Genomic DNA, 61,375 nt, shown 5'->3' with positions numbered 1-61,375 from the left:
AATCTCTTTGCTCCATATTCATAACTAAATTTGATAATTCTAGTAAATTAATTATAATATTAATATTATTAATATATTCCAAGTTTGATCTACCTAACTTCTACATAAATATTAGAACTCATCTTGCAATCAATCGAAGTCTATCATAACCCATTAAATTTAAAGTAAAACCACTTTTTATAGTGTATTTCGCCTACTCATACAAGTGTATTCGACATTCCTACTCCTACACACACCACATACACATAGTATGCACATTTGTTTTTTATTTTGTTCGGATAAAAGTGCTAATACAAACAGCTGAGCCGGAACAAAGTTCTTGGAACCGCTTCGTTGTGGTGCGAGGCGTTGAGTAATCTGGAAGCATGCAGAAGTTGCGTGAAGCGTTCGCCTTTGTGGCTGGCTCGCTGGCTGGCTTATCAGGGCCGCTAGAAGGATAAAGTTTAACGGAACAGCGAAACAATGGCTCGGTGTAAGAGTGAGCGCGGCTTTGGAAACGCATATTCAGGCTTTGGTTGCGCGTTGCCCTGGTTAACAAAATGGCGTCGGGGCACATAATTAATAGCACTAAGGAGATTAGTTGCCCTGCATAGCACGAACCACAGCCCAACCCCACGGTGCCCTGTCAATAGTTGCACACGCAACGGCCCACTGTATGTATGTGTCTGTGTGTGTGACTCGCTGTCAGTCAGAACACCGTTTGCACCTGTCCGGCAATTCGCCCACAGTCTGCACGCAATCTAATTTAGCTAGGAAAGCGAAACGTGCCCGTGGCGTGGAAATAGCCAAAGCTAAAGTCGCACCTCCTGCCACGCCCGCCCATCAACAAGGACCTCACTCGCCAATGCCGTTAAGGAGCTCAGGATGCGGCCCAAGCTCTGCTCTGATATCTTTATATTGAGCACTGGCTCAATACTTCTCATTAGACAGCGTAAAGTCAACACAGAAATTGCAGCACTCAATACCTGAGAACAGGCACCACAGTTGCAGTTGAGCATACACGACTGCTGCACACCCTGTTAGCAGCTGAAATGGTATTCAAATGAGTTGAAAACATGTTTTCTTGACCTATGAACAATATTGATTTGTGCTCTTTATGGGTCACATATAACTTTAGTTCGTTGACGAGGGAAGCTAATGAGACAATAATTGGTGGGGCATATCATTTATTTTAATTGTCTGTCATCTTGTAGGCGTGGCTAGTGCATACTTTAAATAATTTGTGGAGAAGTTTGTGAGTTGTAAAACAAATCGTCGTTAGTTAAACGGCGATTGTTGGAACTGATTTTGCGAGTGTATAAAGTAAGTTAGGAAGTCTTAAGGGCAAATAAGGCAAACATAATTTTTTATGTATTTTTTCAAAATATTTTCAAAATTTTTTTCAAAATATTTTTAGAAATTTTCTTAAAATGTTTTTAAATTTTTTTTATTATTTTTATTATTTTTAATATTTATTCTTATGTTTCAAGAAAAATATAAACTTCAGTTTTATTTTTAATATATGTTTAATAACTAAGACATACAAACTATGCCCATGAATTAAAAAAATTATGTTATTGTTACTTAAATAAATAAAGTGCAAAATGATTTCAAGCAAATTGCTTTTGATATGTTTTCTTTAAATTAAAAGTGAAATATATGAAATTCCGCGTGAGTTCATGAGGAAAGAAAACAAACAGCTCAGGCGGAGCATCCCTTGATGATTGATCACAGCAGGTGCACGGACCAAAGGTGGTGTAAGACGTGGTTAGGTGGTTGGGGCTTTGGCGGGGCGAATTCATGCGAGTCAAGGACCCGCCGAGGCCTCGAACAGCATTGAGGGAACTTGGTTTTGGGCGCAAGCTCCAAGATTTGAGCAATTATTTTGGTGGGACGGTTGGAGGTCGGGGGTTGAGCGGCGAACGGGCTCAAGGATAATGCACTTAAGCCCCGGTTACCTGCTACGTATTGTGCAAGTTACCGTTACTCAGCTGGTCTTGACTGCTTTTATATGCACATGCATACGAGATGCGTCTGAATTTGAATTATTCATCATTGCTGCAGTTGCAGTCGTGATGCTGCTGCTGCTGCTGCTGCTTGAAGACGAGGGTTGTTTGTCGTCCTTGAGGGTTGGCGGCAACAGGCGGCGCGATGCGGCAACACTTTGTGCATTTTCCAGTTTCCAGCTCACAAAGTCCGCACAGCATCTAGCATTGTAGCTGCTGTTGCTGCTGTTGTGTTGGCGGCAATTCGAAAGCAATTTTAGCAGCATTAATCATTCCCCTTATCCACACATGACACGTAACCCCAACCAACCCCCAACCCCCAACCCCTCACACAGAGTCAACTGGCCTTTTGTCTAATGTTGACAAAACGCATTTTAAGCTCTTCAGAATTGCCTTCTTTTGTTTAGTTAGTTGACTGCCCTGTGCATACATATGTGGATTTGGATGGCTGCGCGCCTGTGAGCTTGAATTTGGATTTGAATTTGGCTCTGCGAACTGGTTTCTGGGACAGCTGGGCTGCTGGCTGACCCTTAATATGAATTGACTTTGGTCACTTTTGTTTGCGTAAGCCCTTAACTACCTTATTGTATTGGCTGTTGACTAAATCACTTCAGTGCATCAGTTGCGCATTTTTTAACTGACTACACTGAGCGAAAGTGGCAAGCCTTTAGAAATTTAGAAAATTTAAGAAATATTCGATTTTATACTAATTTTCATTTAATTAACTAATTTTAATTTTATAATATAGTCGAACTCGAAATATTTGCCACCCTGTGATAAAAAAGTTCCTTTAAAAAACTTCGATTTTTGTCCTTTTTTATATAATAAAAAGTTTTTAATACAACAAATATTTTTTAACTTCATAGAGTTTTTATGTGTGTTATAATAGTTAGTTTATAGAGCAGCAATAAATCCAATTTATCATACAAAAAAATGCCAATATATGATCTGCCATCAACTATATTCGCACTCACCTAAAAAACTCTTTTCCTCTTTTGCGAGTTGAAGTTTTCGCAGTTATTTTTCACAGTTGCTGCAAATGCACGACAAACATAACACAGCCAGAACAAAATGTGAAATAGTCCCGTTGCAACGGCTGCCTGCTGTGCGGCTGCCGCTGTCTCTGTGTCCCTGGCCGTGTCCGTGTCCGTGGACGCCACGCCCGCGGCTTTGCTGTGGCACTAAGCAAATGGCTGTTGCGAATAAAAACTAAAACTCTGCTCTTGTTTTTCTGTGTGATTTTCACACAGCACACGATTGGGATGGAAAGTTTATTCAAGGAGGGTGGAACGATTCCGTTCACCCTTGGGTGAAGGCGCAACACGGCGTGTACAATTTACAGTTACAGTTAGCCCGGCACGGCAGAGCAAATCCCACTTTAATGCTTTGTCCTTTAAGTTGCAGTTAACAATAAATATATATATTTATATATATATTTTTTTTTCGACTCTTTTTAAATATATATTGTATTTATTATTTTTGTTATCAATAATGTATATTCGAAATATGCTTTTTAATTGCGCCTTTTGCTGATGCAATGTTAGATTTCAACCCCCGCGCCTCTCTCTCACTTCAGCCAGCGACATTTGTTTTTGTTTACCAATTGTGTTGGATTTACCGTTACCGCACACGCGAACGTCTTTCGTAAAACTGGCCAAAAAGTCGCACACGCTCGTCGGGCAGAATTTCTCAATTGAACTTTGGAAAGTAGAATGGCAGTTGAAAGCTTCGCAAAGAGCACACGCTCAATTGCAATCGCTGTCTCTCTCCCTCTCTCTCTCTCTCTCTCTCACACACACACACATTCACTTTGCCTCGCTTGGTCAGTCGCAAGCGGCAATGGCTTTGCACAATAAATGCGACGCAACAGCGCGTCGAGCTTTGAACGACAACCACCCCAAAAATGGCCAAACGACTCGGCGAATCGTTTAAAGCTCCAAACACCCCGTTAGCTAAGCGCATGCGTCAACATAGTTCAAAAGTCGCGCTCAAAGCTCTCGCAAACACTCTCTCTCTCTCTCTTACTCTTTCGTTCTCGCTGTGTTATGTGTGGGTGGTGGTTGCCCAGCGTGGGGTTGCGGGTCTATTTGAGTTGTGTCCAAGTGTGGGTGGATGATTTTTCTCTACCGCACGTTATTATTGTTATTGTTGTGTAGTTGTAATAATGCAGCAGCAGTGGCAGCAGCAGCAACAGCAGCAGGCGGCGTTTTTTAGCGGCAGGAATGTGCACTTTGTTCATGTTGTTTGTGCTTTGTTGCTGTTTCTGTTGTTGTTGCCGTTGTTGTTGCTTGCTACTGCAAATTGCCTCGTAGCATTTAAGTCGAATTATGAAACTCGGCGCAGGCAGCCGCCGCAACGAATCCGCGCGCCCGCAACAGAAGCGAAGCACCCATGCAAAAGCCAGGAATGGGAATGTGAATGCGCCCTAAGGGAGAATACCTGTATTTTAATTAATATTGATTGAACATATGAGCAGTGCAGGTGAGCCTTAATTTAATTGTGTTTATTTATTAACAAACAAACAACTTTCATAGCTTATCAAATTTTAAATGTGTACGCATAACGAATTAAGACCCAAAAAATTGAGTTTTTATAATATATTTTTTTTTTGCAATTATGGACATATGTGATTTTCTATAAAGAAATATTTTACTTAAAAAGCTTAATTAAGGTTGAAATTGAGTTTTATTAAACATTAATTATTAATTAGGTAGCCTAGTTATATAATCAGAGTATACGGGTATATATGTATATGCATGCAACATTTAACATATTTATTGTTTTCACCTGTTGAAAATGAGAAAATATTAAGAAAGGGAACCCTTCATAGTACACACATCAAATTTAAATTAGATGCAAAAATATCTCAACCACAAATTTGAAATCACCAAAGTAGTATTTTATTAACGGCTTTGAAAAAATACTAACAAATACTATAAGAGAAATACTTTTGTGAAAACTACTAAATTACCATAAAAATACAGGCCTACCAACAAAAAAATAATACTATTACTGTAAAAACATATTAATAAACAATATACTTTAAAGCAACAAACAAGATATTTTGTTTAAGAATAATTATATTTTAATATATAATAAATATTTTAAAAGTATTTTCATTATTATTCAACTAATACTACTTTAATTTACTATTGCTTACGTCATTCTTGGTATCTTTCATATTTCACGACAATTCTCGATTGGCCACTTATCGTCCAGCCACCACAGCGATAAACAGCTGTTCAGAAAGACAGCGTAAAACAATAATCGTCCGGTCACAACAAATTCATTTAACAAGAAAGAAAACATTAGCTTAATCGTAAAGCAATTACGTTAGAGCATCGTAACGCATCGATTTTGGAAATTAATTAGAATAGCGTTGCCATAAAATATGCCTGTATTCGCATTGTGACGACAGTAAGAGCAGCAAGGCGCAATACAATCTTTTACGACAAGCCAAATCTCATTTGGATCGCAAGATGTCCACTGAGGAGTGCCTGTGGCGCGAGCACGTTGTTCAAGATTGCGTGAACGGGACCGCAAGGAGTGTGAGAACTTCAAGGAGATAATAGTGCAAAGTGAGTAACTTAGGTATACATATATATTTATATATGTATGATTTAGCTGCAGACAAAGTTTGACTGCGACACAGTTCGATTGACTGCGAACTAACTAAAAACTTGTTCTCTTCCAACGAGCACCATCACAGACAATCGCCTCATAGATCATGTTGCGCAACTAAAGTCGGACAATCTGAAACTGTCTGTGGAGAATGAGCAACTGCGCAATGCTGTGTCAACAGGTGGCACCGGTCCCAATGTTGCTATGGCTACTCTGGAAAAGAAGCTGCTGGCGCAACAAGAGGAACTCACGGACCTGCACAAAAGAAAGGGTGAACACTCGCAAATGATTGTCGATCTAAATCTCAAAGTTGAGCAGCAAAAGGAGCTCATTTCCGAAAAGGAGCACAGGTATTTGCCAAGGACTACTCTAACTAGGCCTGGTAAACTTTATATTGCGCTCCTTTCAGTCTTTACGAACAACAAACTGCCAACAATCGCTTAAGGGCTGAGGTGCAGTTGTTGCACTCCAGCTTGGAGGAGCTCAAAAAGCTGAACACGACCTTGCTGGATGAGCACACAGCACTGCAGCTGGCATTCAGTTCCCTGGAAGAGAAGATGCGCAATGTACAGGTTAGTTGCTGTTTGATCAGATGTGCCTCATGGATATTGTCATCGTTGTAGCATTGCCTTACAAATTCTAAACACTTCACCCCCTCAATATTATTCCCTTAAAGTAAAAGTATTGCCAATTTGTTTTTTGTATTAGTTTGTCCAAATTGTCTTGTTTATGTTATAAATGTATTTGGATAGTGTATAGCATAGTCGCTATTGAAGAAATTTGGTAAGTAGCTAATGAACGTGCGTAGAGTAAACTAAGGTAAAGCATCTACTTAAGGGTAGTCTATTTTATAAAGAGTGTATTGCATGGATCCATAAACTCCATTCATATTTCAGAGTCTATTCAGAATGGTTTTCTATTCTTATATATTGCATATTCATTTGTCACCTTAACAAATGAGTTTCTTTTAAAATTAGTTAGAATGCATGCGGTCAGACGCTGATCTCGAAAATGAATATTTAATCAGCTCAGCTACGAAACAAACGAGCAGACACGAATGAGGCTTATTTTATCTGTCTGTTACTTCCAATGACGGCAAACTTGTTTCTTTGTCGCGACGTACAAGTTTTTATGAGCCAAAGCAAATGAATTTGAATAAAAATAAATGCATTTATAATGCCTTATTAATTATAATTATTGTAATTAAAATAAATTTAAATATTTGTTAACATTTTTTATCGTCCCTTTCGCCTTGCAGGACGAGAATCGCTACTTGCTGGAACGTTTAATGCGCTACAGGGCAAAAGATGCCGATAAACTGAATGAAGAAAACGAAAGTTTGATAAGGTAACAAAAAGTGAAAAGAAAAAGGAAGAATGACTTTTTATTAAACGTGCACTGCATTCATTTATAAGTTTATCGGTTCATATAAAGATATTGTATATTCATATACATATAATATTTATAGAAATGTTGATAAGTATTGGCTAAAACTAGCAATGGGTATGACTAAAATATATATTCAAAAACAAAAATCGTTGTCACAGTAGAATTGAAGGAATTGCATGATTCATCTATTATTTATTATTTATTATTATTTTGCATAAGAGTTCAGCTTTCAAATGATACAAAGACCAATTTGAAGTTTTAGGAAACTCTTCAATTAGAAATGTTTCCCAAGAACTCGCGCAAGACTTTTTATGTTTTCAGCTAAATAATTTGGAAAAGTTGTATTCCATTTAATTTTATTTTTAATTTGCAATTTACATAACTCGCAACTCATTGTGTCATTAAATTAATTAAATACATTGTTATTCAACTAAATTGCTTTTGCTAAAGGTAAATAATCTTGATTCGTTTATTTATAGTCGGGCTTTTTCGAATTTAATATTTTTCGTTTTCTTGTTTTGCTTTTATATGGTTCAACATTAATATGTAACCGATTTCGAAAATATCTAGAAAAAGACTGCCGTCACTTTTCAGAAAACGTTCGGCTAAACTGAAACGTGACTTGGAAGACGCCGTGCGCGAGCCCAATTCGCCGGGTAACCCGGTTGTTCCTGCACCCGGCAGCACCCCACTGCATCGCAACTCGAGTCCAGCTCAATTTGGTGGCACCGCTGGAAGCGACGACGAAATTGATGACGCGTCGGTAAACGGCGCTATGGAAGCTTTGAGTCTCAACGACGAGGAATATATCAATGCAAGATTTATGGCCGGCGAAAACTCCCACGACATACAACGCGCTAACGCAAATAACTCAATTGAGGGTCTCAAAGCCGCTGGCTATCTTGGCCAGCCGAATCCGACAAAGATCCTAATGAAATTCGAGGCCCATGAGAACGAGTCGCATGCAGTACGTTGGAGTCCGGTGGAGCGCATGGTAGCTACGGGCGGGGCCGATAGAAAGGTCAAACTGTGGGACGTTGGCAAAGGTAATTATCAGTTATGCAGCTGCCAAAGAGATTTTTTTTATTAACTGCATTCAATGCTCATTAGCCTCGACGGAACCCCGTGCTGTGCTTAGTGGGAGCAGTGCCGGCATCAACTCTGTCGATTTCGACTCAACCGGAGCGTATATACTAGGTACTTCAAATGATTATGGCGCCCGAGTGTGGACAGTAATGGACAATCGGCTGAGGGTGAGTTGTGTTAAGTTGAACAGAATTCTAGGTTGTATAAAATGCGTATTTAGACAGCTTTACTTGTTATCTTCATAAGTATCAAAACAAAGACGAAATGAGATATGAATGAAAGAATGTTTAACTATGTAGATATAGTTAAAATTATAAGAATATATATTTATATCTTGCGAAATCAAACAAAGACTATAACATATACAGTAGGGAGCAAAAGTGTTTCCATAGTTGACACTTTCAACTTTGTGAGTCGATAATTTCTAAACGAATGAAGCAAATCAAAAAAACTTTTTTTTCCAATAATATGTATTTAATTCTTAACAAATTGCCGTATATAACAAAAACAAAAAATAATTAGTAAAATATTCAAACAAAGAAAACTGAAACAAAACGCATGTGTACAATTTTGCACCTTCAGTGAAAAAAATTTAATATGATTATAAATCAATATTTTGTCCACAAGCCCTTATTAGCTATTACATTTTTTATTCAGTTTGGCATACTCTCGACCAACTTTTCTATGGTTTCCTTTGGAACTCGGTTCCACTTCAGTTCTACACGCTTCCAAAGATCGTCTAGGTTGGATGGCATTGATTGATATTGCCCGAGCCGTCGCTTCACGATTGACCACAGGTTCTCAATCGGATTGAGTTCGGGACTTTTAGCTGGCCACTCCATCAACATAAAATCTTGGTTTTGTAACCATTCGCGGACAGTTTTGGCAGTGTGCGTCGGATCCCCATCTTGATGAAAAATGATTTCCTTTACGGGGTATGCACACTTGTCCAAAAAATTGGGTAGACAGGTTTTCAAAATATTGAGATGGTCTTCTTTTAACATTATACCATCAATTTTATGCAATGGTAACCAAGTAAAGCATCCCCAAACTTTGACATTGCCTCCTCCATGCTAAACGGTTTGCTTCACATGGTGTTTTGAAGCTTTTCCCCGGACCTGTGCCAATAGTATTGCGTGCCATTTGATTGAAAACGGTTGAACTTGGATTCATCCGACCAGATAAAACGTTTCCAATCATGTACAGTCCAGTTCTTGTGTTCCCGGGCGAATTTCAATCGACCCTTGACATTCTTCTCGGATAGAGCTGGTTTATTTTGTTTCATACTTGCCACATATCCAACCTTAGCTAGTGCTCTTCTAGCCACCCGCCGACTCACGTCTTTCCCTATGTCCATAGATGCTTTCTTCGGTGTTAGGAACTTATCAGTTCCCATTAGTCTGGCGTCAGAGTCCTTTAAGAGTCGTTTGCGGCCTTTAATAGTGTTTTTGGATGTACCATTGCGTCTTTTCTGGACTTCGGACACCGCTGAATGAAAAATATTAAGCTGATCTGAAGTACTACGAGTCGAACAGCCACTTTCAGTTAGGCTAATAATACTATTTTCAACATCTGACGAACGCTTCTTCATTTTTTCGCGGTACTTTGTAGACTAATTGCTAAAATTAACAAATCTACTTCAAATAATAAGAAACACGTGGATTTCTGGATCATAAAAGTGTAGAATGCATAAATAAAACATATAAAGGTAAAACTGCATGTCTATTGCCGATAAGAGAATTAAGAAATCAAACCAAAGTAAGAATATCGGAAGGTGCAAAATTGTACACATGCGTTTTGTTTCAGTTTTCCTCGTTTGAATATTTTACTGATTAACTTTGTTTTTGTTATATACGGCAATTTGTTAAGAATTAAATACATATTATTGGAAAAAAAAGTTTTTTTGATTTGCTTCATTCGTTTAGAAATTATCGACTCACAAAGTTGAAAGTGTCAACTATGGAAACACTTTTGCTCCCTACTGTATATATTTATTCATGCTAGACATATACGCTACAAAATACTTCCGTAATCAGAATCAAATAATAAGCTAGACTCGCCCGACTAAGACATACCCTTTCCAATGAAACACAGAAACCAAAAAATGTATATAAAAGATATTAATCAATTATTATCTTTGTATGCATCTGTTCTATGACAACATTTGTTTATTTATTTTATTTAATATTCTTATCATATTTATTTTGTTTATTTTGATATTTCCTTGCTCTAAATGAGTATTTAAAATATTATTTTTTTAATTTTCAACTTTCATGTTTTTAATTTTATTTAAACACTCATTAAAAAATCAGAAAAAAAGACAAGTGAGAGAGAACAGTCGTCTTTTTTTCCAAATTGAAAGATTATTATAATTATTATTGCTATTATTATTAATGTTATATTTATCTAATGCAAAATTTTACACTTAAGAATTTCGAAATATCACTTTTTTAAATATTTTTTAATCTGAATTCTCTTAAAGTAAACTAAGCTTTTCCTAAAATTTGTCATATATCAAATATTGCATTATTTTGCACCGATTCCAATCGAAACAAAAAAAACCCCAGTATATAATCGAATGTATATACTACCTACATAATTGTCGCTCACACCTTGGGCCCTGCTTATCAGATTATTTAGCGAACGCGATATTGTTGCTGCCGTTGCCCCTGTAGTCCGTAGCGCCATTGAGAAATTGATTAACATATGGCTGTTGGATCTGTCGTCGCCTATACAAATACGACCAAATGGCGATAACAATGAATTGTGCCACGAAAAACACGGTCGCAGCAACAATGAAACCTGCAACAGAAGCTTGTTTAGACTCGAATCGGAATGTAAATCAACGGCCTAACAGAAATTGATTAAGCGATTAGCAGATTAGATGCCTCCGCCTCCGTTACTCACCAATGCCATCGAAACACAAACCAGGCACGCCCTCATTCACAAAGAGCACATTGTCATATGAATCGTAGTCCTTTATCTTGTTTGTCTGTTGTTTCTGTTGCTGTTGCTGTTGCTGCTGCTGCTTTTTAACGAAGCCAAATTTATCAGTTATTTGTATCGACTGTACGAGCAGCAAATCCTCTTGACTTGTTTTGTTCTGCACCAGGCCAGCTCTTGCCTCACGGCTTGTGCGCCATAACTTATGCTGATGATGGCCTACAACATTTGCTAGAAGGTTGAGAATCGGAACACTTTACTATTATTATATGCCTAATGCAAGATATCAAGTTATACGCACATTGAGCATACGTCTCGCGCCTTCGCCTGCGTCCGTAGGACAGCTGTGTTCTGAACTCCGCCGTAATATCGTCCTGTTGGCAGTTGACTGGCTCACAGCTGGGCATGCAGGGCGTGACCAGAGCACGGAACTGCACAACGTCGCTTGAGGGGAATTTGAAGGCATCGAAATTGGAAAATAATATTTTGCCAGACTGTCCGCTTTTGAGAATAGGTCCCATAATCAGATGATCTGTGGGACAGCCCTGTGCGTCTATCAGCGTTATCTCCGCATTATCAGCGCCGTCCATTGCAACCAATTCGCGTACGAATATTTCATACGGACTCTGCTGATCGACTATTTCGAAATGAAGGGCCAGGGGATCGCCCACTTCGGCAGAGCGCATCATATCAGAGCCATCTCTGGAGGAGATCCTCATCAGCACATTGGGCGAGTCGACAATAACCTCCTCAGAGAGCGCTGTCTCCACGTCGCCCTTGACGCCCAGATCAACATCGTTGGTCACCGACTTGTTGGTCAGATCGTACTGGCAGGTCACGGCCAGACCCAAGTCTGACGAGGTGACAATTGTGTCGTGGTGCTGAATCACAACGTCATTCATGTAGCGACCCGCGCCGCTCTGGCGAACATTGCACTCCAGATTCTGGTAGCCCATGCGAATCTCAAAGTCCAGCGCACTGCTGACGTCCACAGAACAAGACTTGGGCGAGCCCTTGGCATAGACCTTGCCATCGAACAGCTTAGAGGTGCGTATGCGAGCGACCATGTCCCCTGCTCCGCATTCGATGGTCACATTATAGCACGAGGACAGCTCATAGGTAGCCGCTTCTGGTACCTCCAAATAGGGATCCTGCACATCCGACAGCGTTGCCCGACTGTGATGCGAGAGTCGGCAGACCATGTCGCCCGTGTCCCCATAGTCATATGAATGGCATCTGAGGGGAAGAGAGAGATGGAGTTCAATAACTTTGTTTATCTGAATTTCTTTGATTCCCTACCTATAAGGTGAGTTGAGACACAGTTCTCGGCACTCGTCCACGCTGCCAATGTCTTGATACACCGAGTCCACAGTTTTTAGTATGCGACCCGGCAAACGCTTGAATTCACACAACTTATTCGGCTCCTCGGCACAGTTATTTTCCAAATACTCTGTGCCGGCATGTGCCTGAAAGGCATTCGAACCCGCCAACGTAAAACGATCCATTTCGGCCAGTTCACATGTGTTTGAGTCGCGATAGTAGTTGGCAGATCTGCAAGAAGAGGGTTGGAAATATAATGGAACGAAAAGTTTTATTTGATATTTAATTCGAACTTTAACTTTATACCGATTAAAGCCATCTGCCACTTTTGATTTCAAAATATCTTTTACGACTTTCAGCTACTGCCACTTGGCTTAGTTTGAAGTCCATAAATTACATCAAATGCAATTGGAAGTAATTTCACATTAATTTTTGTTGAAGCTCAAATGTTCGTAAAATTCTGAATTTCTTCGGAATCAACGGAAAACATTCTCTCAATCATATCAGAAAACACATCAATAGCTCACCTGCATATGAATTCCGTTTCCCCAAGGCACAGCTCGAGGCAATCACGACGCGATGTCACTGATACGACCCGTTTTGCATGTCCATCCAGTCTGTAGTTTTGGACTCGATCGATGCACCAGGCTCTGGCACAGGGACGTACGCCCAAGCAGGTTTTCTGCGCATAAATCGTGAAAACAGGAAACTGCGATTTAGTGAGGGCACCTGAAATTAAATTTAGAAGCATTTGAAAATCAACTCGAGTTGTTAACACTAGAAATGTGGCTGCTCATAATAGGAGAATCACTTACCTGGCAAAATATCTGCGTTAGATGAAAATAGAACGCATAATCCAGTTTCGTAGTTAACGGACTGACAAGTTTCGTTAGTCTGACAAGATTCAAGGCAATCCGTGAGCATCAGTGTGCCCGGCAATGAGTCCAGTAGTCTGCCAGGTGCGGAGAAAACGTAGCTGTAAATTATATAATAGAAGTTCCAAGAATTTTAATGATTATTTCGAACATTATAATTTGATTATGTATCAAATGTATGAGCTGAAAGCAGTTATAATATATATATATATATATATATATATATATATATATTTATATATATAGTATGTATATAGTATACAATATATTCTGATCCTTAGTAATTCATTTCCTGTTTATTTATCTTTATCTTCTCCCTTCAGTTCTCTCGTTCCGTTGTTTATTCAAATCTTACCCTGTAATAATTTCGAAGCCCAGCAAATCTGGGTCACATTCCTCGACCGAATTGTGATTATGATAATTTGGCTGGCCAGCCAGAGGCAAAGGAATGCCCACTTCCTCCTGTCCCAGCCCCTGCCCCAACCCCAGCCCCAGCCCCTGCTCCTGCCCCTGCCCCTGCTCGGGGTAACTCAATAAGGGCATTGATGCGTCAGAGTCTGCGTGGCTGGCATCTATAAGTGAAATGAAAATGATGGCACTCATGGTTAATCGCAGCATTAACAGGTAGCGGGTTCACGTTGCCAGCTACTGTTTGCCAGGTATTTACCGTCAGCCAATTTGGTCTTTGTTGTTGCCCCTCGCAGCCCATTGGCATTGGCATTGGCCACGTACAATGATTGATCATTCTTCTGGCTGGGATCGGCAGGGCCGCTGCCAATGCTGTCGGTGCTCTTTGTTTTGTCACTTTCAGGCATTGATGCTGGTGCCAGCTGAATGACGACGGGTACCAGGTCCGCCAAATTGTCCCTTGCAGCTGCCTCCAGCTCGATGCGCGACCGACGTGCATCTCCCGACGAGCAGAGCATCAGCATCAGCAGCAGCAGCAACAGCAGTAGCTGCAAGTGCGTTGGCCTCATGCTGCGTAATGGTCGTATGCTGCTTTTCATTGGAAATATTTTCCTTGATATGCGTAGACTGTCGACTGTGGATCGTCGACGGTGGACTGTGGACCGTGCACGTTGCCTCGATTTGTACGATCTGTGAGCTCTCGCACTCGGCACGCTAAACAACAACGTTAAGAAAAACAATAGCAGAGGTATTAATTTAATTATCTTTTCATGCCTGCGGTCTGAGGTGTCGTTTAGTCCGTTCAATTGCTCTGGCGCCCAGCCAGGGGACCACCATTACCCATAATTGTATGTTAGTAGTTGTTGTGTTAATAAGCCTTAATAGGCTTATTACAGTATAATGACCTTTCCGCATCTATTCACAATGCTGCTGCTTCTTCGACACTCTTGAATCTATAGAACAACTATTTTTATTTATTTTCAATTAGAGATTGCTCAGCCCCAGCTCCAGCTCCAGCCTCACTCTATAATTCTGCAGACGTTTCTTGATTGGGAATTACAAAGAAAATGGAATAGTTTGTACTCTGCTATAGATCAATAAAACTGATTATGAATAAGTCTTTGACTAACTGTGGAGACATATGAGTGGCGCATATCAGCTACATTTTGTTACTTTTTCATTTAAAAGTTCAATTTCTAAGATATTTTTCTAGATCATAAAGATGATAGATCATAATTTGTATGAGAAAAATATCAAGAAATTTAAAAACTTTGTCAGAATTTAATTTTTTTCTTGAGAGAGCTTATGTAGGCTGTATATATCGTCTAGAAATATATTTATATTTATATCATATATATTTTAAAACAATTCGAAATTTAATATGAATGAATAATTCCTTTCCCCATAAGGTATCTAAATTGTCTCAACTATGTCATTTAAGCTTAACTTCTTAATCAATAACTTTGCCTTTATTTCTTGTAATTTTCTTCTCATATATTTCTTCATTTTCTATAAAATCTTTTTTTAAATAACTTCAATCTTTATCCATTGTTTGCTTGACTACACTAAAAAAACAACTAAAAATACGAAATCAACTAACGAACTGAACTCTGGCTGACATCTATGGAATGACACGAGCAACTCGAAACTCGAAAGCAACATTGACGAGTGACATCTGCTGATTGACAGTTATCGACGTAGACCAAGTTGAGGGTTATGGGATAAGTTTTTAATATGTGACTAAAATCACAGACGGAACTCTCAGTCAAATCGCAGAAAAGAGAGCAATAAATATATATAAACTTGATCTTGATTAGCATTAAGAGCTGAGCTGAATTGTAGAAGAATATTGAAGCTTTTACCTATATAAGAATTATCGATAAATATCGATTCTCTTATTAAGAAACTCCCTCAGTAAAGTAGTTGCAGCACACATTATAGCTCACACTTCATCCAATTAACTTCATCTATTTAGTACAACTAACTAGATACATTTTTATAAGCAGTGCTTTAATTGTATTCTAAACCTGTTTGAGCTTAAAAATTATATAAACATGAGATGAAAGCAGACTAACTTAATATGTTAGTGGGCTTTTGTTGCTGCTGTTGTAGTTGTTGTTGTGCCTACTTTGAATGTACTTCTTCTCATAGCAGATATTAGCATTTTGATTCATTTGCTCGCTCCTACACACGACCCTATGTAAATGAGTTACAGATTGTAAACAAAGGTAACAGACAGACGCCTTTTGCATTATAACCCATTTTCAGTCGTTGCACTAACCAGAGAAACCACAAAGCATGCTTCGATGCCTAAGTATTCATTGGCTTTGATCTCTTAAGCTGGGAAGATGATATAGCCTGTCTGTATCAAGAATTCGAGCGAGATAAGCCAACTTTACTGTTGGTAGTTGGCATGGGCATGGCCAATGCTTGGCTAGTAGCTAGCCATGGCTTAAATGTGCCCTTGTCATGGAAGAAGCAACAGAAGAAAGAGAAGAAAGTTGTGCACAGTTTTTGACGTGAAAGTGCAATTTGGACTAGCCCAACTTTAAGCTAGTTGCTATTCATACTATAAACCAATCATACTTTGTCGTGCCTTTGCCCTGTCGTTGAAATTGCTTTGCTAATTGCAGCTGCGCAGAATTAATGCACCTGGTGCATGGTTCTTTGAATGCCAACGTCCTTCTATTGCAATGCATGTGCGCATTGCGAGAAATCAAATAAATTGTTAAATATGACAACAGGCTGAGAACCCGCATTGACTTGGCCTAAATAGCATGAAGGCAGCGGCAGCAGCAGCAGCAGCGGCAGCAACAGCATTTGGTGCTACACATTGCGGCATGTGACTAAACATATAAGTGCGATTTCTTCCTCGTCTTTCTATGCATCTACGTAGTTGCAGCCGCCGCTGCTGTTGCCGCTGCTGCTGCTGCTGCTGCACCACCTTTTCTAACTGGTATTTCTGGATTGACATTTAAACGGTTCTTTTTGCGCACATCTCGAGATATAGAGTCCCGCTGTCCGCGGCCATTGAAATGAGCACATTGACTTAAGCTGCCTCCTTATCACGCCGCGTTGCCCCCACGACAACTCGCCTGCACTTCTTACCTGAATTATTTGCCATTGAATTAATGACAGCCACGGACGAGATCACTCGAAACGGTTTCCAATACACACAATGCGCACAATTTCCAGCTGCCTACCTAATTGCCCAAAAATATGCCCGATTGCGCTTCGACCCCATTTCTATAGTAAGACTCTTGCGGCTCCTAATTGTCAGCTGGCGTTTAAGTGGGCCAATTTTGGGAACGACCTTGTTCGCATATTCGGCTGAGCTTGCACTTGTTTGAGTAGGAAAAATATTACGACATCGAGTACTCGAACGAGGCCAGTCAAATATTGTTCAAAATTAATTGGAATATTGAGAAAATTCAGGCAACTTTAAGCTCTAGGCTGCAACATATGGAATATGAATATTTAACTAAAGATTGAATACTATATATATGTATATATGCTATTCTTAATATATAATTATATTTACATATGCTGTGGACAGTTATCTCAAAAAGCTACCAGCTTAAGCTAAAGCTGCAGGCTGATCAAAGAAGAGCTTGGGGCAACGCAATTGCAATAAATAATTTTATATTTTGCATTGCTTCCGGTTTGATTTTGAAGCTGCTTATAAAGATTAAAAAATTAAACTATATTTTAGACTCGATTAATTCAATTTGAACTAATTTTGTGAACTAAACTCGCGCTTAAACATTCTTATGTTATACTATATTCTTAATAGAAAATGGGCATATATAATATTTATATATGTTTATAATATAAGATGATTATATATATTTTAAAATAATCTAGCACAGATCTGTTGTGATATGATTGCATCATGCAGTCTCTACAACATCAAATAGTCTATGCATATGTCTGAGGCTACTCAGTATTAATTTGAATTGATATAATTACTTAATTACATATATATAATTCAATCATATATGTGTATCATATCACATCATATATCTGATAATATACTATATATGTCATATGAAACTGTTTCACTGTTTTTTTAGCAGCTTGAAATATAAAACATATATTTAGAAACATTTTAAATATATATCAATTTATATATATAGATATATCAAAACTGATGAAGTTCCACAAATTTATAGTTATCAGTTTAGCTTATAGTTATAATTGCCTTCAATCAAATAATAAACTTATTAACACAACTTTGATTGTGGCTAGTGTTGTTGTGCCCAAAGTTCTGTGGCCACATAAATCGAGTCTTAACCACATCAAAAGCCTGCCCGTTATATTATTATTATAGTTACATTTAAGAAAAACGAATTGCTTTATTTTAGATTTAACTGCCTTTTGCGAACACTCAACGAACACTTGTACACTTGAGCAGAGATTAGTTTTAGCATGAGGCTTGGTATTCACCTTGCAGACGTACTTGATTACTTGAGTAAGGTTGCCGCAGAACTGAAGTCATTTGACCAATGTTATGTTCTTATATTTATAAGTTAAGACGCCTCTTCCGACTGCACTTAGACCTCGCAACTACTGTTCCATGCTCTATTCAGCATTCCATTCAAGATTGAAGCAGCCAGCTCTGCAGCATACGCACTAGGCTTGCTTTGAATCCGAGGAACGTAAGAGAGTCATGCTCAAATTCTGACAATACGTCAACCGGTGGCACTGTCGAAAGTGCTATTATTCTAAGCAAAAGCTACAGTCTACACAGCCAACTCAGAGAGACAGCCACAGAGAGAGAGAGAGAGAGTGAGTGGAGAAACCTGTTGCTTAGAGTTCTGGCCAACTTCAGGCATGCTCCAAGTCTCCAGAACGTGCATTGACCGTTCAGCTTCAGTTGCCGGGTTGATAACATTCCCCTGTGCTCTTTCGGAACTTGGCTAAGAGTAGGAGCTGCGCTTCACTTGCTATGGCTTAGAAAAACTTGGTCAGGGACATGAACAGGCTATTCTGGTTGCCAATACACACACAGCCTAAGAAAAAACTCCTGATACTCCTATTGTATTCACGTTGGCTTGTTTATGATATCAAATATATTTTATGTTATGATATGTGACATGGTATAAGCAGTCGGTTCTTAGTTTCGTAAAGTTATAAATATACATTTTTATATTACTTACCAGGAAATTGAAGCAGGAGTTTTCGCTTTGGCAGAGACCTGGCTAAAAGTATGTAAAGTTTATTTAGTAGAGATCTCAAAAGTGGCAGTAATTTTTTATATGAAACTTAAGCTATAAACCTATATATATAGACATTAAATAGTTTGAAATTTCCAGCAGATATGTCAATCAATTATGATAGTGAGCTTAGCTCTAACTATTGCATAACATAAACTGAACAGAAAATTCAGTTAAGATTTGCAAGTCTCTAAAAAGTTGAGCAGATTCCCTATCCACTACGATCTATAACTTTTAGTAAAGTCAGTAACTCGGCTGAGGTAAATGACTTTTGGGCAATGATAAGGGCATTCTGACTCATCCTCAACTGATCCTAACCGTAACTTCTAACCTTCTGGTCCAGCTAGTTGTTGTTTGTCTAGCTGAAAGCAGCCAAAACACTATTCAATAATTTGTTTCACGCAGTTGAAGCTGTGTTTACGACAACTTTAATTACGTTCTGTTCTCGAGAAAACTTGCCTGGGTGAGTAATTGCTAAGTGACTGCTGTTTGGGATGCCTAACTGTTGGTAATAGACGGCGCGACGTCCGAATTCATGGCTCATATATATATGTATTTATATTGTCAACGGGCATAGTGTGGCGTTTAGGTTTTTTTTATGGCGCCAAATTTGTTGTTTAACGGATTTACACCCGGCTTCTTCTTTGTTTTAAGCACACACTAACGGGTCACAGTGGCAAGGTGATGGCCGCCAAATATGTCCAAGAGCCAATTAAAGTGGTAACCGGAAGTCACGACCGCACTCTGAAGATCTGGGACCTACGCAGCATCGCGTGCATAGAGACAAAGTTTGCCGGCTCCAGCTGTAACGATCTGTGCACAACGGACAGCCTCGGCTCGACGATTATCAGTGGCCATTATGATAAGAAGATTCGCTTCTGGGATATACGAACAGAGAAGCAAGCGGATGATGTTTTGATGCCTGCCAAAATTACCTCGCTGGACCTATCGAAGGGTGAGTGAACGGAACCAAGGCAAGATTTAAATTGAACCAATATTTAATTATCGCCAATAGATTGCAATTACCTGATATGTTCGGTGAGGGACGATACAATAAAACTATTAGACTTACGCAAGAATCAAGTTATATCCACTTTTTCGTAAGTTCGAACTAACCACGCGTAAGATCTCTATATTATTATACTTTGTTTCATCTATAGAAATGAGCACTTCAGGATCAGCTGTGATTTTGCTCGTGCTTCCTTCAACTCTGGCGCCTCGAAGATCGCCTGCGGATCGGCAGACGGCACAATATATATATGGAATGTGAACGGATTTCTGGAGACAACGCTCAAAGGGCACAGGTGTGTAGCAATCGATTCCTATAGCTGCACTGGCACACACACACACACACACACACACACACACACTAGAACACACCTATTTGCACTGTTCTTCTTCTCTTTTTCTTGTTTTATTGGCAACCCGTAAAAGTTCTGGTTCCGTATTCTTTCACAGCACGGCCGTCAACGCAGTCAGCTGGAGTCCGAACAGCAATTCGCTAGCCTCCGTGGGGAAGAGCAAACGATGCATCATCTACTCCGACTCGTAGCCCAAAATTGGGCTACTCTAATAACGCATAAGCATGTGCTTGACCCAGCGATAGCAGCTAATAATGATAGCTTTCTCGGATATACTTATGTTTACTAGGCACACAGTTCCAGATGTCTCTTTGCCCAATTAAGTCAGCAAGTCAACCGTGTGTCCTCGTTTACCAACTCCTTATAAAAAATATATAATATGTATTTGGATGTTATACAATATAAAGTATATATAGATATATATAAACATATGAATCAGTTCATTGAACCGACTCGCGTTTCTATGTAACCAACTTTTTTACGACATATTTTGTATGAAATTCATTTAAAATTAACTCTAGATGGTTACCTAATATTATTATTACTATTACTATTATTATTATTTTTTTATTATTGTGTACGTAAATCTGTCAATTAAATATTTAATTTTGACTTCTTTCACGTATTTAGGTTTCAACGAATTTAGCTATTTAACTATTGTATTTCAAAACAAAATATTTATTAACTTTTTAATTTCTACTAAAATAACAAATGTAAAAAATCAAGTTTTTGTAACATGTAAATATGAAAATATAAATTATATATACAATTTTAGTTCACCACGAATTATTCATTCAGATTGAGAATTTTTTGGATGGCGAGAAATTTAGAGAAGTGGAAGATAAATGGATATAAATTGAATCTTGAATGTTTAAGACATAAAATCGTAGAATCTTTTTAGCAATATCTGAAAACTGAATTTTTAAAAAACCAAGCAATAAGTTTTAACAATAATTTATTATATTTAAAAATCAAACTTTTTAACTTCTGTGTGTTTTTATACGCTGAAATATGTTTTCCCTATGAATTGCATCTTACTAAGTGAATAGCTTTTATTTTAAAAGTATTTATTATATATAGCTTACGTCTTCATACATTTAGCTTAATTTAAAACTAGACCCAGTCTTAGTCCCAATATGCGTCATCTTTTTTCGGTCTACCTTGACTTTGAAAACGTAATAAGAACCAATTTAGTTGGTCTGCCTTTGGCATGCAGCAGCACTCGAGCTGATGTAAGAATGCTGAGTCATTAAAAGATTTTTAAAATAGTTTTGCTTTCATCTGCATTAAATAAGCTCAGCTGTGAGCTAATATAGAATCAGACAGAGGCTGTAGAGTATGTGGTATGAGGCTAAGCCGAAGACGAATGAAACGTAGCACAAAATCTGAGAGGAGAGTTCAATTAAATAAACAGTTTTGTTGTAATTGTTTAATTTCTTGAATATATCTGCATCATACCATAATTAAGCTAATATATCTGATAGCTGACTCCTAAGCGCTACTTTGCTCTTCACGCATTTTATTTAATAGTTCAAAAGCTTAACTGAATCTAACTGCTATTACAAATATTCTATTATAAGAGACCTTAAAATACTTTCAACTATCAGTGAATACCCAAGGCCTACTATATACTACTATATAATTGTAAGTGTATGCCTACTTCCATAGACTACTATATCTTTGTAAGAGCATGACCTCGTCCACAAACTTTTCACATCACTTTTCGTCAATCATTATGCATGTCACCGCATTTAATGGCTTTGTCACATTTAGCACAAAGCATGTTAATTATTGGGAATCTGTTTGAGGATTATTCAAATGAGATCTAAGTAATTGAACTACTTGTCTTTTGCGATGTCATTCAACCAGCAGCAGATGGACATGCGGTGTCAATGCTCTCTGTGGCGCTGGTGACATTGAAGGTCCCAGTGTTATCGCAGAGATTAACTACCGGAGGCGAACTAGCCAACAACATGTTTTAAGCAGTTTATACAAACATTAGGCATTAAATGGAAGCAGCCACTAAGTCGGTTTATGCGCAGCCCGTGTATCGTATGCAGCTAGTTGCCTAAGATCGTTTACCTTGGTACACTTGGAAAAGTAATTTTTTAATGGCACGAATGCTTTTCGTGTGGATAATGAGGTGCAGAAATCTAATTGCTTTGTTGGTACAGCCAGTCGAGAGTCGAGAGTCGAGCATTGAGAGTCGAGAGGAACACATTCGTGCAGCCCTTTTATTGAAAAATGTATTCAACTTGGCACGACAGTTGGCCACATTGCGCTCCAATCTCATGAGATCATTTTTAGCAGCCCTCCATGGACTATATCAAACACTCGTTCATCAATGCCCTTGTGCCTACACTGAGCAAATGCCACTCCTACAGCTAACTAGTACATGCTGCTGCATAAGCTAAATGTTTGCCCCTCTCTCTCTCAGTGTAATGATGTCTTCAGTCAAAGATTCGAATACTCTCTAAATGAGTAAATAGCTGTTTGGTGAGGGTATTTTAATTGTTTGCTGCAATAAAACAAAGAAATTACACTGAGAGAAATATTTTGGCAGACCTTTACATGCCCAGTGATCTGTTTATATTTATAGAATGACAGGTTTAAGCTTAAGGGAATACAAAATATTTATCTTAAGTTTTTCTTCCATAAAAAATATATTTTTCCCTTAAGATCTCTTAACTATCTCAGCAATACACCTAAAAAACTTTGATCTAAAAGTAGTATTCCAGTAAAAGTTATTTCTTATATAAAAAAGTGTTCTATACTTTCAAAATATCTTTAAATATTTAATTTTTACGCCCGCTTAGCTATATAAAATCGAACTGCCTTACAGAAGTTCAGAAAAAGGTATCAAAGTGGGGCCGTTTTTGCTTTGATGCCTGTTTCGTTGGCGCGCTATAGAAAGTGGTAAGTGTTATTCTTATATAGTTATTCCTAGTCCATGCGCAATTAAGAACTATTTACTTTTCTAAAATAACGAAGCACGCAGCAACAGCAGCAACAACTGTAAATGAAAACTGAAGAGGTTCTTGGAACGCGAACGCCCACTTGAATTTAGCCAAAATAATGTGCACTCTGTGGCAACATTATCATTATTGGCGACACCATGTGGCAAAGTAAGGCCGGGTAGCCAGGCAGCCAGGCAGCCAGGCTGCCCCAGCCGCGATTCACTTTAAGATGTGGGTTGGACGTTCCACTCATTGCCATGGCGATGCTGTGCGCCATTATCCAGCGGCCAGCATTCTGATGCGCACCTGCTTCAAGCACGATATACATATAAATATATATATATATATATATATACATATATATATATTTGTGTGTATATAAGTGGAGTTGCAGCCGATGGTGTGCATCATGCAAATTAATGCACCCTCGGAGCCAACAGGAAACAGGCTTCGTGCAGATTTGTATCTTTATCTGCTGGTAGAGCAAACACATTCAAGCAGGTAACTGCTGTCTGGCTGGTCCTCGCTCCCTCGCACACAGTTAGGTGCATTCATCTCAATTAATTCACTTACACAGCAAAAACAACAGCAACAGCAACAACAGCTATATAGTTATATAGCTATATAGTTGAGGCCTCTCAAGAATTCCGCGCCAACTAAGCACTTTGCTGAAAGGTCGTCATCGTCTTCATTGTCGTCGTCGTCGTTCAGTGTCTTTCAAATTACAAAATTAGGAAAGTTTTTAATTAGGACCAGCATGCAAGCCACATCGAAAGAATGTACTTCAGATTTACTCTTCAGATTTGGGCGTACTCTGCCTCTCACTATGACAAACAATGCACATTGACACGCATCATTATGGAAATATCGAGAGATAAAATGCCAAACAAGCAAACGAGCATAATAGGTGACAATTTAGCAGTCATTACAGACGCTCTGCGCTGTTCCCAGGAAACAGCTGGGAAACTAGCTGCAACTCTGCTTAACTGTTAGTCAAGATCGGGGTAAAGTTGTTTGTGAATATTTACGTTAATTTCACTTGAAGATCATGCGCCATTTGACTTAGCTCAGAAAGCTTTATCTGTAAGTAAAGTACTTCAAAACTTCCTGATCTTAGCTCTAGTATAATATTATAATATATAAAATATAGCTTTCATTTAATTTTCAGTTAGCTAACCTGAATAAATTGATAATGGAAATGGTTTTATGAATATGTATTTTCCAGGCAAACCAAGGCTAGGCAGATCCCATTAAATGTACACATATTCTTAATAAAACTCGATCTAGCCATGTTCGTTTATTCAGCTGTCTATTGTCTATGCATTTTGAACCTATATTTTATATATTTATTTTAAGCTTAGCTTCAATGCTACAGGTAGCTAAGATATCTTCTAGTCGTTCAGTCCTGATATAACTAATTAAATTTTAATAATTCTAATGTTCTGATTGAAATCTTAGGCCAATCCCCCAGACATAGCCAACAATTTTTTAAGGCCAGGCAACACGCGATTATATATTTCAAATTGCAAGTCTTTAGCTTGATTAGAGGTGAGGCAGCTGAACAGATGAACGCATATTGCATAAAATAATTATATTTCTCTATGACTCCACGAGCGATTACAAAACAGTTGTTTCCTATGATTATTGTTATAACAAATACAGAATGAACTCTACTCTGAAGACTCTGCCCAGTCTTTGTAGTTTATAGAGAATTGTATCTATACGAGTTCTGTAAGCGAATCACTTCTAAACTGCAATCAAGCTTAGCTTTCTTCTACTTAAATTGTGTGTGATCTGAAGTCGAATTGCCTATTCCAAGCAAAGGCTCAATAGCCACAGCTGGCAACTATTCAAAGTGCTTGCCGTTGCCAAAAATCTATACATATAAACTTCTCACTTCGAAGTAGTTTTCGACCTTAGTTGAGGTCTTTTATTCACTCCATTCTGTCCGGCAGCCAGAAGTTGCTTTGTCATCGGTGTAGGTCACGAATCAAGAACAAGTCTTAAGTCGGATGTTGATTCTGATCGAAAGTATGGGCATAATGCGATTTTATGCTGCCAGCATTAGAAAGCTTTAATTAGCGCAGGTGTCTCTAAGAGCCACACCAATATTACCTTGTTACAGTCGAAACTGGCAAAAAACTCAATTCCATTTCACATCTTTTGTTCGTCATTCCAATTAAGTTAGGAAACCATTCGCATTATTGTGGTATAAACAAGCCGCTGGCAAACGCAATTCATTGAATTCTTTTATATTTAAGGCAATTTTTATTTAAATTAAATTAAATACATATATCGGCAATAATACATGTTCTATATATAAAATATATATATATTCATTTAGGGAAAAACATATATATATATATATATTATATATCAGAAAATAAAAATAAATATATAATATATATAAATAAATAATATGTGATGTCTGTGCTGCTTTAGGGAAAGTTCTGTATTCAACTAAGTTAGTATATAAATTAAATAAAGTTAATTTAAAGTGCTTTCTGAGTGGTTTCTCTTGTTATTTCCGAAGTCACGAAGGCAGTTCTCAAACTGCCTTCATAAGTGTGGAAAACAGGGCCAAGTACATAGTACATAAGGTAGGTACGAAATATATAAATAGTAGAACTGAAATATAAGTATCCATTAACCAACAAACAATCCGCGAGATTTCTATTTATATTCTACACCCAAATCGAGCCATGACTAGACAAGACCAATTCCAAGGCTGCCAAGTATCAGATATATATATATGTGAGCTATATATATGTGTCACCCGTTATCGTCGTTCGCACCTGTTGAAACTTGAACCTGTTCGATCTGAGTTCGAAACTTAGCAAAAGTGTAAAACCTAATAAGAATGCTGATAAGCTTGCAGCTTCTGCCGGCGCTGATAGCAAACGGTCCAAATGCCAATTATAGCCAATTGGGTGAGCAGGAAAAAGGTGGCAGCTGTGATGAGTCCTGGAAGTTAGAGAGAAAGCGAATGTTATTATAAAGATTATTAAATTTTGAAATACATTTATTTAAAATAAGGACAGGGTTGATAGTAGCTCTTATATAATAATGACACTTATATAATTAGGTGATTGAAATTTATTAGGAAATGAGATTAATACGACGCACTCCTTGAATATTTATGCGATAATTAGAATGATATGTGAGACCTATCAAAAAAGTCAGAGAGAAGAAGAACGGAGTGACTGCAGTTAACCTGTGATCTTAACTAAACCAATCTAACCCCTCTGCTTAAGCATGAACAAGATTATTGACTGCTACCTCCTGGCGCTCCAAAACAAATTGAGTAAAGGAGCATACGAAAGACACTTGTGCCCTATGGTATTACAGCTCCTACATCTGAGTGCAGTCCTACATTAAATAAGTGCACCGCAGATCGATGTTTCCATCCTTCCTCCTTTTAAAAACAGAAATATGAAAGGACAACTTACCAAATGCATTGACACAGAAGCCGCGACCGGGATTTGTGGTTGTGAATTCCGTCTCATTGTTATCCGAATATCCACCGATATTGGACTTACGACTCTGTTGCTCATCGAAGCCGAATTTGTCAGTGATTTGAATGGACTGAACGAGTAGCATGTCTGAGGGTGTCTTGACCTCACGTTTCTGACGCAGCTCAAAGGTGGCTAAATTGAAATCAGATTGAAGAAATCTTATCTTTCAAATGCGCCCATCAACTCACCTGTTGTGTTCAGCGAGCGACGCTTACGGCCATAGGAGAGCAGAGATCTGTACTCGCCGCTGGTATCCTCCTGATCGCACTGAACGGGCTCACAGCTGGGCATGCAGGGGGTGACCAAGGCGCGGAATTGCACAACCTCGCTGGATGGGAACTTGAAGGCATCGAAGTTGGATAGCAAGATCTTGGTGGAGCCCTCACTCTTGTATATGGGGCCCATGATGAAGTGATCGGTGGGACAGCCATTAGAGTCGATCAGCGTGATCTCCGAGTTGTCTACGCCATCCAAGGCGACCAGCTCGCGAACGAAAATTTCATAGGGACTCTGCTCATCCATGATTTGGAATTTGAGCGCCAGCGGATCACCCACCTCGGCAGAGCGCATCATATCGGAGCCATCGCGCGAAGTAATACGCATTATGACATTGGGCGAGTCGACAATGACCTCCTCCGATAGGGCGGGCGTCAGATCGCCGCGCACATCCAGGTTGACGCCATTGGTCACCGACTTGTTGGTCAGATCGTATTGGCAGGCCAAGGCAAGACCCAGATCGGAAGATGTGACTATCATATCGTGATGCTGTATGATAATGTCATTGACGTAACGTCCACTCTGGCTCTGACGCACATTGCACTCCAGATCATGATAGTTCATGCGCAGCTCGAAGTCCAGGGCGCTTCTCACATCCACTGAGCACGATCTTGGCGAGCCCTTGGCGTAGACCTTGCCGCTGAACAGCTTCGAGGTGCGAATCTTGGCCAACATATCTCCTCCTCCACACTCAATCGTCACATTGTAACAAGAGGCGAGCTCATAGGTCGAGGCCTCAGGCACCTCTAGGTACGGATCTTGCACGTCCGTCAGCGTGGCGCGGCTGTGATGCGACAGACGGCAGACCATGTCGCCCGTGTCATTGTAGTCATACGAGTGGCACCTACAGAGATGAGAAGATATTATATCTAAGAAATGTAGATTACATAACAATAAATATGTGTGTATGTGCGCACCTGTATGGGGAATTGAGACACAGCTCACGGCACTCGTCCACGCTGCTCACTTCCTGGTAGACCGAGTCAACTGTCTTTAGAATGCGTCCAGGCAGTCGCTTGAATTCACATAGCTTATTCGGCTCCTCGATGCAATGATTCTCCAGATAGTCGCTGCCTTCCATAGCCTGGAAAGCATTCGTGCCAGCCAGCGTCGAACGATCCATTTCACTCAACTCGCAGGCGCCTGTATCTCTGTTAAAGTTCGCTGATCTGTAGACAGTTGAATAGAATAAATGTATAGAATGGTTGAATAGAGTTTGTATTCATAAACATATAATATTTGTCATGTTCATATTCAAATTTATATCATATTCAGAGGCAGAGGGAGAGGCAGAGGCGGAGGCATAGGCGGAGGCAGAGGCAGAGGCAGAGGCAGAAGCAGAAGCAGAAGCAGAGGCAGAGGCAGAGGCGGAGGCAGAGGCAGAGGCAGAGGCAGAGGCAAAGGCAGAGGCAGAAGCAGAGGCAGAGGCAGAGGCAGAGGCAGAGGCAGAGGCAAAGGCAGAGGCAGAAGCAGAGGCAGAGGCAGAGGCAGAGGCAGAGGCAGAGGCAGAGGCAGAGGCAGAGGCAGAGGCATAGGCAGAGGCAGAGGCAGAGGCAGAGGCAGAGGCAGAGGCAGAGGCAGAGGCAGATTCAGAGGCAGAGGCAGAGGCAGAGGCGGAGGCAGAGGCAGAGGCATAGGCATATTCATATTCATATTTATATTCATATTCTTATTCATATTTATGTTTGTATTCATATTCATATTCATATTTGTATTCGTATTCATATTCATATTCATACTCATATTCATATTCATATTCATATTCATATTCATATTCATATTCATAATCATATTCATATTCATATTCATATTCATATTCATATTCATATTCATATTCAAACTCATTTTCATACTGATATTCATACTACTATTCATATTCATATTCACATTCACATTCACATTCATATTCATACTTCATCGCCGAAAAGCAAAATCTCTGTACTTTAAAGTGATTTTACCTGCATGTAAATTCCGTTTCGATGAGGCACAGGTCGTAGCATTCCCGCCGAGATCCCACTGAGAAGCGGCGCTTAACTTCCGACTTCAGTTTGTAGTTTTGAACGCGGTCCACGACCCACGCCCGCGAGCAGGGCTTCGCGGAGAGGCAAGATTTCTGTGCATAGATTGTGAAAACCGGAAACTGCGACTTGGTTAAGGCGCCTGAAAGGAAAGAAGAAAATCATTTAATTAGCCAATTACAACTTTATATTCTGCCCTGTCTAAATATGCAAATTAATATTTGCTAAATTAGGATTTAAAATGTTTTCACCTGGCAGCTGATCAGCATGTGCTGAAAATAGCACGCAGAGACCTGTCTCGTAGTTAACGGACTGACAGGTTGTGTTCTTAAGGCAGGTTGTCAGACAATCCGTCAGCATTAAAGTGCCAGGCAGGGAATCCACCAGCTTGCCAGGTGCTGAAAATACATAGCTGAAAACAAGAAAAAGAAACAAAAACAAAAATATATAAATAAATCGCCGACTTATGACAGAGCTTAATTAAAATTGCAAATTTTCCAACAGGTGCGAACTTTCTTCAACCTACCCAGTGACAATTTCGAAGCCGACTGCACCCGATGCGCAGCGCCCATTGCTCAAGTTGCTCTCATTCGAATCCACATCGGCAGCAGCTGAGAGATCAAAGGCTGCATTACGATTCTCAGTCTCGATGGCAGGCACCACATCGACTGTCGCTGGAATCTCCGTTGTTGTCTCGCCCAACGTTGGGTCCGTTACCAAAGTCGTCTGTTCGCTGGGCTCAGTCAGTAGATCTGGGCTGTCTGTGGTCGCCGTCTCCTGGGCCTGGGCCTGAGTCATGCTCAGCATTAAGACACCCAGCGCAACGAATTGCAAAAACCTGTGGCTAAATGCTCCATAAGCCATTATGACTATTCAAATGGAGGGCTAAAAGTATAAATAAATAAAGCGTGAATGCTAGAAATATTCATAAATATATATAGAACAAAATAGCTCTACTTAGGCTGTGCTCGACTAGCAAATACCGCGCACTTATTGATAAGCCACTGGCTTCAATTATTCACTTTGACTTTGACTTCTCTAATGAGAAACTGTATCTCGAAAGTGGATTTGTTGAATGAAGTTATCTACTCGGTCGTTAATTAGCCTTTTCCCACCGAATGCTAAACATGATTAATATTCTATCTTGTTCGATGTTAAATGCTTTGCCACGCCCATTAGCGTTGAAGTTCACAGCAAAACTAGAGCAAAAGTTGACCTCCATTAGCCATAGAGCTTCGAACGCCCTCTCCAGCTGTTCCAGAGTTCTATGCAAAGCTTAGTTTGAAAGTTTTCGAGTTACTTTCTATAGAGCGTATTTAACTGCCTACAAAGCTTGGAGAGAATCATTTCAATTCTTGAAAAACTATGAACAATGCTTTGACTTAAATTGGCTTCTCTTATAATTGAAAGATTATAAGCACTTGCAATCGTTTTTGATACACATCAATTTATTTGCGAACGCGCAGAACGCGCCATATAATTAAGCTGAGATATCCAGTCAAGAGTCCGGCCCGGGGTCTAGCAGAATATTTCATAACAATGGCGCACGTAAGTGACCTCATGGACTATTGAGTACGAGGAAAGTCAATTACCTCTTTGGGGAGTGAGTGACCTTTTATGCCTGTTCTGGTTCGCTGGCTCAAGCTGGCTTCAAGCTTCACAGTTGCCGAGCTAATGGTCAACAACATTTATGCTTCATAGTTGCGAAGACTGGAAGATAATAAAAAGGTTGTGAGCTCTTCCTACTCCTCCTAGTTAAAGAACTCCAGATGAGATTTACTGTATGGTTATGTTGATATATAAATTAAAATTATAAATTGACTCTGCTGGTAGCAACACCTTGCAGGGGAGGCATTTGGAAATCGATCTATGTAACGTTATCTCACATTTGTAGGCCAACTTCTCGCTGAGACGTGCTTTGGGTTTGCATTAGAGAGCGGCTAGTTAAGAGCATGACAATGGCAATAGACAGCCATGGCAAGTCTGGCGGCGGCTTTTCGCCCAATTTCACTTTCCCGAAAGTCGCTTCGGGGCATAAAAAATTTGAAAGACGCTTTGATTTTCGATAATGCTGCATACCAGACTTCAAATAAGATCTCGAGAAACTTGCGCCTCGCACTGCGTGCCGGGAATAATCGCATAAAGAAATAAGCCACGCACACATAGGCATAGAGGCACATACATATGTATATGGCAGCACATAGACATACATATGCATTAGCTGAGTTTTCTTTTGGCTGCTCTTAAGCGTCTCATTTCCAATTAGCAGCGTTTTCCAAGCGCAACGACTGGCCAGCGACTAGTTAGCAACGGCTATGGCTATGGCTATGGCTATGTTCTTCATCTCACTAAAAATTGAACTTGCAGGTCGAAAAACTTGTTATTCTAACAGTGAATTTTACTGGGTTGATCATGTGTGTGCGTACACACATACAGTAATACCTGTGTATGGTGGCGTGCTTCTTGCAGAGCCAAACATGAAAATTGCATGCTGCTGCGGCTGCGGCTGCTGCTGCCGCTGCAACAACAAAAGCTCCACAGCCCCATGGCCAGAAAGCCGTGCACCCTAATCTTCATTGGCAACAATGTCGACGCAACTGGAAGCAACGGTATTTGATATACACCGACACACACACACCTACTCGAATACCTACCTGGTGTGGCTGGCTGGCTGGCTACCTGCCTACACCAATAACAATTTTCACCAAAATATAAACCGGCTTTCTTCTTTAAAAAGCCATTTCCTCTGCAGTTAAATTTAATTCAATGCGTTTGCTTAGTTAGTTTGGGATGTCTAAAGCCCCACTTTTGGTATCCAAACATTATAATTGGGAACAATAAAAACAAACCATATAAACTGAACTGTATCGCCGAGTGAAGTCCGAATAGATATGCAAATAGCCTTTTATTGCACACATTAAACTTCACACACAAAGAGCGAGAGAGAGAGGGAGAGAGAGAGGGAGAGAGATATGAATTGGTATGCTGAGATTCACTTGTTCAATTTCACCAGCAGTTAGATACGTGGTCATCTGTCTCTGCTTCTTCACTTTGAATGCTTAGAAAACCCACACAATAATGAGGTCAATTTGTATACCCTGTGGACACTCGTGACATGTAAGTGAAGGGGTATACTCAGCTGAGCTGTGCCCTAAGCTGACTTCATTATTATTATTCCTTTGTATGACTCCAGGTCTTTAAGAAATTTTACTGTTATCGCACCTCAAATTCAAACTCTTCTCTGCTTTCAACATTTCCCACATTACAAATTTGCTAATTAAATTTGAAAACATTAATTTTTGCACACATTTCCTATGACATATTTTATAACTGCGAGAAGTCTAATTAGAGAATGCTAAGCTAATTGGACGAGTGCAAGATACTTAACTGTAATATAGCCGCCAGGTTTCTATGGATATTTAATAATATATTATCAGCAGATTCTTTGAAGTCTAGCAAAAATTTTAATTAGCGAGTGGAGGGTATTGCAAGTAGCAAAGACTAGTAGATACCCTGGAAAAAGTATTGTTGCTACACTCTACTCTAGCACTGCTACAAAGAGACTTTAATCTAATCTTTCTTATCTATAAGGTTTACAAAGGTCTCTTGAGAATGAGTTTAGGGACTTTTGAGAAAAGACTTAAGATTACTATTACTATTCAAGTATTATAATTCGAGTCTCAAGCCAAAATCTTAACACTATGCAAAAAGTATTTAAATATTTGCACAGCTTCATGATTTAGCCCAGTTACCCACTTCTAGTCGCTATACAAATAGACTTTATAATTCTGGAATTTGTAGTAAGGTGCGTGATGTCATTTAACAGTCGAAGCCAAGAAACCAAAATCAATATAACCAAAAAAAAAAAGAAAAAGAAATGAAAAAAACCCGTTGAAAGAACTTTCTCTCTATTCTGCATGCTGCGAGGTCGGCCAATTTCATTGATTCAACAAGCGGCCCGGCCCGGCTCGATTATCTGTGTCATGCAGTAGTCGAAATTTTCAATAGGCGTTTATCACAGCAAATCTTGGATTCGTAACGGTGCATATACTACTATGCATAGAAATACATACAAGGCATTTGCCTCCATCTACCGATTCGATAATCTAAAGCCTCTTAACAACTCCCAACTGGACGCTGTGTGTGTGCGTGTGTGTGTGTGAGTGTCATAGCTGTATTTGACACACTTATTAGCTGTTCTGTTTCTTTAGGTGTTAGCGGTCAATTATATGGCTAATTTATGATCGAATTGGCTAGCCCAAGACTCCGTTAAGTTTATCCACATTTGTTTATCTTCTACAAACTTCAATTGGCTTTTGTCTTGTGTGTCCAACAAATTCAACATATGGAATGATTATGTCAATAGAAAGAAATTATATTTTCGGGAGATGACTCAAGACAAAAATTTATAAATATTTGTAGCTGACGTTGAATTGGGATTACTAAAAAGATTATGGGTATTAAATGGATATCAGCTAAAGAGAAATGTGTATTTGTGTTTATGATTGTAACTATATAACTCTATATATATGTATATTTGGTCTATATCTGTAACTGTTTCTATATCTATATCTATATCTATATCTATATCTTTATCTATATCTATATCTATATATATCTATAGCTATATCTACATCTATATCTATATGTATATCTATATCATTTTGCTTCTGCTTCATTTAAATAAAATATATAACGTTTTTATGTCTTTCATCTTCATGTTCAAATAATATCTAAATATTTAATGAACTTTAATTAACACTAAAAATTCAAATATTATCCGCTATAACTTTCTATAAAAAAGAGAGAAAATAAAAGCAAAAATTGCTTAAGAGTAAATTAAAAATTTCTAAAAAATTTTATTTGAATTTCTTAGTTTGAGAAATCTCTCAGAATTTGGCTTCATAACAACTTCTTCTATTACGCCCAAATGTGTTAAGAACGGTAATTGGGCAATAAAATTATAGATTATAGATTCTTTTCCTCACATATCTGGCCGCAGAGCTAATTGCTGGTTATCTAACTAGCTGTTCATCGGCGTCTGCAAGGGCTAAAGCAACTGTTACAAAATCGAATCGTCCATAACTGGATAGCGCTACCGTTCATTATGTTTTTGACGGATGTTGTGAATGCTGTTTGAGAATCGCATTCAGGCAGAGTGTGTTTTATGTGCTTTTTAGCTGCTTGGGCTGGCGATCTGAGACGCGCAGCTCCCAATGCCGCTGCTTTTTCCCACTGCAGTCTTCCAGAATCTTTCTTTGCACTGCTCTCCTCCTATGAGGTACGACGATCGACGCCCTCCTCCGTGTGTCGCGGCGGTTCGAATAAACCGGTTAACATGTTTTTTGTGATTTTTCTTAGTCATTCCTCAGTAAGTGTAATGGTTTTTTTTTCTTTTTATTCTTAAGCTGGGCCAGTAAGGGTAATGGTTTTTTGTATGTTTTATGTTTTGTGGAAGCTCTTAATTTACATAGAAATATGAATGATGCACGCATGTCTTATGGGCCGACAAAAGGTGTATTGAAGCGAAAAGAGCTTTTATCATTTTACTTTGATATGAAATAAAAGTCATTAGGCTAATTGTTAACTATATTAATGATCGTTTCCTTTGGAAACAGCATATGCTATGGCTATTATAGTTCATTAACTGTTGCATCACTTACCTTATTTATTGAAATTGTTTTCTGTCTTTCAGTTTCCTTTCTTTTCGCTTCTGTTTTTCCTATTTTATTATATCATAAATCGCATGATCTTCTTATTGCAACTTGATGAACTTGGCAAACATTTACAGCCAGACCGAGATCACAAATAATTTTCTACACTTCTTGAACACAGTTGAAAGCCGACCTTATCCACTCGATGGCTAACGCAGAACTAAAGTTTTTCCTACACTCGACTTGCTTGTTATAAAAGTTAGATAAAACAAAAATAAAAAAGTTCTGCAGACGCAACTTAAGCCATGCTGCTGCTGCCTCTCAAGAGAGCAGAGGGAGCAGAGTCATATGGCAATATCTGCAATAGAAGAGCGACGCAATATAAGAGAATGTGGAAGAGCTCAACTAAGAGCACTTCTTGGTGCAGAAAGTGTGTGATCTTGATTGTCGAAGAAATTGTTTACCAACAAGCCCGCGTCTGGTTCGAACTCTCCACCATGCAACTCAAACTTGTTTGGGTTCTACCTGACCAGCCAGCGGGCTTAAGAGAGAGCGAGACTTTTCGGAAGCGGTCAATGTACGATGTTGAATGTACACCTGTTTGATGTTCGCTGTCTCCTCTCACTCCCTCACTCTCTCTCACTCTCCTGCTCTCTCTTTCTCTTCAGTCGACGTCTTCAGTAATTTATATCACCACCTTCCTGGACTAACACATATTTTAAGGTGTCTCTTTACAGTCAACGGCAATGCGTGATCAATGTGTGTGTATTAGTGTGTGCATAGTAATGTAACTCAATTACCGTTGTATAATTTATAACAATAATGTTAACAGTAATTTTGCGTAGAGGTGAGCAATGCTATTATTTGTATACCCTGCATTTATCCCATTAGAAAAGTGAACTTGTTAAGATGTCTGCACCAGGAAGCACACACCATTAAGTGTATAGATTCAGAACCTAATCAAATGTCAATTTAGCTTGGTCTTAGAGACTATTCATTAAGTACATTCGTATTTTACAAATGATTTTGTGTTATCATTATGACAGATATCTTCTTTTGATTGACAAAGAAAACTATCTAAAGATATTCTCATTAAAACACACAAATTATAGATACAATAAATTCAAAAACTTCGCGCTATTTCATAGCAGTTAGCTTTGCACAGTCACATTATATCGACTATATCGATTAAAGCTACTGCAATACATCGTACAATGCTTGAATGTGCAAGTGTTTGTAAGAAAAATGGTATCGACTGTTAACTAATTTATGACGTATCCAAACATTCTGATCCCATTAGTTTTATTTAAAAATCAGTCATTTAACTTGGCTTTTGTTTTGTTAAACAGTCACTCAGAATTTTCCTATTATACGTATAAGCATTTATTCAATAAGTTATCGATAAGTACCCGCTCTTTGTTATGCAGTGTTGAAAAGCACGCATTTAATTTTAGGGACTAGGAATCGGAGTAAGTTAGCAAACGCTGAATTTAGAGTTAAGGTGTTTTTTAATTGAAATTGATTCTATAAATTAGTGGCAATACGTATGATTTGTGTACCGTAGGTCTGTGTTGAGCAAAAAGGCACTAAGTTGCATAATGAAGTAATTTATTACCTTATTGACAGCAGTTCTTGCGAGAAAAAATAAATGCTTGCTGTTAATAACAGTTGACGAAATGTTAGGGCCTTGTCGCTGTATATATGTATGTTAGTTATTTATTTTCACACTGTTTGCAGGTTAACTTTGTTGTTTGGCACAAATTTTACTTAATTACAATGGGAAAACGTCGTACGCAGTCTCTAATCGACTCAAATTCGAGCGATAGTGATAGCGACGCGGATACCAACTTAGAATCGGTAAGTAAAGCGCATGAAATGGCAAAAGACGCCTTGCCCAAACGTTCGCCATGTAACAAATCAATGCGCAGATCATATTGTAAAAATCTATATTTATTTTACGCGTAGGACTTGTTGTCACTAGCTAGAAAGAGAAAGAAGCCAAGCAATGCCACAAAAACCTCAAACTCCAAATCTGATTCAGATTCGGACTGGGCAAACAATAAATCGAGCGCCCCAGCCTCGAAAAAGAAGCGCTCGAAGAAGACTAGCAGAGACTCGAGCTCTTCCGAGGAGAATTGGGACGATGACAGCCAGGATGAGGCAACAGCACCTGCAGAGAAACGTGCTGAGCCCGAAACAAAAAAAACAGACGTTCACAGCGAGCAGGAAGAGGGGGAGGTGTCTGACAGTGACTCGGAAAATGACAAATCCAAGTCCAAATCAACGTCATCCTCAGGCTCTGCCAGTGGCTCCGATTCATCTAGCTCATCATCGTCAAGTTCCGATTCTGAGTTTGATGATGGCTACGATGACGACTTGATGGGCGATGAGGAGGACCGCAAGCGTCTCAATGGGCTATCCGAAAAGGAGCGCGAAACAGAGATTTTCAAGCGCATCGAGCAGCGTGACCTTATGCGCACCAGATGGGAGATCGAGAGGAAGCTGAAGCTCGCCCGTCGTGGCGAAAAGAATGAGAAATCAAAATCAAAAGGGGACCGTGCCAAAAAGAAGTCGAAGAAGGACAAGCGCAACAAAAAGGCAAAGGACTTGGCACCACCCGTGCCTGCATCAACCACAGCCGACCTGGATGCCATCAAGAGTAGTGCGATAGAGGCGCGTGCTTCGGCCAAAAGTCCCTCACCCATGCCATCGATTCGCGAGGGTCCATCAACTTCCGGCTCTACGTCGGGAGCAACCAGTAGTAGCGCTGAGAAAAGCGCTGATGAGCAAAATGCCAACAATGTGGCTGACTATTTTGATCACAAAGAGCGGTCCAAGGAGCGCAAGAAGAACGTGGAGGCAAACAAAACTGACGACAAGCGAAGCAACGCCATGGCCATGCTCAAAGCCAAGCGAGAAGGAAAAGCTAAGAGAGGTAAGTACCAAATCACATAACAAATGGGTATTCTAATAAAGCGAATTCGTCTGAAATTGCAGAGGAGGAGGAAGCCAAGCGACAAGCTGAACGCGACAGAGATGATGATAAGGAGGAACTGGAAAGCGTGTCTGGCTGCAAGTCGGCAGTCAAACTGAAAGCATCTGAGATCTACTCTGATGATTCGGGCAGCAGTGACTGGGACGACGAAGAGAAGCCGGCGGGCAAGCGTTCTCGTTCAAACAGCAGCAAAGCGTCGAGCGACTCTGAGGACGACGAAAAGACCACAAAGAGTCCCGTATTCATAACCACCCGAGAGGATTTAAACAAACTGCGATTGTCTCGCTTTAAAATGGAGCGTTTCGTCAATTTACCCATATTCGAGGGCACTGTGGTCAACTGCTTTGTGCGCATCAGCATAGGCAACAACGGCCAGAAGCCCGTGTATCGAGTGGCTGAGATTGTTGGCGTCGTGGAGACTGGCAAAATATACACACTTGGTACGACGCGTACCAATCGAGGCTTGCGTCTCAAGCACGGCACTCAGGAGCGCGTTTTCCGCTTAGAGTTTATATCAAATCAGGAGTTCACTGAAACCGAGTTTAACAAATGGTATGAGGTCTGCAAGCAGCAGCATGTGCCCATGCCGACAATTGATTTAATCGAGATCAAGCAAAACGATATTAAAAAGGCGCTGAACTACGAGTTCAAGGACGAGGATGTGGATAAGATCGTTGAGGAGAAGAATCGCTTCCGGAATCGACCCACCAACTATGCTATGAAGAAAACCTGCCTCATGAAAGAGCGCGATGCGGCCATGTTGCGCGGTGACTATGACATTGCCAACGACCTGGGCCAGCAGATCGATCAGCTAGAGAGTCGCGCCTCCGAGCTGGACAAACGTCGCTCACATAGTCTTAATTTGATTTCCTACATAAACGATCGCAATCGTAAGCGGAATGTGCAGGACGCAGAGAAGGCCATAATGGAGGAGGCGCGTGCCAACAAAGGCATGAAGATATCAGATCCATTTACGCGGCGCATTACTCAGCCGCGCATGGGCTTCAAGGGTGCCAAAAAGGACGACGACGAGGTGCTGGCAGCTCCGTTACCTCCGCCGCCGCCAGGCAAAAAGAAACCCAATGAAACATGCACATCCAATTCCAAGACAGGCGATGGCAAAGACTACAGCTTGTATTCGTTGCACGACTTCGACATAGACCTAGATGTACCGCTGCCAGGTAAGCTGACAACACTTATCCACTCGAAATACACCTCACTAATATGCCTTTCGTTTCAGTGAACAGCACGAATTCTCTGCCCAAACCGGCGAACAAGCCAACCGAGACGGTGTCCAAGCGTTCACTGAACCTGGAAGATTACAAAAAGAAGCGCGGCCTCATCTAGCTGCACCGTTCGTTCAATTAATGACGTTCTTTACTTAGGTTAGTGCTGTTACGACTAATTAACGTAATCGATTATTGTGACGATTGATTGAGGAGAGGAAAGGAACGTTCTGTTAACGCTCTATCCTGACAGTGCGCAACTGAATAACCTATAGGCATAGTTTACAAATTGTATTGTATATTTACGAATATATATATATCGCTATGTACTGATATATAGAGACCATCCATCATTCATTACTTTTCATTCAGGGCTGTTTAAGTAATACGTATTATGTATATGTAGGACGAAATTACACGAAGCATACAGAATTCAAATGCGTTTGCATTCCAAAGTCAAAGTGAAGCTACCCGTCCCCAGCGATAGATAGATCGCGAGAGTTCTGTGTCGGATCTGTGTAACGACATTTGTTTATTTATTATTAACGATAACGGTACGGTTGCCACTGGTTGTTTGTCTGTGTGAATAAATATAGTTTGTGAACAACAATTAGCTAAAGTAAAACGTAAACGAAACTCATTTAACAGCTATTTATTATACGATTACGATTTAGTCATAGGGTCTTGTATCCCGTTTGTATTTTATAAGTTCTAAATTGTATTTATGGCCCCATAAATCCTATACTTTTAGTACGTTAAGAGCTATTTTTATTTTGGCCTGATTCCGATTAAAGTTCGACCAAACTCCGCACCCTGCTAATGCGTCGGTTGTAAGCACTTAGCACTGTACTTATTTTAATTGAAATCAGTTATTGTAGTCGAGTTGACGAATAAAATACCTACCATACTCAAACAACAAGCCTCTATCCATATCATCGATGTATCCAAAATAAAACTGGAACTGCCCAACTCTACCATTGTGACTGGACTGCTCAGTAAGTGGATCACTGCGAAGCGGGTTAAGTCTTGCGGACGCCTCTTTTTAATTGGTTTGCAGTTTGTTTGCGCAGCTGTCGGAGCCCCAGCATGTCCACATCTAATTTAATTAATTCGATCAAATTGTCTTTTAATTGAACGCGATCGCATTTCACATCTTTTGCGGGAGTTCGAATGAGCTACATCAAGTTGTTAAAGGTCACGCTCGATTCAAGTCGAGAATCATCATCACGTATATATATGTGGCCTCAATGGACTCTTGGCTGATACAGAGTGCGGAATCGTTATAAAAATATTTACTTAACAATCAGCAGCAATAGCTCCAAAATAATTTACAAATTTGTTTATTTATGCCAACACACATAAACCATAATTGAAATTTGGCCAAGTCTTATCTTGTTATACCCAAGGCATGTTGCTTAGGTTGGGCAACTTGGAAAACTTCTGTGAATTATATATAGAATAGGTATTATTTAACGAGCATAGCTGGACATCTTCAGTTTAAGCTCATGGAACTCGGGAACTTATGGCCTTAGCTAGTCTACAAATTTGAAGACTAGATTCTTCTTGATCGTAAATTTCATAAGCTTATAATTTCATAAAATAATTTCATAAGTTTTAATGTAATATATATAATGTCTATAGCTAAAAATATTATTATCTAATTTTTATTTCAGGACAATGAAGTTCCTGGAAAGCAGATGCCTGGATCGAAATTAAATACGATATAGCTAATAGTCTCACTTTCTTTTAAATGTATAAACACAGATAAATTCTTAAATTAAAGATCTATATATAATGAAAGTGCAGTCTAACTTAAATTAAAGACACACTTTCGTAGAGCCCAAGGGGAGCACATGTATAAGAGATTTATTTACTATTATGCAACTGTTCTATGGATACGTTCGTAAATGAATTTATTTTCATGGCTGCACTTCCGGTAAAAGTTTGTTATTATAATTGAAATCTTTGCATTTGGTTCACAATTCTAATGATACACAAGGGGAGCCTCTAGAGGGGGCTTAAGTGAACGACTGGGAGTGTGAATGTGTGTCTGATCCGATGACAATGCTGTGGCCGGCGGCTATATAGCATGCATACATACATATGTATATTGCGGCACAATGACATTTTATCTCATGATATGCAACAGGAGCACGTTCTTTCAAGCGGCAAACGTAATAGATCAGCAGCAGCAGCGGCAGCAGCAGCATCTGAAACTGAATCAAAATCCGATTCAGAATGCTGAACGAACTAGCGATGCATGGCACATGCAAATGGACATGCTTTGGCGAGGGCGTGCAGAACGCTCCGTTGCATTCTATAGATACGATGCCTATATGCTATGTACTCTACTCTATATATATATACGTATGTACAGTTAAATGTGTTCCAAACTGGCACACAACGCCTTGCTGAACATCGGAAGACATCTAATCAACCGGCATCCCAAAAAGAAAGAGCAAGTGACTTTTTGAGCTGTCTTCATCGTCGCCCCTGTCACTGTCACTGCCGCTGCCGCTGCCGCTGTTGCTGCCACTGTCGCCGTCGCCATCGCCGTCGCCGTCGCCGTCGCCGTCTCAGTCTGCCAAAGCCAGGCGCAAGTGTTCGTCAGACTCCCATCGGCTGCTCAAGCGTTCAGTTGAGCTCGGGATTTCAAGCGCGCCGGAACAGTGGACCCAACTGAACAGTTAGTGACACGCGCCCAAGTGCAATTCGCTTCGATTAGCCGTTGAAACATTTGAAGTCGGTGCCTCTAATTCAATTACAAATCTCAGTGTGTGCAACATGTGTGCTCTATTGGCAGCGCTACTCGCTCTACTGCTGCCCCTCAGCCAGTGCGAGCTCAACTTTAACAATGATCTTGAGAATAATCAGAAATTTAAAAGTGTTCCCACTACCATCAAAAGCTACGAGAACGAAACTGTGCTATTGCCCTGCTATCTGGACAGTAAGCGAGATCAATTATAAATATATCCATATATTTATAGCTCTACGTAAACATTATTAACTGACCGTATTAGTTAGCCAATATAATAGGCCTTGAAAGTGCGCCTTTGTATGGCCAATTGGAGGCAACAATAACATTTAATTTGTCAATCTAAATTGAGTTTCTTAAGCATTTCGAATGAATGCACAAAAGACAGCAAAGGAAGTTCGTTCATCACAATGGATTTTCTGCTTCTCTTTATCTATAATAGACACATAAAACTGGATTTGATTAATTTCATTTCTACTAGATATGTCTCTGAAGTAAAAGCAGAAGAGGCTACAGATTCTTCTGTAAATTGCATCTACAAAATCTAAATTATAGCTATTTATATATTTAAAAGCAATTTTTAAAAATATATAAAAAATTCCTTAAATTTACAGCACTCAAATATTTGGCAAGTTAAGCAGCCTGAAGCCTGGTGAAATTGGTTTTCATGAAGACTAATTGCCTTCAGAATATGTAGAACCATCTTAAGAGCATTTCTTTAAATTATTTAATATTCATTTATATTTCGTAAATTACAACTTTTGATTAAAATTAAATTTAGCGCTCCTTTGACATATGAAAACAGGCAGAAATAGCCATATTTTCAGTGGAACCAAGGCGCAGTGGTAGAAGAAAAATGCATTTATTTTTATAATATGCAGCCTATGAGTTTTAAGATATGTTGTCTATGAAGATAACTAAGAGCAACAGAATTTTATATACTTTACTCGTTTTTCAAGCGTTTTTGACGCAATGAGTTCGAGTCGCAAAGCTCGAATTGCCCAGGTCAGGTTACAAATATACGAGTTTCTTTAACAACAAACAGAATTTTGTATTTATTAAGTAAATTTCAACTGATAATTGCCCTGCCAAAGCCTTTCGAAAGGCCTTAAAAAATTTTATTTCCCACATTGATATTGTCTGCTGGAGCTAGTCAGCTTTAGCTCGTTTGCAGAATCTAGTCTAGAGTTCATTTTTGCTGACTTGAAAAAATTCAATATTTTATTTATATGAAATATAAAGAAATAAAATCGGAGACAGGAAAATGTCATTTATTATTATTTTTTAAATATATGTGTAAATACTGTATATATAATAATGTTTCAAATTGTATCCAATTGAAAACTATCTGAAAGTATTTATAAATATATATATATATATCTTTAATATAATTTTAAAAAACTAAATTAATATTATTTAGCTATATAATATATATATATATAATAAAAATATAAATAAGATTTTTTAAATTTTATGAATTATTTTAATAATAATATACTGTATTAAATTTTAAAATATTAAATATATTTTTATATCAAGTAAAAAAAGGGCTTAGCTTTTCCCTTTTTTAATAGAAGAATTCGTTAATTGGTTTGTTGAATCCAATTTGTAACTAAAATATATATATATATATATATAATAACATGAAGCAACTCGCCTATCTGCAGCTCCGTTTCACTATGTGCGCTGGCACAGGGACGATGTACCGTTGGTAGACTCGCGACATCCGGAGATTCCGCCGCCGGAACGCATCGTGCTCTGGTCCAATGGCAGCTTGCAGGTGTCAAATCTGAAGTCGGAAGACACTGGCGACTACTACTGTGAGATCATGTCGAACAGCAATCATGCCGTCCAGGTGCATGCGATCGAGGTGCAGTCTGAGCCCAGCATCGCCATCGAGCCAAGCGGAGTGCTGGAGCTGTCTATTGGCTCCACGTTTGAGGTCGTGTGCTTGGCCCATGGTGTTCCACAGCCGGCGATTAACTGGCGACTGAATGGCAACATCCTGCCCGATTACAGCAGTACAGGCAATCGACAGAGTCACATCTTTGAGATCAAGTCGAGGACTATGTCGGGTCTGATCGAGTGCCTCGCCGCCAACGGAGTGGGTCAGCCAGCGGTGGCGGGCGTACAGCTGCGTGTTTTGTGTAGGTTTGCAGAGTAACGTAATCAGAGATTAGTAAGTCTCATCGATCCACTTCTAGTTGCTCCAGAGTTGACGCTGCCACAGACTGTGGTTTATACCAAGGTTGGAGATCGGGCACAGCTGGAGTGTATTGTGGAGGCAGCGCCAATGGCGACGTTGCAATGGTTCCATTACGGTGTGCCCATTCAAAACGGCGCCCACATCAGCAGCCATGAGACGGAGCTGGGTGCCAGCAGTCACTCCCTGGATAGCTACGTGAGTCGGGTCAAGCACGTGCTGATCCTTAAGAAGGTGCGCGATGCCGACATGGGTCAGTACGAGTGCCGAGCAACCAACTCGATTGGCTTCAAGAGCACCACCGTTGAGCTGACTGGACGACCCATGCCCTGCATCTTCAAGATCAATCCCGGCACGCAAAGCTCCACGTCCCATGTGCTGGTCTGGCAGACTGAGAGCATGCTGCCCATCATGGAATTCAAGCTCAAATTCCGACAGATCCCATCAGGTAAGCCTATTTCTCTTAACTTTTTTCAGTATACTTACAACTTCCGCTTCTTCCGCAGCAAATATATCAAGGCCAATTCGAACAAACTGGACCGAGCTGACAATTCCTGCTCAAGTGACTATTGGTAAGGCTTAACAGCAAAGAACTGGGTTCTATCAGAGACATGATTCTGGTAACGTTATCTTATTTTACTTGCATTATCAAAATATAGGTCCTATTTACATAACGTCTTACACACTGCACGGACTGCAGCCAGCGAGTCTATTTGAGGTCTCAGTTCTGGCGAGGAACAGCTTCGGCTGGAGCGATAATAGTAAGACCGTGCGATTTGCAACTGGCGGTGAAGGTAAGACTCTTATCGTGTTTATTTATTTTTATTTTTTAACAATTTTCTTATTCTAATTTAAAGTCGAGCTGCCCAACTATTCGACGGAATCTGAGCTGCAATATGACGCAACCGAGGAGAGTTTTGACAACGAGATTACGCAGAGATCACAAGTCTTCACAGCCAGCATGATACATAATGCTGCCACACGTTGCGGCTACAGCGAGCTGGCATATCTAACGATATTTATAAACATTTGTCTTGCTATGCGCTATACATAACATAAGTATATACAAATATAATTGTACTGAATTCCATGTTCCAATAAAATAAATAATAAATACAGCAAATTGGCTTCTTATCAAGCAACTCATGCTTCGCTGGCTGCTTGATACGCAATGGTTTGCAGATTTAACTCTTCTGGTTCACTTTCCGTTGAGATACACCACAAGGCGTCAAAGACGATCAATTGCAAAAGCCCTGAGCCCGCGGCACAGTCCTCGAATGTTATGGGTGGTAGCTCCCTTTTGATGTGCGCGCCGTATATCTTTAGCAATTTGTTGTTGAGGCCAACCAAGGAAATTGGTTTGTCCAGATGCTCCTCGAAGTTCCACATTGTATTCAAGATCTGAGGCAATTTATTTACATACTCCATCAGCAGCAAAACGGCATTCATATTCTTTGTTCTATTACCAGAGCATAGACTGCACAGCTGATCCCCGTACGTGCTCTTCGTATATATCTCGTGTTCCACACGCATCAAGATCCGCACACAGGCTGAGCAGAACATATTCTGCAAGGTGCTCCGCAAATCATAAATGTCATAGAGCGTAGGTGGCATCGCAAGGCCACTAGCATCCACTAGCAATGCTACAGCTGGCAGACCGAGCCGATTCGTGTCGCAAGCAATGGCCACAATGTTTTCAAGCTTATTATCCTTAATAGTTCCCAATACGTAACTCAGCGCCTTCGCAATGTTCTCCGGTGTAATGAGCTAGAGACGAATATGCTGATGTTAAGCAAAGTTGCTATGCAACAACTAACTTACTGTGGTCTGCAGCTCAGCATTATCCACATTCAAGCTGGTTATATTCTCTGTCGTGATGAGCTAAATATTACTGTATTTTTAAGTACTGTTTGAGTGAATAAATATATCTTAAGCTACTCACGGGCCACTCAAACTCCTCTATCTGTTCATCCCAGCTGCGCAATTTGGCCAAGCTTCTTGCATAGCATAGCTTATGCTCTTGGCCACAAGTCCGAGATACGAAAATTACAAAAATCTGCAAAAAAAAAGACTCTTTTATGTGTGTTGTAGCAACATAATCTCTGTGAGCTGACCTTATGAATGTATGGCTCTTGTCGCACCAAGAATTCATCCATATTGAGCATGTACGTCTTGCTCCGATCGATGCGACTGAGTACATCTGGATGAAAGTATTCCAATCCTTCGCCATCTTCTGTTCTTCTAACACGCTCGAGTCGCCATCGAACTTTATTGGACAACAGCCCAAACTCTGTCTGACTGAACATTTTTACTTCGGCAAAGTCCTCCATTTGCACACGAGCTCCAAATTTTGCAATGGAGCCTCTTCTTGGCCGATTTGGCACCTGGGGCTCCTGCTGCCGGGCAGCCATCAGGCGCCCAAAGCGCTCCTGCTTTGAGCCATCCGTATTTTGTGCTCGCGCGTACAATTCACGTTCCAAATCCTGTGAACTGAACTCACTTAAAGGCACATCCATGATTCAAGTTGTAAACAAATATTCGCGCAGTATTTTTCGCACTGCTACAAATTATCAGTGTTGCAAATGTATGTCACTTATCAATATATCGATATTTCGATGACAGCAATGAGCAGAAAAAATATCGTATTAAATATGGTCAATAACGGCTTTCAAAAAACCTTGTTTTGCAATTAAAGGTTTTTAATAAAAATTATAAACAAAATATACATTTAATATTAAATAAAACCTAATATTAAATAAAATAAATATTAAATAGTATCTATAAATAGTAGTATATTTTCTTACTTCACCTTTTGTATTTAAAAATTGTATGACTAAGTGCTTGTATTTGTATTTATTTTTATCAGCAAATTTATAAATGAAGTCAATTGGGTTTTTTAAGAATAAAAATAAATAATAACACATGACTTCACTTAATATTGATAACATGTATGATGCTAAAATTAAAAATATTCTAATCTTCCGAATGATAACAACAAAAATATATAATATTTATAAATAAAGTATACGCCATGAGCTCCAAAAATGTGACCATCAGCGAGTATACCCCAGTGTTCATATAGAGGGTATTTGTTCAGTATAGGGCTTCCAATCAGTGCAAAGCCAACAACAGTTGACAATGACATTGCGAACATCTTCTCTGGACCCACACACGCACTGTCTGTTTATCTCTCTCGCTCAGATATATTTGGCGCCATAAGAGCAACGCGGAAGATTTTGTTTACCTGCGGCAGCAGAAGCAAACTGCCCCAATCTCTCTGTTTCATTCCGTTGGTTTCAGTTGGCTTGTGGCTCCCAACTGGCATCAAGCACGCGCTGAAGAGTAAATGATTTCAGTTCTCTCTCAGAAAGCGTCGCGACGGGTACGAAAGGCCGTGTAGCGCACAGCTAAAAAATATTTACTCCTATCAATACTACCATTAAGTACTTGAAAACTTCAATTTGTTTTGTGCGCGAACACATATACAAGCATACAAACACATATGCATGTGTGTGTATGTGTGTCTAAAAGAATAGTTGTATCTAACGTGGGGCGGGCCAAAGCTTTGTACGGCATCTGAATCAAATGAGTTTAAAAAAAGGGGCACAAGTTCGTCACGACGTTGAGCGAAAGCGTTGCAAGTGCAAGTGTTACAAACTTAAAGAGCATCTGGGCACGGTTACCTGGTCGTAAATCAAAATTGCTCGTGCAATATGTCGTCGCTGCCAGTTGGTTGCCTTTTGTAACGCTTTAGCCGAATATTTGTTGTTGCTGTTGTTGTAGTTTGTGTTGCGCCTTCTTCATCTCTCCAATTCTCTCTCTCTCATCGTGCACTGCTCGCGTTGTTCGCATCTCAACGACCAGTCGCAGGCGAACGCAAAACCTGTTTCCATAGCTGCTCCGTGTAAATGGCACAGGCACAGGCGCTTCACTTTATCCATTCTTTACCTGGCACTGGCGACAGCGGCGGTGGCGGCGGTGGCGGCGGCGGCGGCTGCAGCTGCCCCAAAGTCAAAGAGTTACTCTATAACTCTGTGATTCATAATCACAAGAAATGTTGCCACAAGCCTGAAAGCAAATGTGGCATTGCCCAAGCGCATTCGAATTGTGGCCCCAAATGCATTTTGGCACTCGCCGCACTCGCAATTAGAAACACAACAATAACAACAAATACAACAACAACAACATCATCATCAGCACGTAGAGCTTGTGCAATATGCAAATACAAATGCAAATGCATTGGCCGCGCATTCTATAAATATGTGAAAAATGTAAAATACTCGATGCAGTCGATGTCGTCTGTCGCCGCTGTTTGCCGGCAAGCCCAGTCGACTGTCGAGAGGCAAACGAAAGCGAAATGAAGGCACCGAAAGTTGGCCGAGAAAGGAAATGGAAATTGGAATATGGGCGAATGGAAAGGGGAACTGGGAACGGGAAATGGAGAATGGCGGCTGCTGTAGGGCAGCAGGAGCAGCTGCCACAGATGAGAGAATGAGAGACACAGAGAAGGAGTACAAAAAGTGGACAGAAAACATCGATTGCTTTTATTTACAGTACAAAAAGTTTTCAATTCCATTTGCAAGGCGCGCATTTTAGTTTTCAGTTTTCAGTTTTCAGTTTTCAGTTTTGATTCCCATTCCAAAAAATCGTTGTAATAGCAAACGGAGCACAGCTGCAGCTGCTTCACATACGGACACACACGCACGCACGCATACAAGTGCATCTCTGCTTCTGTGTGTTTGTGTGTGTAAACTTGGAGCGCAATGTAAATAAACAAACGCCAAAAAGACCAAAAACAAGACGACGTCAAGACAAGCAAGCAAAGACTGTTAAGACCTCGCCTCAAGACACTGACATAGGAGTGAGCGAGAGAGAGAAAGATAGAGAGAGTGAGTGAATGAGTGATTGAGTAAGCGAGAGCTGCTCGGCGAGTACTTTAGTTAGAAATTCTGATTGTCAAAGCTTCAAAAATACATTTAATTCAAGTTTATTTTCTTAAGCAAGATTTTAGCTCTGAATAAAGCAAGTGCAACGCTTGTAATTTGCTTTGAAACTAAATGTAAAATAGAAAATTGTTCTCATACTAAAAAAGGACTGGTGAAATTTCATAATAGCTTTTAAGAATATTCTTTTTAGTTTAGTTTTTCAATTTTGCTATATACATTAATTGACCCTCGTATCAAAAGTCCAAAGACTTTAGTACCGTTGCACGTTCACCATTGATAAAAATAAAAAGAATCGTTCTTGATAACTAACTTACTTTAGACTCTATCACATGATTTAATAAACAGAGTTGTAAGCATTTAAAAATAAATAGTAAGTAATTCGAATTAATTCCAAGTTCCTCAATCCAATTATCCATATCAGAAATAAACCATCAAAAGCTAGTTTCAAACGGAGTTTGCAAATAGCATTTCCTATTCATTTTAATTTGTATCTGGATACTGATTTTGTTTACTGAAAACAACAAGTTTTGTGATTCAACTTAGTTGCGATAAGGTTAAAAAAATCGTTTAAGATACTTCTAGAGTCTTAACGAAATATAACTGAAAAAAAACTGAAGCAAGCAGTCATAGGGCGATAAATAATACTCATCCGCCAATTGTTCGCCTATGCGAAAAGTAAATATGTGAATAGATAAATGAATATTTGGTATTCGTTAGCTGCTTTTAACTGCAACAAACTGAAAGCTGATTGCGAGTGTTGCAAATATATTTTGTGAGTGGTTCACATACCAGAACATGTATACACCATTGGCAAACATGCTGCATACATATATTCAGCTGTTTATTTCGATGTTTGCATCAGCATACGCTAACTGAGCGAATCCATTGCCGTTGCCAGTGCAGTTGAGATACATTGAAAATTACAATGATGGAAATTAAACAATTGCTTAGATTGATTAGTTGAAAATATTGTGACTAACAGTGCAATTATTTGTCAATTAGTTTTGTATTTTTAAAAAATTAATTTCCATGAGTTTGTCGTTGGAGAAGGGTGTCGAGGCTTCGCTCTGCTTACAATCAGTTTTTTTGCTTTTTGTTTTTTCGTTTTTGAGTTTTCGCATTTGCACATTAATTTATTTACATGCATATATATTTGCATGCTTTTCAACTTGGCACACCCTCTCTCCTGGCGCCCCCTTGCCACGCCCTGCCCAAACACCACATCGACCCAACACGACCCACTTTTGCAGCACTTTGGCATTGAACGAGCCACAGGACAGAGAGACACAGAGAGAGAGAGAGGCGACAGAGGCTGGCAGGCAATGCGGCGAATTAGTGAGCAAAGCGAATTCTAATTTTCGCACTGAGATCATAATATCACTGATTCTCGCCGCTCTGCAGTGCTTGCATAACCACCAAGGCGAATATTAAAAGCCATGTTTACCGTTTAGCTGTCAATCAGCTTCCAGTTGAAGCTGCGATTTCTAGCGCACAGCTGCGAATTCCAGCTTAAGTAACTCCGGGCTTTAGGTTAAGGTTTTTGTTTTTGTTTTTGTATTTTTTTTCGTTTCTGTTTCTTTTTTTCGCCTGATTTCGAATGCAATAATCGCGCGCGCTTTTCTTTGATTTTGGCTTTGGCCAATTTTTGCGTTTCCGGTGAACACGACGCGATACGCATAGGAAAACAGAAGAATTTAGTTAGCTTTACGGTGCCCAATTGGGCAGGCAATTGATTGTTGTAGCAATTAAGTGGCAAATTAATTGAATCGACTTCCAACAAGACATATTAATTGCAGTTAACAATCTACCTCCGATAGCGCAACAAGCTCAAAGGCAAATAAGAATTTGAATAGTGCGCAAGCTGCCAAAAACAAACCAAAAACAGTCAAAAGAAAAAAAAAACCAAGTTAAAAGCGATAACAATGAGAGGAGCTGCGACATGGACGTTACTCATTTGTCTGCTAATTGGACTATTTTATGGCGGTAAGTCTCGCGGGTATTGGCATGTCGAATGATATGTACCAACGATATGAATTGGATTAATTTAATTAACACTTAAAGCTAACCCTAGAGAATGCCAGACGAATTACGCCCCTTAAATAGATAGATTTATGGTCTATATAAATTGATATTGCTGTGATTTGTTGAGCCACACAATCCACACAAAAAGTATTATTAATTTTAATCATGCCTCGACTTCGACTTCATTCATGATTTGAATTCTACTGCGGCGAGCCTATAACTGTTTATAGGCATAAAATATAAGTAAAATATTTCACTTTGATTGCTTACAAAGGTATTTCAGTTGTTCAACTCGAGCCATTGTCAACGGGCCTTACGTGCCTGCTAAAATTATGAATTACCAACGTTTCGTATTCCATATTAATAGCAATGAGCAAAGCTCTTAGCTCTGCGATTAGTTTATAACAGAGTGAGAGAGAGAGAGAGGGAGTGTGTGTGTGCGTGTGTGTAGCACGTGGTTATTATCATAGAAGATAAGCTCATATCTTATCTGAATTGAATTTCATAAATTTCATAAAATGTTGATAACGGTAAAAATATGGAGTCATTTGCACCAGAGCCACTATGAGCCATGTGGCAGCGGGCAGAACGAGAAGAGCAAATATTTGCTGTCAGTTTTGATGTCAGATATTTGCTAATGCCAGACACGCAGCTAGTGCCGCCTGGCACAACGCCTCCGCCTCCGCCTCCGCCTCCGCCCCCGCCCCAAACCCCTTTAAACGATCTCTGTTTTCATCCAGTTCTGGCTGCCGCGGTTACACACGATGTCGACTGGCTGTGGGTCTGCTGCCATTTGGCCAGCGGCCCACCAAGAATGAACAATTTTTAATTAAATGTGCGCTTTTCCAATTTTAGGCATGCGATAAGGCAGAAGCCAGAAGCCAGAAGGCAGAAGGCAGCAGCATGTCGAAATCTGACAACCCCGAGCATATATACACAGCGTTTCCTACCATATCAGTTCCAGCTAAAACTTTGCACAGCAGTCCATAAAGAGCCAAATACATAAATATATACATATATATATACATATATCAAAATAGTCTCTTTTTCCTGTAGCTCGACTAGAGAGCAGCAAGTTCAAAGCATATTTATGGTTGCTCTGTAAATATTTGGAAATTTAGTTGTTGCATCAAAAATTTAAAAGAATTTGACGGATGTTGATATAATAGACAGCTGTACGAAAATTATGTTTTCTTAACTCATGATTACAACATTTATTAGATAGACGCTCTGGCATTGAGCAACTCTCTCGCTTCTATCTGTATCTGGGCTATCTGTAACTCGTATTGATATCATTAATTGATATGCCAACTGACACACACACGCACACACATACACACATATGCATATAATGAGTTATAAATGAATTAAGATTTAGACAATCAACGTTTTAGCCTTGGCCTATTGACATTAGCCAAAACCCACAAAGAGCTTTGGAACCTATCATAAAAATCCCTGCAGCCTCTATCAAAAGAACTTTAATTGGCCTGTTAATTCTTTTATTCTGAAATAAATTAAAATTTTTTAGATTGAAATCTATAAAAAAGATAATTGCCAATGGAATTTGAATTATGATTTGGCATTCAATTGTAGCTGAAACTGATGATAAGTTTTACAAAATGGAAAGAAATACATTTGAACTAAAGCAAAAATCAATAATTAGCTGAGCCATATATCGATCGATATATATATATATATATATATATATATTTGCTATGCATGTCGAAGTTTAGCATTTGAAGAGCTTGAAGCATAAAACTGCTCCAATTAAACATTTCCAGCCTTAGCCAGAGTTCGATTTGAAAAATATTTATGAAAATTCCATTTGAATATGCGAAATTATTCATTTGCGGCATTTGATCAATCAGAAACCGCGGCACGCCCTTGCTGATCCGTTTGGAAATCACATTTCCCAGTTCACAGTCACGGGTGAAGCACATGTACATATATATCTATATATCTATATATCTATATATATAGATATATATACCTATGCTTATGTGCGTAGAAATGCTTCCGAAAGTTCGATCAGTGCCTTTGCCACCGCCAAATCAATTGATTTCAATTTAATTTCCCTTTTGTTTTTACTCGTTTTGTTTTGCTTAATTAGAGACGTTATGCAAATTCGTGGAATCGCATTATGTTCGGGACAAATAGACGGAATTCAATGTATGCCTGACCAATCCGAACAGCCTTTGGCACTGAGGCATATGCAGCCTAGGGCAGGGCGCGTGACACGAGCACGAAAATTGCTCAACTTATTCGATACGTATCGAAAGCGACTTCACGGTTCAGCAATCAGTAAATTGTTGAAAGCAAATAAATATTTTTCGAGTGTTTACCACGCTCCAATAAGCACAATTCATAGATCTAACTGTACTTCAGATATAAGCCCTAAGCTGCCTCTCTATTATATATATATGAAGTACAATATTCATCAAAGTTTTCGGTGCTTAGTTTGACATGCGCTGGACACGCGCCCATTGCTAGCCGCGATTAACCCGCCCGTGGCCCGCGGCATTTTTATGACCCCAGTCGTTTGTCTCTATATTGCGATCTGCGTTCAGTTTAGCCGACAGATCCAAATTTGTAGTTGGAATTGGCAACAGCCAGCGCAACAGTTCATATTTATTTATAAGCATATTTCATTGAGACAACAGACGTGGCGTTTTATTTGTTTACGATCTGACCCCATAGCCGAATGGTATACATATAAATGTATATATATATGACCAGCATATGTAGGACACGAAATACCATATCGATTGCAGTGTGGTGCAGTGGTGCAGCGGCGCTCACATCGTCATCATCCACGACGATAATGATTAACACGCAACTCGCATTTTATACGTGCTTCGCGCGAATCATCTTGAACTAAATTGAATGAATTGAATGTCGTTCCTGTTATCTGTCCAATGCGACTGACCTTACTGATTTGCCACTTTCTAGCAGACGCCGTTCCATATAGTACAGCTAATCGCATCTGAGCTATTCGCATCTGTGAGATTTGAGAATTTATGTCTTATGCATCAAATATTTATGGCTATGTTTTTGTAGTCACAAACAGGTGATGAGCATGAGCATGAGCATGAGATAATATCTGAGGCAAAACATGTTTATCATAATGAAAGCCGTAAATAAGCCAAATGTGGCTCAAATGCTCGAGTTGCTGAAGCAGCCAAGGGAAAACAATGCGAGACGCAACGCACGCACTAAGCACTAAAAAGCTTAGACAATTATATTTACAAGGTCATAAAAGATACTTGGGCCTGATAAGATAGACTCCCAGTGCTTGACAAATCTTTGCCCAGAGCGTAATGGAGTCTCTGACAAATGTTGGCATAACGAATTGCATCCCTTGACACAGTTGAGCATCCAGCGAGTGCAAGGAATTCAAGAGCAATCGAGACAGCAAATGGCAATTGCTGACGCCAGGCCACGCAGACCGCGTCTAGTCCCAAATGCGTGAGCTCGCAAAACTTATCGTCGAAAGGCCAAAGCTATTACGGCATTGAGCTAGGGTGGACCACATTCATGGGTTAGGAGCAGGGGGCAGGCTGGAGCTGGAGCTGGCGCTGGCGCCGCGACGTCCTGTCGCCTTGCTGAGTATTGGAATTGCAGCTGACAGCGTGGGGCGGCATATGGTAGACTGCTGAGTGGCTGTGGGGCTGTGTAACTGTGTGGCTCTGACATCGATCCAAGGACAATGCGCCCAATGGGAATGAGAGCCTAAAGAGAGCAGCAGCAGCAGCAGCAGCAGCTGACGCATGTGGCAAGCGTCAGGGTCGCCCCTCGAGGTGACCCACTTATGCAAGAGCCAATAGACTGCCTGGGCATGGAGTGCCAATTGGGCTGAGACCCTTTTGGCCTTGACTCAGGCAACGAAATTTCGCCGACTAAAATTGCAATTCCAGTTAAAGGTCTTGGCCGCAGGCTCTCATTCTCTCCCGCTCTCTCTGTCTCTTGCTGTTTATCTGCCAATTGTCGCGCTGGCAAAAGCGATTTCTGGTTTGCCATAAATGGCTTTAGCTTGTGTGTCTATCTTTGTGGGTTTTGGATAAGATAACTAGCCTCGCCGTTTAAGGTGCAAACACTTTTATATCGGGCGCTGATAATACTTGAAGAAGTACCTTGAATTGGCTTGAGTAATGCCCTACCTTCCAGACGCATATTCATATTCCATATTCAAATTCAGTTTGAAGTCAGTTGATGACGCTATGACAATGACTCATTGCCGTGCTCAATGAATCGTGAGATTGGAATTGCCGTTAGATGTGACTCGTATAGACATGCCATATCCATGGCCATAACCGTATAAGGCATGCAAATGGTATTTGGCGATTTCTGAATTGCAGCGATAAATTCGTCATTCGATTTGCATATTTCGATCGTCTTTAACAACGTGCACGTAATTTGAAAACTAATATTAACTTTTCTTATGGCCAACTTCTTTATCGTAGACAATTGGGATTCCAGCAAATCAATTTCGTCTCTTGATGTCTGTGCAATTAAACATTAGAGCTGTCTTTATTACTATTGGCTTTTCCCCTTTCTTTAAAAGCTAAGCAGTTAAAAGCCAGATAATTGATTTACAGCTCAGTTGCCATTAGGCTCGTAGCGAAAATGAAAAGCCAACTAATAAAACGTGAGATATTTGCTCAAGGCAGTGAGGTCTTCTACTCATTTCTGTATACTCAACTGAAGTCTTCTATCGACTTCATGGAAGTTGCTGATTAGTTATAGAAAATATTTGATCTATGTGTGACCTAAGCTTGTCTTAGAGATATAGATCAGATATGCGAAAGGAAGGACGGACGAATGGAAGGAAGGACGCACGGAAGAAAGGACTGAAGGTCGCACGGATAGACTGAAGGACTGAACTACGGATGGATAGACTGAAATACGGACGGACGATGGATGTAAGGATGGACGGGTGAAAGAACGGGAGGACGGACGGAAAGGCTGACGGGAGGACAGATGGAAAGACATACGGAAGGACGGAGGAGAGGACGGACGAAAGGACGGAGGAAAGGACGGACGAAAGATCGGACGAAAGGGCGGACGAAAGGACGGACGAAAGAACAGACGAAAGAACGGACGAAAGGACGGTCGGAAGGACAGACGAAAGGACCTACGAAAAAACTGACGGAAGAACGGAATGCAGGACGGACTGAAGGACGGAAAGACAGCACTCAATTGCCTTGGCTGTTGCTGCTTCTTCAGTATTAAATATATAGTTTATCGAATACCTCACGCTGGCTGTATATTCATTTAAGTATTATGCATAAAAGTATTATGACCTGAACTCCCCTTTACAATAGGCTTAGAATATGTTAATAGACACGTCTATCTGCTGACTGAAGCTTGAAGAATAGATGGTTTTATAGTTAACTACTCTAAATACCTTACACGACCTTACACTCACTATGACTAGTCTCAGTCTTTGGAGAAATGGTGCTAATTTAGAGAGTTTAAACAGGCAGGAGAATAGAAGCTAGTTTGACTTGGCTAGAAGAGCTAACAGCTTCAAGTGTATTGCACTCTTTTGGCTCTTATTACCATGACGTGAGGTCAGGGCCACTCAACCACTCCATCGTCTACCAAATGGTGCTATTTAAGCTTAGTTCACTGTTGATGCTTAATGAGGTTCTTGGTTCTAAATGAACTTATTTGATCATTAATTTATTTAACTATTTTTATAATTCGTTTTAATTCATTCAATGCGGCACCTCCAACTCTTAAACTACATTTCTGTAGACGAACTCAGCTGTGTGACTAATTTATAATCTCCCAGATTAGAGCTAAATGTCATCAGCGTCATAGAGTCAATAAAACTAAGAGCATTAATCAGCAGGAATGAGACATGCTTAAAAGAAATTAATGACTAAAGTTAAGCAAGAATGATTATGAGGCAAAAGTAAGAATGGGAAAGGCTAAGGATTCGTGTGGCAAGGACTCATGTGGCTAATTATATTAGATAAACGAAAACTAATTGGCATTAACTAATGTGTATTGCCTGAGCTGATATGTAGCTACAGTTGGCTGTAGCTGTAGCTTGCCCTGGGTCAAGCCTTGTTGTTGCCGGCATTTCCTGTCAAGGTAGGCGTTGTTTGCCCATCAATGGGTTCCGCTCTGTTTCGCCCTTTTCGCAAGTCAATTTCCTTAAAAGTTGTAGATCATATGACCTGGGCTTGCTGTTGCTGACTTCTCAGTATCGTGAAATGGGGTGTGAGTTTTATCAATTCCAATTAAGAGCTACCCCATGTCAACAAGTAATGTAAATATGTTGTACACTCGAGAGTTAACAACTTGAACACATGACTCACATATGTGAGGTGACGCGCTGGGGTTTCTATCTAAAGCTCACTTTCAATTGGTTCGCTTTCAGACATTTGTCGTGCGTCACCGATTGGCGGAGAGGATGCCCCACTTTCGGACTACCAGGACGATGATTATGATTACGATGGCGAGGACGAGTCGACAAACTCAGAGGGGCCGCCCGCCGAAATTGTGGAAGAGGTGCAAAGCGAGCCGCCCTACTTTGAGCAATCAGATGTTAGCATCGAGGCCAGGCCAGGTGATGATGTGATCATCAATTGTGATGCACGCAACTTTGCAAGTACGTAGATCATTTCAACTGGCTTCCATATAACTCATTCGCCTCCGATTCACAGTTAAGAACATTGCGCTGTGGTACAAGAATGCCACACTCTTGGCCACCGGGCAGAGTGCGATCAACAATCGTGTGGAAGTCATGAAGAACAACTCGCTGCGCATTACGGGCGTGACGAAGGAGGATGCGGACGACTATTACTGCGAGGTGTTGCCGCAGAACGTGAGGCAGCATACAGCGCTACGTGTGGGCGCCAAGCTGTCGATCCTCTGCGACGATCGCGATGCAACGGATCGCTCGCAGACGTTCAAGCAAGGCGACCGACACAAGCTCACCTGCCAAACGTTCCTGCACACCAAGACAGACATCAAATGGTCCTTCAATGTATGATCGATGATTGCATCGAAACCATCCTCCAACTGTGCCTCATTCTAAACTCTCTCAATCCCTTCCCTATGCAGGGTCAGCGGCTGCACACATCGGAGAAAGACGCTGCCGAGGGCGTCGTAGTGCTGGACAATGTGGACGAGGAGAACGCTGGAGTGTATCAGTGCCTCGGCGACGATGGCAGCGCGGATCCACCACATGGCATGGTCACCATCGATGTCCAGTACAGCCCCAAGGTGTCCACCCATCGGCATCACGTCAACACTATTGAGGGCGACACTGCGGAGCTCTACTGTGACTATCGCGCCAGTCCCATTGCCATTAGCTTCTTCATCAAGGACGGCAAGACGCTGTCCCTGTCCGAGAAGTACTCGATCAAGAACTCGCTGCACAAGGAGCACAATCGCACCACGCTCATCATCAAGAATGTGGAGGCCAGCGATCTGGGCGAGTATCTGTGCCACGTTGAAAATGCCATTGGCTCCAATGAGGTGCGCATCCAGCTGAGCTATCACCCCGAGACGCCGCAGTTCGAGAACAGCTCCATCAATGGCAATGAGATCACAATGCACTGGCTGGTCCGCAGTCTCCAGCCTCTCTCCGAGGCCATGCTGGACTACAAGCTGTCAATGGTGGGTTTCACTTAGATGGAAAGTTCTTTAAAGCAATGCTGACTTATGAAACAACATTTCAATTTCGCAAAGTCTCATGGAGCATACGCATTTGGGTCTCATATGAAACTATGTGAAATTGACTTTCTATAACTAATTTGTCTAACAACTCTATGCATTCCACAAGAGCCTGAAGGAATTCCAGGAAATTTTAGCCTGAGCCAAAGACTCCTATTAATTACCTTCACTTGCAGTCGTATACGTGGAGCACGGTATCCATCATACACACACAGCGACACGACAAGGACAAGGGCATCTGGAAGATCACACATCAAATGGAACTGACGCCTGGTCTGTGGCATGCGCGCATCAAGACAAAGAATACCGAGGGCTGGTCCAACTTCTCGCCCGACCACGACATACTCATCAAGGATCAAGAGGGTAATCCAAATGCTCAGCCATAAATTTCAGTCATTAACTGATTCGTTCCGCAGAATCCACGGAAATCGACGACGGAGTTGTGCCACCGGATGACTTGGTGCGCGCGGGCTTTGGTGTTGGAGCTGGCTCCAAGAGCAACTCGGCGTGTACGATGCGAATGCTGCCCGCAGTGATGCTAGTCGGAGTTAGTATAGCTATGCTGCGACTCTAAGGAGACTACGATGCAGAGAACAGGGCCGTGGCGACTGTATATACGTGTTTCTCGTTACATGTTTTGCTTGTGCTGTGCCTTGAACCCGGCAACTGGCAGTAGCAGCTTACCCATAAGAAATGCCATTGCACGAAACCGAAAGAAAGAAAATACCCAAGTATTCTAATTATACATGCAAATGCTAATGCGCCTCAAAGGCCCCCACGCAAGGGGGCAATGTTAATGTTAATCTAAATTCAATCAAGCATAGGCATAATTCACTAAAAAACACTTGTGCCAACTACCATAAACAGCAACGATATGGACGATACGGAAGGGAGCTTAGTTTAATTAAAAGTTAAGATGGATTACTGCGACGATCGGTTGAAAACCGCCCAAAACTTAGCATATAATATTTATTTGTTTGTATGTACGGATAGTTAACACTGAAGATTTCTAGAATCCAGCAAATAGAAGGAGATTGAGAATCACATACACGCACACATGCCTGAACTAAGGCTTACGGGAATGTAAATAAAATGAGGGCAAGTGAGGACCGAGTGACGTGTGGGCCGATGATGATCATGGGAATAGGAAAAACTTTTTATTTAATCATAATTTTTCGAATATTGTGAACTTTTGAAATATTAAACGATAACTAGACCAAAGCTTAAATATACATGTGTACCTACCCACATACATACATATGGATAAAATGGATTGTTATATAAGGAAGCAAGGAAGCAGGAAGAAACCCGGATGATACTTATTTATAGTTAAGAGATGAGTACTTATGTAATAACTACGAATATCTATAATCAGGTGAGGAGGAGAAGTTAGTCGCTTATTCATTTGGGCTTCGATTGAAATTTGTTCGCTACAATACCTGAGAAATTGCCATGCAAAACGCCGACCATACAGTTCGATGATATATATATATATATATATTTATGTATATGTATATATATTCACATACAATCAAAAAGGAAAATGATATGAGAATATATATTTTGTATACTTATATTTTATTTAAGAAATCATAAGATTAGTATTGACAAGAAATCAAGAATAAATGTGCCAAGATTGTTGAAAGCAAAAAGTTCCATACAAAACTTTGCCAAGTGCAAAACTTTATTTCGAGAGCCGACCTGTTAAACAAACATGAGAACATATTTAAAAGCCAGTGTCTTAAACAAATATTGTAATGTTTTCTCCTTTAATTTAGTTAATGCGACGATTAAGAATATATATATACATACCGAAATAAATAAAGCAAAAAACTCTTCATTGCACTCTTATTGGATTAATCGGGTCCAAGATTTAAAAGAAATTTTAAGTTAAAAATATTTTTAAGTGTGGGCAACTCAACTTCTGATTTACTTAGAAACAAGCCAAGAGTTCTTCAGTGAAATCAAAGAGTAATTTTGAAAAGTGTAACTCCAATAAGATTTGTATCTAACCTGAGAGTTAAGGTGTCAGCTGCCTACCTCCATTTGAACATTGCAGCTAACAGATATATTCAAAAGACATGCAAAAATTTATTATTAATAAAACTGTTCAGATTCGAAATCACTAGTAAAAATTCAGACAGAGTAATTTTAGTATAGACTAGTGACAAAATCCTTGTTAAGCAATTTTTATTTATAGTTAAATAACATAACATTTAAGCTCAATATGCTCAGCGACTGATCTTGAGCTGGTTCAATTCAGTTCCTTTGAATTCAGTCAATTCTTTATCTTGTAGTTCGCTACGGTCCAGAAGCTTTATTTTTGATATTAACGAATTTCGAGTTGAGTTGGCTTGAAACAAAGTAAGAATAATTTAATCATTTAATTTAGTGCATGTCAATGTTAAATAAATCGAAGAAATTAAAGACAAAGAATCTACACTAATTTCGAATATTTTAGAAATTAATCAAGAATTCTTAAGCCAATTCTTTTTTAAGACTTGAATTTTAAATTTCAATTTAACACATTAAAAAATATAATTTTTTAATAGTATTTCCATAGCTTTCCTTATTTGAGTAGCAATGAAAATAGTTTAAATTTCTGTATACTTTGGTTTTTAATAAATAAAATCGTTTGTCTTTACAGAGCAGCAAAATGCACGATTAACAATTACTTAAGCTTATTGGAGACAGAAGGAGAGAAGGGGACAGAAGACAGAAATACAATTTCAGCTTATCCTTGGACACTTTGCGTTTTGTTTTTTTTTTTGTTTATAAAGAAGCACTGCTTAATACTAAACCTAACTAATGTTTGAGCTGATGCGCCAGAGCCAGGCACGCGGACAGCAGCCACAGGAGCGCGAGCCGTTGCAAACTGTTCTGGCCGGACCGAGAGCTCTCCGGCGTGATGACGT

The 61,375-nt window shown here is 39.9% G+C and overlaps 8 protein-coding genes across 12 annotated transcripts in view; 4 read left to right on the top strand and 4 right to left on the bottom strand.

The window, feature by feature from the left end:
- The first annotated feature begins 5,294 nt into the window (after positions 1–5,294).
- On the top strand, positions 5,295–20,583 carry LOC111595246 (autophagy-related protein 16). Its single transcript, XM_023308886.2, is given in 11 exon segments — positions 5,295–5,501; positions 5,504–5,563; positions 5,695–5,956; positions 6,016–6,178; positions 6,865–6,953; positions 7,566–8,041; positions 8,106–8,248; positions 19,498–19,798; positions 19,859–19,943; positions 20,004–20,147; positions 20,302–20,583. Coding segments are annotated over 11 exon segments (1,854 nt in total). The 5' UTR covers positions 5,295–5,464; the 3' UTR covers positions 20,396–20,583.
- On the bottom strand, positions 10,585–18,391 carry LOC111595245. Of its 2 annotated transcripts, none has more exons than XM_023308883.2 (9): positions 18,074–18,391; positions 13,887–14,341; positions 13,575–13,791; positions 13,160–13,320; positions 12,872–13,073; positions 12,324–12,575; positions 11,326–12,260; positions 10,989–11,255; positions 10,585–10,883 (listed from the first exon to the last, which is right to left on the bottom strand). In XM_023308883.2, the coding sequence occupies exons 2-9, from the start codon at positions 14,224–14,226 to the stop codon at positions 10,714–10,716; spliced, it is 2,544 nt and encodes an 847-aa protein (XP_023164651.2). In that variant the 5' UTR covers positions 14,227–14,341; positions 18,074–18,391; the 3' UTR covers positions 10,585–10,713. The 2 variants fall into 2 exon arrangements, with proteins under 2 accessions (XP_023164651.2, XP_023164653.2); XM_023308885.2 differs by having other exon boundaries at positions 18,087–18,391.
- Positions 20,584–25,592: 5,009 nt separating the features above from the next.
- Positions 25,593–29,849, bottom strand: LOC111595254. Its single transcript, XM_030225405.1, has 7 exons — positions 29,497–29,849; positions 29,222–29,382; positions 28,911–29,112; positions 27,870–28,121; positions 26,865–27,796; positions 26,611–26,808; positions 25,593–26,125 (listed from the first exon to the last, which is right to left on the bottom strand). The coding sequence occupies exons 1-7, from the start codon at positions 29,832–29,834 to the stop codon at positions 26,013–26,015; spliced, it is 2,196 nt and encodes a 731-aa protein (XP_030081265.1). The 5' UTR covers positions 29,835–29,849; the 3' UTR covers positions 25,593–26,012.
- Positions 29,850–36,024: 6,175 nt separating this feature from the next.
- Positions 36,025–39,188, top strand: LOC111595255 (RNA polymerase-associated protein Rtf1). Of its 2 annotated transcripts, none has more exons than XM_023308902.2 (5): positions 36,025–36,093; positions 36,362–36,481; positions 36,590–37,559; positions 37,622–38,800; positions 38,860–39,188. In XM_023308902.2, the coding sequence occupies exons 2-5, from the start codon at positions 36,401–36,403 to the stop codon at positions 38,964–38,966; spliced, it is 2,337 nt and encodes a 778-aa protein (XP_023164670.2). In that variant the 5' UTR covers positions 36,025–36,093; positions 36,362–36,400; the 3' UTR covers positions 38,967–39,188. The 2 variants fall into 2 exon arrangements, with proteins under 2 accessions (XP_023164670.2, XP_023164669.2); XM_023308901.2 differs by lacking the exon at positions 36,025–36,093 and adding an exon at positions 36,107–36,188.
- Positions 39,189–41,471: 2,283 nt separating this feature from the next.
- Positions 41,472–44,936, top strand: LOC115483432 (neurotrimin-like). Its single transcript, XM_030225399.1, has 6 exons — positions 41,472–41,792; positions 43,268–43,747; positions 43,805–44,251; positions 44,310–44,375; positions 44,463–44,597; positions 44,661–44,936. The coding sequence occupies exons 1-6, from the start codon at positions 41,630–41,632 to the stop codon at positions 44,855–44,857; spliced, it is 1,488 nt and encodes a 495-aa protein (XP_030081259.1). The 5' UTR covers positions 41,472–41,629; the 3' UTR covers positions 44,858–44,936.
- Positions 44,885–46,381, bottom strand: LOC115483433. The gene is made up of 4 exons (XM_030225400.1): positions 45,918–46,381; positions 45,746–45,859; positions 45,625–45,684; positions 44,885–45,570 (listed from the first exon to the last, which is right to left on the bottom strand). Exons 1-4 carry the CDS (start codon positions 46,317–46,319, stop codon positions 44,947–44,949), a joined length of 1,200 nt encoding a protein of 399 aa, XP_030081260.1. The 5' UTR covers positions 46,320–46,381; the 3' UTR covers positions 44,885–44,946.
- Positions 46,382–47,158: 777 nt separating this feature from the next.
- LOC115483434 (titin-like) lies at positions 47,159–59,978 on the top strand. 3 transcript variants are annotated; one of them, XM_030225401.1, is made up of 7 exons: positions 47,159–47,246; positions 50,546–50,732; positions 57,160–57,390; positions 57,446–57,768; positions 57,846–58,403; positions 58,637–58,823; positions 58,877–59,978. In XM_030225401.1, exons 2-7 carry the CDS (start codon positions 50,672–50,674, stop codon positions 59,032–59,034), a joined length of 1,518 nt encoding a protein of 505 aa, XP_030081261.1. In that variant the 5' UTR covers positions 47,159–47,246; positions 50,546–50,671; the 3' UTR covers positions 59,035–59,978. The 3 variants fall into 3 exon arrangements, with proteins under 3 accessions (XP_030081261.1, XP_030081263.1, XP_030081262.1); XM_030225403.1 differs by having other exon boundaries at positions 47,164–47,246; positions 50,567–50,732; XM_030225402.1 differs by having other exon boundaries at positions 47,184–47,246; positions 50,531–50,732.
- Positions 59,979–61,219: 1,241 nt separating this feature from the next.
- The window catches only part of LOC115483435, a 9,185-nt gene continuing 9,029 nt past the window's right edge, over positions 61,220–61,375 (bottom strand). The window contains exon 3 of the mRNA XM_030225404.1: positions 61,220–61,375. This exon is cut by the window's right edge and continues 204 nt beyond it. Within this exon, the coding sequence (XP_030081264.1) occupies positions 61,266–61,375 (110 nt within the window). The 3' untranslated portion in view covers positions 61,220–61,265.

The sequence above is a fragment of the Drosophila hydei genome, unplaced genomic scaffold, assembly GCF_003285905.1.
Source record: "Drosophila hydei strain 15085-1641.00,03,60 unplaced genomic scaffold, DhydRS2 tig00008131-arrow-arrow-pilon, whole genome shotgun sequence".
NCBI classification, from domain to species: Eukaryota; Metazoa; Arthropoda; class Insecta; order Diptera; family Drosophilidae; genus Drosophila; species Drosophila hydei.
Note: the sequence above shows the minus strand (reverse complement) of the source record. Positions and strands in the feature narration are given on the sequence as shown.

Bases quoted from the DNA above. Each gene is read 5' to 3' on its own strand.
- LOC111595245 (XM_023308883.2), bottom strand. From the start codon at position 14,226: ATGAAAAGCAGCATACGACCATTACGCAGCATGAGGCCAACGCACTTG. The intron at 13,074-13,159 runs GTAAGTGATTCT...ATTTAATTTCAG, and splicing joins TAACGCAGATATTTTGCCAG to GTGCCCTCACTAAATCGCAG. The intron at 12,576-12,871 runs GTGAGCTATTGA...CTCTTCTTGCAG, and splicing joins GAAACGGAATTCATATGCAG to ATCTGCCAACTACTATCGCG.
- LOC111595254 (XM_030225405.1), bottom strand. From the start codon at position 29,834: ATGGCTTATGGAGCATTTAGCCACAGGTTTTTGCAATTCGTTGCGCTG. The intron at 27,797-27,869 runs GTGCGCACATAC...TCATCTCTGTAG, and splicing joins TGTCTCAATTCCCCATACAG to GTGCCACTCGTATGACTACA. The intron at 26,809-26,864 runs GTGAGTTGATGG...ATTTCAATTTAG, and splicing joins TCGCTCGCTGAACACAACAG to CCACCTTTGAGCTGCGTCAG.
- LOC111595255 (XM_023308902.2), top strand. From the start codon at position 36,401: ATGGGAAAACGTCGTACGCAGTCTCTAATCGACTCAAATTCGAGCGAT. The intron at 37,560-37,621 runs GTAAGTACCAAA...CTGAAATTGCAG, and splicing joins AGAAGGAAAAGCTAAGAGAG to AGGAGGAGGAAGCCAAGCGA. The intron at 38,801-38,859 runs GTAAGCTGACAA...CTTTCGTTTCAG, and splicing joins CCTAGATGTACCGCTGCCAG to TGAACAGCACGAATTCTCTG.
- LOC115483432 (XM_030225399.1), top strand. From the start codon at position 41,630: ATGTGTGCTCTATTGGCAGCGCTACTCGCTCTACTGCTGCCCCTCAGC. The intron at 43,748-43,804 runs GTAGGTTTGCAG...ATCCACTTCTAG, and splicing joins CGTACAGCTGCGTGTTTTGT to TTGCTCCAGAGTTGACGCTG. The intron at 44,376-44,462 runs GTAAGGCTTAAC...ATCAAAATATAG, and splicing joins TCCTGCTCAAGTGACTATTG to GTCCTATTTACATAACGTCT.
- LOC115483433 (XM_030225400.1), bottom strand. From the start codon at position 46,319: ATGGATGTGCCTTTAAGTGAGTTCAGTTCACAGGATTTGGAACGTGAA. The intron at 45,860-45,917 runs GTCAGCTCACAG...TTTTTTTTGCAG, and splicing joins AAGAGCCATACATTCATAAG to ATTTTTGTAATTTTCGTATC. The intron at 45,571-45,624 runs GTAAGTTAGTTG...ATTCGTCTCTAG, and splicing joins ATGCTGAGCTGCAGACCACA to CTCATTACACCGGAGAACAT.
- LOC115483434 (XM_030225401.1), top strand. From the start codon at position 50,672: ATGAGAGGAGCTGCGACATGGACGTTACTCATTTGTCTGCTAATTGGA. The intron at 50,733-57,159 runs GTAAGTCTCGCG...GTTCGCTTTCAG, and splicing joins AATTGGACTATTTTATGGCG to ACATTTGTCGTGCGTCACCG. The intron at 57,769-57,845 runs GTATGATCGATG...TTCCCTATGCAG, and splicing joins ACATCAAATGGTCCTTCAAT to GGTCAGCGGCTGCACACATC.